General features: G+C 36.3%; 1 long non-coding RNA gene across 1 annotated transcript; it reads left to right on the forward strand.

The window, feature by feature from the left end:
- The first annotated feature begins 20,414 nt into the window (after window positions 1-20,414).
- On the forward strand, window positions 20,415-32,003 carry LOC113908787. Its single transcript, XR_003515592.1, has 3 exons — window positions 20,415-20,499; window positions 29,450-29,536; window positions 31,843-32,003. It is a non-coding gene; the product is annotated as an uncharacterized LOC113908787 (long non-coding RNA).
- Window positions 32,004-72,089: the final 40,086 nt, after the last annotated feature.

Consider the following 72,089-nt stretch of genomic DNA (forward strand, 5'->3'; position numbering starts at 1 on the left):
TTAAAAATTTTATTTATTTATGAGAGAGAGGGAGAGAGAGAGCATACAAAAGCAGGAGAGGGCCAGAGGGAGAGAGAGAATCTCAAGCAGACTCCCTGTTGAGCAAGGAGCCCAATAAGTTGGGCTCCATCTCACGACCCTGAGATCATGACCTGAGTGGAAACCAAAAGACAGACGCTTAACTGAATGAGCCATCCAGGTGACTCTTAAAACATTTTTTTTAATTTAAAATTTTTAAAAGTAATCTTTATGTCTAACATGGGTTTCAAATTCACAACCTTGAGATCAAAAGTCACATACTCTGCTGACTGAGTCAGCCAGGTGTCCCAGGTTTATTGCTTCTTAAAATCAGTATATGTTACAATTGTCTATCATTATAAACCTTTCAGGTGATTTCATAAAATTAGATAATCCTTTATATTTCATTATAATTAAAAGCAGAATAAAGAGGCAGTACAGTAAATTATAACAGTTTTAGGGAAAAGTTAATAAATGCATATTAAAGGCAAAATATTTGAAGAGTCAAAATGACAAAATAAAAAACTGAGAAACATTAAAAAGATAATAAGTAAGGGAAATAATAACAACAATAAGCCAGGCAAGAATTCTAAGACCTCTGTCATTCTACAAATATCTGTACAGAATAAATGTGAGATCAGTTGATGGTAAGATGGGAGGTTTCTGCAGCTAACAATTCGAAGCTTCCATTGTCTATATGGCTTAGCAGTTTGAGTGAGTCCTTGTCAGTGTTCAAAAGAAGAAAATGTATCAGAAGTAGAGACTAGACAAAGGTATGAAATACTGTAAAATCTCCTTGGGGTGAAGTAATTTTTTCTGGGAATATGAGGAAAATGTTAGTTTAACACAGGTTCACCACCAAATCTAGTAGAGTTTTATTCCTAAGTACTATGATTTTGTGGATTCCTAACTAACTCAACCAGGTGGGTATCAAACTATATTAATGTTAAAATGGTAGACATGAGAAAATGAAATGAGAGATTAGACTGTTGTTCTTAACAGACTTAAGAGATGAATACAAGGCTCATGTGGACCATAAGATAATATTTGTAGAAGTCAGTGGAATAAAGTTAATATATTTTAAACCAGGTTGGTTAGTTTTTTGCATGTATTGATCATTGGTCATTGTATGGTTTAAGGTATGCTACAGAAACAAAGCCAAAATTTCAGAAGCTTAAAGTTAAAATGCTGAAAATTCTCAAGGAAAAGAAAAAGATAAACAATTTTCAATCTTCCTACATCCTCACCTTGGGTTGACGAGGGACTCTGATCCATGTCTTATTCATAGACTAGCTAATAAAGACTAGCATGTCACTGGTTGAAATGCCGTTGGGGGTTGTGGTGGGGGAAAGGTATATGAAGAATCACATACTTGTTCAAACATTTCTCTTCTTAAATAATACATGTTTTTACTTCTCTTCTCATTTCACTGACCAAAACAAGCACATGACCATTTGAAGAGAGCAGAAAAGCCTAATTGGACCCTGTTTCCAGAAGGAAGAAAAACAGAAATATTACTGATGACCATGAATAACTGTCCATTGGATCTGATGACTTGCACTGATAAACATGTGACAGATGTTATTGAAAGAAGTGATATAAATATTCTTAAAAATGCATATTTGTATGTAGTATATATGCATATATATGTGTGTATGAATATACCATACATTATAATTACCAATTATACAAATGAAAATCAATGATATATTTTATATATACAAGATAACAAGGTAGAAGGATCACCACAAAATACAAATTTTAGTTTCTTTGTCCACAAGGTCCTTATAGTTTATTAAAGGAGGATGTTTAAAAAAATAAAATAATTAATTTCTAATAAAGCATTTTAATATCCCTTGCCTCATCCTCAAGATCAGAGTATTTCTTGAAAAAGATTAAAGTAATTTTTAAAAATGGAATTGAACAAAACTTAGAAGAGAAAACCAGAATGTATTTATAGTTTATAAATGGTATCACTTATCTGTTATAAAGGAATTTCCAGGCTTTCTTTGGGCTGTGTAAAATAATGCTAAATTGTTATACATCGGTTTTCTTTGAGGAGAACATATGGATCCAAGGATAAAAGCACAGAACTATGTTACATGATTTATGATGTTCTCTGCTTACCCAAGGCTCATTCTTGTTCTTTCATTCCCCTTTAGTAATATGTTGGTCGTTTCCCAAGTATTTTAAGATGATATTCACTTTATGTCTGTCCCAGTAAATTCACAAAAATTCTTCACGTTTGCTTTCAAAGAATCTGCTCAAATCACAGATTTATTGCTCCCTACATGGCTAAATGCCAACCTGAACCATGTCAGTAATGATAATGGCAGTTAAGTATGAGGTGGGATAAGAAAAATAAAACAGGAAATAAAATAATTCTTCATTTCTGCCTTTGAGGTTTTCCTAAAACATCTTTATGAACAGTTAAATTAAACAAATTCACAAACAGTGAAATGCTGCTGGTAAAATTTTAAAAGTTGAAAAATGACTACCCTCCCCACCTTCAATGACTTTAGCTTATGGAATCACGTGGGAAAATTCGAGTTCTCAATTTGGTATACAAAACAATCATCAGCCAAGGTCAGAGGATGTGTATTGCCTGGCCAACTGCTTCAAAGAGGAATAACACTTTACTCAGAAATTTTAAGGTTTATGTTAATACAACTGCATTGTGATTTCGTTAAACTAAAAATTAATGCTTTTAAAGTGTGGTTCCTATAAATTTTAAATGTATAATGTTTATATTATCTATGCTGTTTGTTTTATTTTCTTAGGCTGAAAAGTCAGCTCTTGGAAAAACTGTTTTGAAATTACCTTATATTTGTTGAGATAAATGTTTCAATATCTTCAAGTGTCTTTGTTTCTGCTGAATGACATTGTGGAAAATGACCACTAACAGAGATGGGAACTTATTATCATTTCACTTTATTTTCTATTGAGAATATATATCATCGTATTAGGCAGTAAATGTTTTCTATACAATTGTAAAATACAGGTCTTTTAATTTTTCTGGTAGCAAATGCAAGACCATGAAGGAAAAAAACAAAAAACAAAAAACAAACAGACAATCCTGCTATCTTTATGACTATCATACCATTTGGAGACCAAACTCCAGAGGTGACTGTACTAGAAAAGTCCAGTTCCACTACTGGGGTGCTGGGTGACTGTCTGTTGAGTGTCTGTCTTCAGCTCAGGTCAGGATCCCAGAGTCCCAGGATAGATCCCTGCATCAGGCATCCTGCTTAGTGGGGCGGTCTGCTTCTCCCTCTGCTCCTCACTCCGCTTGTGCTCTCTCTCTCTCAAGTAAATAAATAAAATCTTTAAAAAAATAAAAAAATATTTTGCTACATAAACTAATACCGGAGGGTATGATCATCTGCATAAGAATGTTAGAACCAATTTTTTTATTGTTGAAATCCTGTTCCAGTTATATTGACTACTGAAAAATATTTTACATGATTCTTTGATCTTGCCTGAAAGTATTTAAGAAGCTGGTGAGCAGAGCAGTGCAGTGGAGGTCTAGTCTTAGAATCCCATTGATTTCAGATCCTACCTCTACCTAAAGGTTTGTGTTGCTTGATCTACTGAAAAGTTTAGCTTCATTCTGTCCCTATAAGCCTATTGAATCTACTTCTATGAAACTAAAAACAAAGCAAAACAAACAAAAAACCCTGTTGAGTACTTAGGAAAGAATGTTGGGATATTTCCCAGTCCACAAGAATAGACAGTGCAAGTGTAAAGTTAGTGTTTGTTCATTTTGTTTGCATTCCACTGAATGATCAGCTGGACCATTCTGCATGTCCTCATCATTTGAAGTCTTTCCAGGTACCTAGGCTTTTTGATCTCATTGTCCCTTTTAGGGATTCCAGCAGAAATTGCATTTACCTCTTTGTACTTAAATCACAGTTTCTGTTAATATTCCACATTACATTCACTTCCCACCATTAGACTCATTTATTGGATAAATAAATGAATATATTGACTGCTAATCATATTCTTATATGGCTTAGAATTTTGTTTAGAGATAATGAGAAGGAACTCTCCTTACATATCATCAACTACTATATAAAGATAAGGAAAACAGCATGATCATGGCACCTGGAAACCTCTGTTTTTCCCTCTTACACTCTTGTGCATGCCTAATGCTGTCTCACTGGTTCTGTCTTCTAGAAACTGTTCATCAAATTCACCACTCATTAACAAGATATAAAAGAATATCAGGAGCTTAAGATGGTACTCTCTCTTAAGGTACTCCTCTTAAGATGACAAAAATTACGTTAGAGAAAATCAAAGGCTTTATTAAGTGAATTAATTTATCAAAGTTAGATATTTAGAATCTACTACAGGACATCGTTTTGAAAAATATGTTTTGAATGTTCTTATCTTCCTAAATCCTTCCTTCTCAGTGTACTCCCCAACACATCAAGACAGACTCACAGAAAGTATGATTCCAGTACAGACTTAGCCAAAATATGCAACCAACATTTGCATTGCTAACAATGCATTTTTCAAATTATAGAAATTATACAAATTCTTCAATAGGAAACATGAGCTGTGGTGTTGGCATTTTGTGTTTTCCTTTATGTCTAGGTTTCCTCCCTGTGGAATTTAGACTTTAAGGTGGCCCCCTGATTCCACTTCCTGGTGTCCTGTGTAACCCCTTCTCCTTGTGTGTGGGTGGACCTGGTGACATACTTCCAAACAATAGAACATACGAAAGGTGATGGGATGTCACTCCATTGATGATACTAATCTCTGTCTTGCAAGAAGATTGCCATAGTCTTTCTCTCTTTCTTTCCTTCATAGACTTTGAAGAAACAAGCTGTTATGAATCCTAGCACTATAAGAAAATAAATTCTGCAAACAGGCTGAAGGAGATTAGTAGCAACACCTCACTGAATTGAACCTTACTGAAAACCCAACCCTGCCCGCCTCTTTGATTGCAGCCTCTGACAGCCTAACCAGAGGACACACTTAGCCTGTGCCTGGACTTCTGACTCACAGAAACAGTGAGGTGACAAATGTGCATTGTTTTAAACTTCTAAGTGTATGATCATCTGCTGTGCTGCATAGAACTCACTCTTTGATTCCAGACTATTGTCAAGAAATGAAACATCTTATAATTTTCTTGCAACTAGCAAACCTTAAGTACTTAATGTTGCTTTTATGTTACAGACTCAGACTGCTGATTTTATAAAATATTGGACATTACTAAGGGAAGACACTTTAATACTGTACACACAATAACATATGTGAGATGTTGCTTACATTTACTATATGTGTATCAGCCTAATAGCCAGAAAGAGTAAACAGACTCATCTTATAATATTGTTTCAGGGACAAAATTAAAAGTGTAATATAAGCGTTATGCAGAAAGTCCCTTATAGGGGCTGCACTACTCCCATTTATGTCTATGTGTTTGACATGGTTTAAATTAGCACATTAATAGCAACACTTTCTATAGAAGACCCTATAACTAGGAAGCACAGGAAAGTTTGCATAAAATGCTAAAGGGGCACATCCTGGCATGCACAATTTGCCTCCTTGTTGAATTTTATTTAAACTTAATTTTTTTTCTAGCACATTTTGTCCATTTCTCATCACACTTTTACAGATAAGTAAACGCATAGCACCTAAAGGCAGTTGCGATATGGCATCATTGCCATGAAATTCTTGTTTTCCAAGTCTCTCTGCTATTCTTTGCATTCAGTGACTTTAACTAGAATTCCTTCTTAGAATCAGAATCCTTTTCCTCCATGTTGTGCTCCCTCACCAAATGGACTATTTATATTCCCCTAAAGGGTTTTCCAGGTTTTAAAAAGTAAAGGCAGTACTATATTTAAAGTTGCTAATATTTTATTTTCTCATGAGAAATTCAGTTTCATTGGGCATATGTTTTACACCTTAACAAGATCTTACCCACATGTAATCAAATAACGTTGTTAGCACCTCTCAGTTTGCAGTGACTACAGCTCAGTATTGGAAACAAAACAAAACAAAGCAAAAAAAAAAAAAAAAAAAAATACCTCATGGGGATACCTGGGTGGCGCAGTTGCTTAAGTATCCAACTCTTGATTTCAGCTCAGGTCCTGGTCACAGATGCATGAGATCAAGCCCCACGTGGGCCTCCTTTCTCACCCTGGAGTCTGCTTGAGACTCTCTCTCTCTCGCTCTACCCCTTTCCCCAGCCTCCTGCTGCCATACCATTCTCTCTCTCATCCTCTCTAAAATAAATAAATCCTTAAAAAAAGGAAAGAAAACTTATTAATATAGTTACCTAACTTTACATGGTAAAGAAGATTTTGCAGAGGTGCATTAGTTAAAGATCTTGAGAGGTAGAGATGATCCTGGATTACGTGGGTGGACCCAATGTAATCATGAGTCCTAAGAAGGAAACAGACGAGTCAGAGTCTTAGAAAATTTAGACAGAGGTCAGAGAGGAGAAAAGATGCCAAAGGTGGAGAAGGGATGCTATGAGCCAAAGAAGGGAGTCATCCTCTAGAAGCTAGAAAAGGTGAGGAAAATGATTCTCCTCTGTAGCCTCTAAAAGGTATGCAACCCTGTGAGGCCATTTTTAGACTTTTGACCTCCAACACTGTACAAGAATAAGATGTGCATTGTTCTAAGCCACTGAACTTGGGGTAATTTGTTACAGCAACAATAGGAAACTAATGCGGTTTATAAAGGGATGCTAAAAATTCAAAGTTTAGAAACCAAATAATCTTAAGGACTTCCACAGTCTGAGAAACCCAAGGTGGCCAGATATTTCTCTTGTGGAGGGAGTTTGTACTTTTGTCTTTATGTATAGACAATAACCATTCTCTTTCTTAGAGGAAAGGCATCTTATTTATGAGTCAGCACAGACCAGACTGGGAATGAGCACTGGCTCATTGCCAAAATTTAAGGTCTCCAGTCCTCCGCCTGGGACAAATTTCTTTAAGTTTGAGTAGCTGTAAAAGTGGAAGATGTTTTGGATCTAGATAGGTGGACATTGAAGATTTTGCCAGAAGCCTAGACCAAAACCCCATGGGGACAATCATTTTGGATTTGGAAACCTACAGATTTTCTTCCGTAGAGAAGAATTTGTACAGCCAGAGTTGCATCCAGTCAAAAGTCTCTTACCTCATTCAGCACACCAGTGACATTACTCCCCACTGATTAACAGCAACAGCAAGAACCACAACAAAATTCAAGTTTGAGTTCTAACCAAAGAAGGCCAATTCTTAGAAAGTTTGCAGATAGTTCATTAGTAGATGCACTTCTTACCTAGGTAGGTGCAGGAAGATAATGTGCTTTGTTTAAGTGTAGCAGACAATAGTTTTTAATCCCATCTGTTTCTCCAGAGAAAGGAAAATAAATTGCAGCAGGAAGTCAAAGGGTCTCAGAATTTCCCTTTAATTCTCGCAAATATGTGATTTTTCCAACTCCTGCTTCAACATCTCCATATATGGAGATATATCCACAGACAACCTTGTCTTTGATGGAGTGCTAGAAAGTTCCCCGTCAGAACTGAAATCTTCTTCACTATAACCCACAACCTGCATTTACCTTATTAAAGATGCTGCCCTTGGCAACATGACCACAATAACTCACAAATGTAAAAATCCCTGTGCTTACGGTAAGTATCAGAGTAGAGCTTGACCTGACAGCCTTCTCATCCCAGTTTTGCACTGGTTTTTCTATCATACTCAAAGTTGAGCTCAATGTTAAAGACCCAGTTATATGTTGCCTTTCTAATGTTTACGGGGGAGAGGGAATCTAAGAATAGAATAAACGGACTAAGTGACAGAACCTTATTTCAAGCATAAATAAATTTTATGAAAACATGACTCCATGTGATAACTAAAAATTGTTTCTCCAAGTCACTGTGAAAAATTGCTTAGTGGGGAGTAATTTTTATTACCTATTGAAATATGTTTTGGAGGATCTTTATATAAATTTTGACTAAAAAGCATATTTATCCTTTCAATAGAAAGCAAAAAAAATCATAACCTACAAATATTAAGAAAGAAAAGGTTTATGGTGTGGACACTTAACATAGAGAAAATAGCAAGGTTGTTGTCTCAAGGCCACAATCCCTGGAATATTTTAGCTGTTGATTCATAAATGAAAGAGTTTAGGTGCCACTCTTTTCCGATCCTGGTTCTGTCAGAATTGTCATTAAGTAAACTTAATAAAATATTGTAATGCACGTAACCCTCTCTTTCTACCTTTTAATAAAAGGTAACAAGAAGAGGTGCCTTTGAAAGTACTCCAGCATTAGAGAGCTCTTATTCTATTGTAAAAAGAAAATCCTTCCTGTCTCATTCCTGACATGCTCCTGTTATTATTGTTGTTTCTGCATCTGGAGCATACACAAATTCACTTGGCACTTCTGGTCTGGGTAATTTTAGTATTTAGTAACTGTTCCTAGATTTTACACGCTCCCCCCTCCCCTACCCACTGGAAAATCAAATCAAATCTGGAATTTAGTAAAGTCAGGGCATAATAGGCCATACTTCTCGACTCATTTAGAAAAGTTTATCATGTTTAGTTATCTGAAATGAATAAATATACAATAATACTTTGGGTGTCATTCAGTAAATAAAATGAATTCTGAATCGTCCCAAGGGTGTTACCAATGGACAACTGTCTGTGTTCATGGACAGTAATCAAACAACTTGTTTAATTCAGGCTGAGTTTTGTTCACCCAAGACTGGGGTGTGCATTTAATGAATTGTATGGTTATGCTTTAGGCAGAAATCTTGCTTTACAAATTCTAGTAAGCTAACTTACTTGACACAGTTTAAGTTTAGTTTGGTGTCAAACCATATTTCAACAGAATTTTAATATCTTTTAAGTGATTATTAGTATTGTTAAAGAAAACCATAAACTCATACCAGTATGCTCATTTGGTTTTTGACAAATGCACAAAAGCATCCAAGTGAGGAATTATGGTCTTTCCACCAACTGGTGGCTAGACCAAAGGAATTATCTTTAGGTCGGAAAAATAAATTAACCTCCAGATTTTCAGTTTCCAATTCTGCGTGTAAGGAAAGTCAGACTAGCTGACTGATTCAATAAATAAATAAAACATGATAGACATTATCTGTATATACTAGTCATCGTATTAACTAGTTTGTTTCCAAAAATAATTTATATACAAACTAAAGAGAAGACAAATGTTAGAAAAGCAATTTGAGGCTTGAAGGATCTAACATCTCACTAATGTTTATTTGTTTCCAAGCTAACAAAGTGTTCTTGATGTCAGTGTTTCTGTATTTTGATGTTAGGCAAAGAGTGAATATATGTATGAATTTATTGTGAAAGTGGGGGGATATTAATAAAATACAATGAAAATTAGAATGAGTCATGATCCTTGTTAATAACGGTTAATAACGTCCTTTCCTAACAGGTCCAGGGTGGCTTTCTGTCTCTTTCATGAACACCTGTGAGTTCATCACCAATAATGAGAGCTTCAATATTTGCAAATTGGCTTATATCTACCTCTGTGTTCCCATCCTATCCTTCTCCCCTTCCCAACTGATACATTTTTTAATTACATTCATAATTCTGCTTTTGTTTTATACAGTTTTTATATGAATATATTACTCACACATACACATGTATTATTTAGTTTTTGATGTTTTAAAAATTTATAAAAAAACATGAACATATTATAAATAATCTTTGGGCCTACAATTCTGCCATTCCATATTATATTGTCATGATTCATCCATATCATTGTAATGTAGGTATAATTCATTGTAGTTCATTTATTTTCTCGTCTGTATATTTCATTGCTTTAATGCAAGGTTTCTCAACATTGGCGGAACAACAGATATCTTATACCAGATAATTCTTTGCTGTGGGGGGCTGTCCTGTAACAAGGTAGGATGTTGAACAGCGTCCCTGACCTCTGCTCACTAGATGCTAGTAGCATCCCCTCCAGTTGTGACAAACAAAAATGTCTCCAGATGTTGCCAAAAGTTCCTGGGGAACAAAAATCACTAAAGGTTGAAAACCATTGATTTAATATATCACAATTTGTTATTCATTATATTACCAATGGCAGGTGTGTTACTTTCATATTTTGTATTATTCTTGGAACTGTCTTAAACAAGTCTCCTGATAAACACCCTGCAAAAGTTTCTTTCGGGAGTAGAGATGTTAGTTAGTAAAGCATGTGATTATAGAACTTTACATGATGTCAAATACTTACCCCAAACCCGTTACACTAATTTATGCTTCTACCTGCTATCTTAAGAGTTTGTTGATTTACATTTTCTTTAACCTTCATATTGTCAGATTTAATATTTGCTAGTGCCAGTTGAGTGATAATAAAATACCTTAATATGATATTGATTTTCATTTTCCCGATTACTATCAAGATTAAACATCTCATCATATTTCTATTGGTCATTTGTGTTTTCTCCTCTGTGAAATGTATATTTATACTTTTGCCCATTTCCTTTCTCTGTTGCATTAACTTTCTGTAATAGTCTGCTGCATATTGCTCCTCGATATTAACTTTTTGTTAGTTATATATGTTATATAAATATGTTCTCTCAGTTTATAGCATTTATTTTTAGTTATTTTAAGTGCCTTTTGATGGACACAAGGCTCATGCTTTAATATTGTCAAGTATATCTTTTCTCTTGTATTTTAGTCCTTTTTGTTAAGATTGTTTTCTTTACCACAAAGCTAGAAGATATTTATCTGTATTTTCCTAAATGTTAAAACATTTTGCTTTTGACATTTAACTGGTAATATGCTTGCAGTTGATACCTATGTATGTTTTAAGATAGGAATCATTTTTGTTTGTTTGGATTTTCATATGAAAATGATGTTTAGTTAGCTCAAATTGTAGACTAGACTTCCTTTTCCCCACTGATCTGACATTGTCTCTTCCCGCGTAAACCAATGTTCTATAGATGTGTACGTTTGTTTCTGGGCTTTTAATTCTACCATAATATTCATCACTTTCTCTATCTCTATGTCAGTAATTTCTTAGTAATAAATAGCACTAGAGATAGGACAAATATCTCTTTTTATGCTTTTCAATAATCCCTCCCCCCCATAGATGTAACTGGGCTATACTTAGGCCTTGAGACTTCCATGCATATTTTAAATTAATTTTGAAAAATTCCACGAACTTGAGATTTTTATTGAAATAATGTTGAAATTTAAGATAAATGTGAAGATATGTGATGTATTTATTCAGTGTACTCTTTTAAATTAACTCTATTAACTCTTCCCATACATGAGTATTATATGTCTTTTTAGCTTTTGAAACTTGTAAGGACTGTCCTGTTAAACCTCTGGATGGGTGTTCTTTTTGTGGGGAGATGTTTAATTATACCTTAAATTTCTTATATATACTACTATTGATGCATCCTATTTTTTAGTCACTTTTGGTTAGTTACATTTTTCTAAAATTTCTTATCCTTTCATGTAGGTTTTCAAAATTGTTGAGATAAACTCAAATAGAGAATACCTATTATATTTTAATCTTGGCTACCTGCAGTTATGTCCTTCTTTAATCTTTGCCTCATCTAAACTTATATGCATGAGGCTTTTTTATTATGTCATCACATTTGTCTAAAATTGTGGCTGAATATAAGCATCTAGACCCAATTTGTCAACGTGTCCAATTTTTTGTCTGTGATAATTTTTATTTGAACTTATTTGTATTTCTGTGATCAATTTTTTTGGAGTTTTATCTATTTTGTTACTCTTTTCAAATAAACTTGTGCAGTTTTTATTTCTCCTTTAATCTTGTTTACTATATCTATATTTTTTTATTTCATAGATTAACGTGTTCCCTGGTTGCCTATTCTTTATTTTTAGAATGAGATTGTTCTTTATTTTTATAGATATAAATACTAAGAAAAGTTATTGATGGAAATCAATGGATCTAAATTGAATGAGTTTTGTTATAGCAATGCCAATCAAATTTTTGAATTTTTTTCCAAGTTATGAGCCAAAATGAGTATGAATTATCATCACAACTCTTTGTAATGATCTTTTGAGAGACAATTGATGAGAATCTACTTTAATAATTTGGAAAGAAAATTGAAAACCATATTATTTGCAAAATCATCTATTACCAAGTTAGTATGACATTTCTTTTCTCAGATTCTGCAAATTCTATCAAAAATGCTTAACAAGATCTTATCAAATGGCTATTTAAATACATCTGTGACTTTTTTACTCTGGGGCACCTCATTTAATCTTATATAATCAGAAAGAGTTTATAAAATCTAAACATTAATTTCAACAGACTTTTACCATCATGATATATTTTGACAAAATACTTTTATCTTACCACAGGTTTCAAATACATTTCTGCAATACTTTGAAGCTCCAGATTTAGGTTTTTCCATGTATGAGAATAATTGTTATTTTAACTATAGGTCTAAAGAAATCTTTGTTGTTAAACTGATCAGATGAATCTGACTCACTTTCTATTAGAGAACAACTTATTCAATATTTTAATTGAAATGAACATGTTAATAAGCATTTAAAAAATATAGAGAGCATATTTTAAAAGATAAGCTATTGAAAGTATCAAATTCAAGTTATACAGTCATTAAAAAAATTAACTTTATATTGTATAACAAATTATTAAATGTATGTTTATTTTTGATTATCTGATTTGTAATAAATCAGTGCAAATGTGACTTTGAATATAAGTTATGTATAAAATGAAGTCTATGGTGCAAAACTTAATATGATTTCAGTGAATATGTAGCTTGTGTGTGTTGGGCATTTTGGAGTTAATTAAACACGTTTGCGTAAATGTGTGTATACATGTTCACATGTGCACATATATACACATTGACACATGCAGGCAAGTGTGTGTCTACACATGTGCAGATATATGTGTGGATTAGATGTCTATATGCATGTGTATATTTTATTAATATCATCAGGTCTCATAATTAAAATTTTCTATGTAAAAGATAAAAGCATGAGTGTTCTGGCATCTCACATATTTAGCTTAATGCTAATTTTTGTAAAGAGAAATTTGAAGGTATAAAATATTTTATGAGATGAAAGATGAAAGTTTAATGTTATTGAAATATATCGTGGTCTATTTTAAAAAGATAGGATATAACAGCCTTCTTTACTCTCCGCCCTACACACACACATGTACAAGAGATCATATAAATTTTTTGTCCAGGACTTTTATCCCATAAATTGAAATATCTGGTAGTCCAAAAAATATTTAAGATCTATTTAAAGAATGAAACTTGATTATTATATTCTGCTTTTTAGAAGCACTTTCTCATGATGATTTCTAGCAATAAGTATTATGGAAAACATTTTAAAAAGCCCTTAAATACTTGGGACAAAAAGTTATTTTTAGCATTCATAGGTTAATTTAGGACTTAGTATATTTAAAGTGAGTAAATAGCTTATATCTCTTAAAAGATAAAACCAAAATATGCATCTTATAGAAATATTTCTGGCAAATTGAGGATAGATCTCAGTATAAACTAGGGCAATGTGTTTTTTTTAATCTGTTCTGTTTAACAAAGTTTATAGTTAATATTAACACATATTGGTAGGATCAAGATGCCTGGATTAGGTCTGGGAACTTCTGCTCTCCTATTTCCTTTTTAAATTCACTGTTTCAATGTAAGCAAAACTAGATTGGCAAGAATAGCACTAAGCCAAGTGATTGGCTTATTTGCAGGGACCTCATTTTTCTTGAATATCCTCATACAAATGCAATGACTTTGCATCATCCTGGGGGAGAGGGTGAAATCAATACATTTACTGTATGTTTCTTTTATTTTCAGCTCATATTAGTAATAATAAGTTTCATGCAGGACCTTTGATGTAAATTAATGACTGGTTGAAGTTAATGGACCAGAGAGCAACCCCTCCCAGGCAGTCATTAATCTCCAGAAATGCCTTATGCTGCAATTGTAATCACTTAAATAAAAGCTTGCAAGAGAATTCAAAGAGAAATGCTAGACTTGTACTTGTCACTATAGGACAAATGGCAATTTCGATCCCCAATAAATCTCCAGAGGAACAAATAATTTGTGTTTCAACTGTGCTGTTTCCTAAAATGCTGTGCAGCATTTACAACTTTTTGAGGTGCCAATGCAGATTGATCTTCAAGATTCAATGCTGGATAGAATTGTCCTACAGTGAAATTTCACCATAAATTGAAGAAAATAGATCGTACTTGTAGGAACTAATTTGCAATATTAGGTTTTTGAGCTTATAAATAACTTCAGAAGGGCTTTAGAACTGTAATGTAAGAAACATCTGCACTAATGAAGTCTACCTAAAATGTCTTTATTGATAAAACAATGGATTCTGCATTAATTATCTTGCTTATATATCTCAGTCATAGTAAACAATTGTGGCATTTTGCTCCTCAAAACACTATCATCCATAGGTTTCATATTGTAAGATTTCTTCCTCTCTCTGACTGGCACTTCTCATCCCCTTTCCTGACTTTCTGTTCTTTTCACTCATCTTAATGCCAATATTAGTCTGGGGATATGTTCAACCTTCTTTACTAAACCTTGTCAACTTTATTTTCAGAACAGCATCTCACTCCATCTGCTCTTTGTCAGTTATGTAACCACTCCCTGATCTGATGTGACACTACCTTTTCCATGGATTGATGGGCAGTATAACTGATTTTTCTACTGCCAGTCTGTCCTCCTTCAACTACTTTCTTCAGAGAGTAATCAGCAATCCTCCTAAGATATAGGCCCGTGTTGATATCTTGTTACCTAACACCTTCAATGGCATGTCATTGTCTTTTTAATATAGCTCATGCTATTCCATGGAATTTATAAGATTATCAATAATCTGGCCTTCACTAATCAATGAAAAAGAAATATGGTGAATAACCTTTAACTTTTGAGATGTCCTACCTTTATTCACTGTGGTGGACAGACTCTAGCTGCCTGGTATTCTTGCATAATCCTTTCCCCTTGAGTGTGGGCAAGATCTGTGACTTGCTTCTTACCAATAGAATATGGTAAAGGTGACTGGTTGTATGCAATTAGGTAGACAGGATTATGTTACATAAGACCAACATCTGTCTTGCTAGGAGATGCTCGCCATTCCTGGTTTTAAAGAAGCAAGCTGCCACATTGAGAGCTACCCTATAGATAGGACCAGGTGGCAAGGGGCTGAGGGTGGGTTCTGGCCCACCTCCAGAAAGAAACTTAGGCCCTCATTCCAGCGGCCTACAAAAAACTGAGTTCTGCCAGAGACCACATGAACTTGGAAACCAATTATTCCCACATGACCTAAGAAAGCTTTAGATGAGAATCCAGTCTTGGCAGACATCTTGATTGCAGTCTTGCAGGGAGTCCAGCCAAACTATGCCTGGATTTCTGACTCATAGAGATGGTAAGATAATATATATGTGTTGTTTTATGCTACTAAATTTTTGGTAATTTGTCATGCATCAATAGAAAACTAAAACACACCATACTTTGTAATGAAACTACCACTGCTTTAAGAGTTCAAAAGAAATATTTTGAGTAAATTTGTATATTTGGGCATCAAAAATGTAAAGCAGAAAGACATTTCTTATAGTCAAACACACATATACATAAACATGCTTACAAAGAACAAAAATTTAAACTTCTTAAATAATAATAGAGGAATGTGTTAGTTAAAAAGATGAAGCATTGTTGTGGGTGGGGGTAGAATAGCATTCCAAGTAGAACAAAACGGTAATTAGAATAAAAAAGAAAAGAAAAGAAAATTTGTCAAGCAGAGGGTAGATGGGGACCCCAAGGGACACTTGAAGAAAAAGGAGCACTCACCCCAAGTGAGGCTGAAGTCACACAAACTGATAATTCAAGACTCTGGCTATTACTTCATATGTCAAACTACTCACAGTTTAGGGCGTGGAAAACTTGCTCTGTTGCAGCCTGGGAATTTAGAGCTGAAATCTAATAGTTAATGGTGTTACTCATTTTTACAGTTGAGGAAATGGAGACCCAAAAGCTTAGGTTGACTTTTCCCAAACCACAGGACTTACAATCAGCACGGCCAGCAATCAAACTCAGATTAGATTTAGGTCATATGCTATGGGTCTACTGCCCTAATTTGTTTTGAATTTTAGAATAATGGCTTACATGATTTGATAGATGTATCAAAACAACTACTCACTATAGTCAAAATGCTTCTGTGTAAATAAACCAGTTTCTATTTTAAAAATAAATTAAAATATCTGCATTTGAAGCGACTTTTGTTCAGTGTTTTGAATCAAACACTGCCTTTTCAAAGTAACTTCTTAAAGATTTACAAAGCGTTAAACCTCAAACTGATAAGAACATTAATTTTCAGGTTCCTATACATCCTATAGCAAGGCTTCAGTCTAAAAGTTGGCAGCTTTTTACCTTAGACACCAGGTTAACACATAATTATCTCCTCATTGTGAAGAATGAGAAGGTTAGCATGACAATCGATGGAAGATGTCAACTCAAAGAATACATCTTGTGAAATGCAACAATTAGAGGAGACTCTCAACACTTTCTAGGGACTGAGACAGTCCAAGGCTAATTTAGATCATCATCTAAACTATTTAAGTCCTAAGTGTCAGCAGAGAGTTAGGTAGTCCGTTTCAGTGGCATTGGAAGACCCAGCTATAAACAGTAACAAAGGAGAAAGGAAAGTGAACATGGGAAAATAAAAATAATTCTTTGGATTTCCACACATCTGTTGATTATTAACATACTCCTGAGGTATGTTTTATCACTAGCATCCTGATCCAGCTAAGGATGCTGAGATTCTCCAGATAACATCACACAAGCTAATTGATTTGTTTAAGGTCAAATATAAAGTTTATCATTAGAATCCTGCTTTTGTTTTCATTCACATTATCTTGTTGGTGAAGGGAAAATAAAGAGGCATATTGAATAAAAAGAAAGGGAATAGAAAAATACAAAGGTATCTATTATGGTGGCTGATTGTCTGCTAGATACACAATCCACCATGCCCTGAGATTGCCATTTATTTATTCAAACTTAATCCAAATGTAGCAGGGAGGGAACAGAAATCAGAGGTGTTGATTACTACTTCTGACACTGGCACTCAACAGTTGCATGACCCCTTAATGACTATTTGAACTTTGCATCTATTTTCATCTCTTGAAAACTGCACTTCCAAGAAAAGAAACAGAATCAAGTGAGATAATGAACGTGACAATGTCTAGTATACAGACATCACATAACAAATAAGTTTAATAAATGTTAAATAACCCTTTATGACGCAAATTTATGGAAGCAAACCCTTTATTTTGTCATATTTATGATTAAGGAACAGATATTTGTTTGGCCATGACTGTCATTTTCTTTAGAGTCTATTCATAAGGACTCATACCCCCAAATGAATAAATATTACTGAAGAACAAAAATAATATTACATGTACTTCTGTACCTTCTAGGAGCTTATGGTCTAACTGGGATGAGCACACTGTTATCATTAGCTGTATTGTTCTAAGGGCAACAAAGTTTCAGACAATTGAAAGATTAAAGTCCACTAAAGTAACTTCCATGGTGCTTCCAGAATTTGGTTGAAAGATACTAGATAAGCAGAGAGGAGAAGGCAAAGCATTGCAAGCGTCCTGAGATTGTCACAGTGAAAGTATCAAGGTAGAAAATGGAGGGTGCCTGGGTGGCTCAGTTGGTTAAGCAACTGCCTTCGGCTCAGGTCATGATCCTGGAGTCCCTGGATTGAGTCCCGCATCGGGCTCCCTGCTCGGCAGGGAGTCTGCCTCTCCCTCTGAGCCTCCCCCCTTTCATGTGCTCTCTCTCTCTCTTTCTTTCATTCTCTCTGTCTCAAATAAATAAATAAAATCTTAAAAAAAAAAAAAAGAAAATGGAAATTCCAGGGAGAACATTTACATTCACTAAGGGCCTCGTGTGTACCAAACAAACCACCTACAAAAAGTATAGGAGATACTTTACATGGAAAGTATTCCATGTAACCCCTTCAAAACTATAAAAAGCATGCATGCTTCTATCACTCAAATAACTTGTGTAATAGGTATTGATTACAACATTTTATATCTAATCCAAATGTATACTGGCACCTCTCTGATCCTTTGGATATCAGCAGGATTACCTCACAGCTCTGATTCCACAATGTCCTTCATAAGCCTTACACTTCCTCCAGATTTTTGCCAATCCTTCCCTCAAGGTTCTCTCTGTTCCTCTATCTCTGAGCTCGCCCATTCTGACCTCTCCTACACCACCACAACTAGGAACTCTTCTTTTACTGGTTCTTCCTGCAAATCCAGACACAGAAAGTATTGTCATTTTATTCGGTGTGTTGAAATTCAGACGTCAGAAAAGTCGGTGAGGGGTGCCCACTGAGCATTACAACTTCCCCATTCGTGGGCTCCCCCATTTTTCTACCTCAAACACTGTGTTTTAGAAGCCGGATGCAGTCTTCTCTTATCTCATGCAAAGTAGCCTCATTGCCTTCTCTAGAGCCTTCATAGCATCTGACACCCCATGTCCCACAGAGACTCAACTAATAGTTTACCAAAAATACTTTTCCAAGATGTGTTATTCAAGTATCAGGGCATACTGTAAAAGATTTTGAAATGAGCAAAAACATCACGGACTGTAGTATCCTGTCAAGCTTACCATATGGCATATTTTTTATCTTTATTGTCCTTGAGCTATTTACAACTCTGCAAGTCATAGAAATCTGATAATAATGGAGATAATTCCAATGCAAAGAAATGCAAGAATTCTATCTCATGGAATGCTGTTGATTATCGGCCTGTAAATATTGATCTAATTGTGGAAATAATCATAAATTCACTGTCACAATTTCTGGCTGCCTATATAATTGTGCTTTTTGGGTTCCCCTCCCAGGCAGCTATGACATCTTAGTGTTTCCCTCATTAATTAATGATTTAATAAAATCTTTGGCCCAGGTTTTAGGAATAGTTTTATGAAAGTCCTGATTTTAGCTTTCTAAAAATCTCTTCAGTAATTAGCTTCCCATTAAATACTTTATATATATATTCATCTACAAGGAGTCTTCAAATATCTTTAAGTTCTAGGAAAATATCTGGAAAGGCCCAAAACCAAGTTTAGGAATTTTCAAAGAATTCCTTTCTTAAAACCATTTTCAAAAATTATCTTAACTGCCTTCAGTAGTCCATAGCATATAAGCATAATAGAGTCTTTAACATGCCTTCAGTAGCCCATAGCATATAAACATAATAGATTCTTAAATTCTCACTGGAAATGACACAAGGTAAGTGACATATCACTTAATTTTTGGTAGCATAATCTAACATATGCGCTTTTGGATACCATCGTTTTATGTTCACTATTAACTTGGAATTCTAATAGCACATATCACTTCAGATTTTATGTCCCAAATGTATTATGTTTGAAAAGATATTTATGCAATTAGTCATAATCATAGAAGATTTCGTGGGTTTCTTTTGAGAAGCTGAACTGACATAACACTAAACTTGTGACAATTTTTCTGTACGGGGTTGCAAAACAGGTACACATCCACACTAAGCCACTCTATTATAAGTGATTAAGATGTACATTAATCAATTCATCCAACTAATTACCTGCCAGAAGTTGCAGGTGAGCTTTTATGGCTTTTATAAATGTTAATTATCTGTAGCTAAATGTATATATGTTTTGCAAAGAAATAAAAGAACAGTGTTGGGTTTCTGCTTTGACAGTTGTATTTCACAGAATGTATTATTTCAGTTGACTTTTTCCATCAAATGTCATGATAACCTTTCCATTTTTTCACAATAAGAAGATTATGTGTTAACTTGGTGTCAAAGGTAAAAAACTACTAACCTCTAGAGGAAACCTTGAAATAGGAAGGATAGGGGTACTGGAAATAAATGTTATCTGTTTGAGATTTAGCACGTTGTAAATCTCTATAAATTGACTGTGAAAGACTTCAATTTAGAAAAAAAAAAAAAAACTTCATTCATTCATTCAATCACCCAAGATTCATCAAGTAATTATTATGTGTCATGGGCTGCACTTGGAGTTGAGTATAAACAGATAAATAGAACAGTTTATTTAGTGCTGACAGAGCTCTAAGTGGATGAATAAATATAAACAGCTCACTAGTAAGAGGTTTAAATCCTGTGTTTGCATATTACAAACTGTCAGGCCCTGGGTTATTTATATAATTTAACACTCAGTTCTTAATCTGTAAAATGACGCTCTTTATCTCAACTTAAGACTTTTCTGAAGTTTCACTGTTGAGCAAGTTCCTGACACAGAGTAGGTGCCTAGCATGTCTGTCTTTCCCAATGAGATACTGCAGTTCAGGAAACAGAATGTTGTCAGGGAGTGAGTAGGATAAGACTTCGTAGTACGTACGATCATTGGTGCCCTCATCGAGGTCATGACACTTAACACAGTGTTTCAGCAGCAAGCAGGCATTTTTTAAGCAATGAGATTGTGGGAGCCAAGACCGAGGTGTGAGATTTCAACATTTCAGGTAAATTAATCTTTTTACTCTTTAAAAACAAAGCAAAAAAAAAAAAAAAAAAAGAAAGAAAAGAAAAAAACTGTACTCTAAATTTTGGGTGATTAAAAAAATATAATTCTAGAAAGTTAAAATCTAGTATTGAATTTGTTAAACTTAGAATAAATTATGACTATAATTTCCAGACCTAACATGTATTTCCTAATACGCACCTCCCCCCTCAAAATGTCAATATAGTGAAATAAACGATTTTTGTATGGTTATATCTACACACATTTTAAACCAAAGAAGAGTAGTGAATATATGATTTCTGAATTTAGAAGAGAGCTTTCGAGGTTTTTCTTTTTTTTTTTTTTTTTAAAGATTTTATTTATTTACTTGAGAGAGAGAGAATGGGAGATAGCACGAGAGGGAAGAGGGTCAGAGGGAGAAGCAGACTCCCTGCCGAGCAGGGAGCCCGATGCGGGACTCGATCCCGGGACTCCAGGATCATGACCTGAGCCGAAGGCAGTCGCTTAACCAACTGAGCCACCCAGGCGCCCTCGAGGTTTTTCTTAATAAGAAAGAAACTGGTGGATGCGAGTAAACCAATCATTACTGAAAAGTTTACTTGAGACAATGTTCTTTAAATTTTTAATAGGCTCCCATTGAATAGATAGAAAAATTTCTCCATAATTTCAATAGATTGCAGGCTGTTCCCACAGAGTTCATGTTTGTAAATTCTGCAGGAAGCAGGGGGGGTGGAGGAACAGGTTGGGCGGTGTCAGGAAGTGATGGGACGAGGGATATCGGGAAAGGCAAGAACTCTACACGTGACAATAATCTCTACATGCATGAGTCTGTGCAAACATCAAAAATGTTTTAGGACAGCTTTCCTTTAAAAGCATACTTTAATATAAACATAGGCTGAGGTAATATTCTTCATAACTAACATAGAAAAAGCCCAGCGTTTTAGGCTTCTATTGTGATCTCAGATGACCCATGTCAATTTCTCCCTCAATCTAAAGAATCAACTTTTAGTTGCCTTTCTGATAGAAAAAAAGAAACACTTAGATAATACTCCATCCCCTGAAGATCACCTAAAAATGAATGATGAGTAAAATTGTACAGTTTATAAAGTATTTTTATATACTGAGATATTTAGATATCTTCACTCTGTCCCTATCAAGACCCCTTATATGAATGGAGGTTTTAGAGTGGTAATTAACCAAGTCCTTATCTTCACTCAAAGATTGGTGCAAATTAATATAGAGAGGAATCACACTGATGGAAGGTACAATATCAGCTAAGGCCACCCTAGGAAACCGTGTTTAACCTAGGCAATTTTTAACTTGGTGCTTTCTAAATATAGTAGCCTCCACTTATCTGCGGTTTCACTTTCTTCATGGGACATCTGGAAGCATATGTTCCTCCTTCTGACAATACGTCAGAAGGACAGTAGTAGCCTAACACTGTGTCACAAGGCATACCTCACTGCATCTCCTCATGTGGGCATTTTATTGTCTCACATCATCACAAGAAAAAGGACGGGTATGGTAGACTAAGATATTTTGAGAAAGAAAGAGAGACCATATTCACATAACTTTTATTACAGTATGTTGTTATAATTACTCTATTTTATTATTTATTGTTGTTAATCTCTTACTATACCTAATTTATCAATTAAACTCTATCATAGGAATGTACATATAGGAAAGACAGTGTATATGGAATTTGGTACTATCGGTGGATTTAGACATCCATTGGGATTCTCGGATGTATCCTCCATGGGTAAGGGGTGACTACTTTAGACCCGACTTTCTAGTCATGTAGACAATTGAATGAAACACACGTTTAGGAATCGGCAATAAACCAACGTGTGATGGTTAATCTTATGTGCACACCTGGCTAGGCTGTCATGCCCAGTTGTTGGGTCAAATAATAGTCTAGATGTTGCTGTGAAAGTAATTGTAGATGTGATTAGATTTATAATCAGTAAACTTACAGTGAAGCAGAATGCCTTCTATAATGTGGGTGGATCTCATCCAGTCAATTGAAGGTTTTAGGGGCAAAAATTGAGGTTTCCAGATAGAGAAGCAATTGTGCTTCAAGACTGCAAATTATAAACGTGGCCTGAGTTTCCAGGCTGTTGGCTTGCACTACAGATTTCAGAGTCAAGACTAATATCAAGTCTTACCTCAATTTCCAATCTTCAGGGCTTCCCTACATATTTCACATTTGCCAGCCACTACAATCATGTAGGCCAATTCCTTAAAACAAACCTCTCCATAGAGACATCTATACCTACATATCTATATCTATATATCCTATTGGTTCTGTTCCTCTGAGAAATAGAATCATAACACACAATACAATATAAAAAACAAGTAGATCCATTTTCAGTTTCCAGACATTGAAATAACGCCAGTCTTGATGGGCATTTTCTAGAATAACTGAATTCCTTAAGAAGGTATATTGAGTAAGAGCAAATGTACCAGGTAGAGAAGCACAATTCAACACTCCTATATTATTTGTCGCTAACTGGCCTTGTGACTTTCTCTCATCTCCACCTAAATGTATTCATCTGTAAAATGACAAAATTAGATTAGCTCATCTCCACAGTTTCTTCCTGCTCTAACCTTTCATAATCTCTGTGATCCATCATTTGCAGTTACTATCTCCAGAAGGACCAAGCTCAATGAAGACCTCCTTCCAGTAACATATGGCTAGCATAGGCAGGAAACATTTGCTAGAGAAATTTTCTAACGGTAAAGTAAGAATGGACTGGCCAGGAATTCCACGTCCATATGTATGAGGAGTGCAGAGGTATCTGAAACAGATTTGATTGTTTGATTAAAGTGATAACAGTCATAGAAACCCTGGTATCCATCTGCCCCAGATGAAGGGTTGTGCTTTCGTTTTGCTTGGTTGTTTAATGTGTCAGCTTTAACTTCCTCAATGATCCTGTTGCTGTCAGGGGCATAAGGATTTATGGCTCTGCATTCCTGGTCTGGATTCCTATTAAGCAAGCCCTGGCCTTTTGGATCATTTGTACCTCTAGTTCTGCAAAAACTTTGTTCAGGAATCTGGGATTTCTTTCAAAATGTAATTTTAAGAACTGTGATAAAAGCTTGTTATGCCCATCTTTGGGCTTAGAGGATGAGTCTTTTTTTTTTTTTTTTTTTTTTAAGATTTTATTTATTTACTTGACAGAGAGAAACACAGCGAGAGAGGGAACACAAGCAGGGGGAGTGGGAGAGGGAGAAGCAGGCTTCCCGCCAAGCAGGGAGCCCGATGCGGGGCTCGATCCCAGGACTCTGGGATCATGACCTGAGCCGAAGGCTGAAGCTTAACGACTGAGCCACCCAGGTGCCCCGAGGATGAGTCTTATTTTACCCAGTGACCCTGAGATTTAGGCATTTAGGAACAGAGTTAGATCACTAACACTAAGCTTACCTTCTAGACCCTAACTTTAAAAAAAAAAAAAAATGTTACCAGGGAGCCTGTGTGGCTCATTTGTTAAGCGTCTGCTTTCGGCTCAGGTCATGGTCCCGGGGTCCTGGGATTGTGCCCCACATCAGGCTCCCTGCTCGGTGGGAAGCCTGCTTCTCCCTCTCCCACTCCCCCTGCTTGTGTTCCCTCTCTCGCTGTGTCTCTGTCAAATAAATAAATAAAATCTTTTTTTTTTTTTGCAGCAATGTCCACAATAAATAAAATCTTTTAAAAAAATGTTACCTTAGTTGTTCCTGATGATGGTATAGATGTAATAATGGTCATAATAATAATAATAATAAAAGGAAAAGTGGGAGGATAAAGTATATAAATACCATCAATGTCAGTGAAATTTAGACAGAAGGATAGAAATTGGGTACTGGCACAGAATACATTCTCTTGTGTGGGACTGGTTCTTGGAAGTTACAAAATCTAATGTGTTTGATGAGGGAAGCCATAAACATACTTCTTTTTCATGTGGATTCATATTTTTAGAGTGAATCAAATGAGACTTTAGGTCCTGACTAAATTGGCCATGCCTTTGTGTGTTATACTATGCAATGTTACTGTTTTATAGGTGCTAATAGATCTGTGGTTCAAAGTATGGTCCCTGGCCCAGCAGTATCAACATCACCTAGGAACTTGTTAGAAATATAAATTCTTGGGTGCTCCCCTAGGAACACTGAATGAGAAATGGTGGGAATGAAGAGCGCTGATCCTTGTCTTCACAGGCTCTCCAGGAGATTTTGATCATGCTAGAGTTTGAGAATCAGTGCTATAAGACTGATACTCTGATTCACACTGGAATCCACTAGTCCAACAAAATTCTATTAAACATCTACAGAGAAACATACTTTACTCTTCTCCATATGCCTCTAAAAATAAAACCTAATAAAACAGAACAAAGCCAACAATCAAACAAACACAAATAAGTAAGTAGAGGGATTCCAACATGTGAATTTAGATAGCAGTTGTTCTACTTCTGTTGGTTGGAAATTGTGTTTACAGTAAGGGATCTGTAGCAAAATTGAGGCTCTTTCTCCTATGATATTAGACTATGATTTAAGCTGTTTGATATGTATTCATCTCTACTTCCACAGGCAGCTAGAATGAAATCAAAGCACTGCAGACATTTTAGACACTGCAGACCTAATATACGTAATTCCAATGTTCCTCTTTCCTCTTTATCTTTATGTATCTTCATTAGCAACCCACTAGTTCAAAAGCTTAGCTGTAGGGGTTGAAGAGAAGGCATTTATTAAATCCAAATTCAAACAAATGTTAGGTAGTCAAAATCAGTTCTGGGGAAAAAAAATAGAGATAAAGGGCCATTTGGTATCTTGATTAAAATTAACCAGAAATAATGGGACGTCTAGAAGAAGAAATAATATAAACACATAATACTAATCTCCTGTATCCAAATTACATAACAATTTGAATCCATTTAGCATTGATTTGCTATTTTAAGTACAGAAGACAATTTTGGTATGATCAGAACTATTACCACATACCAAAGATAATGTTTTGAGCCCTTGATTCAAAATCTTTAGTGTTTTCAAACAATACATGATTAAAAGTCCACCTACCTTCAATTCTAGAAATCATTTCATAATGCAAACTTAATTGGCCTTTATTAGCAGAACCAGATTAAGTAGCTTGTTGTGGCCATGATGAGCTTATCTATTATGTTCATAATTAGGACTTCCACAGCCAACAAACCCAGAGGGGATCAAAGCTCACAGCCAATCTCTGTTGCCAACAGCCACTCACACATTCTTAAATCATCTGGTTGCTATCCCTGCCACCACCAAATTCACCACCCCCTACTTTTCTTTTTCTATTTCTAATCTACTATGTGGACTAATTTGCTTTCTGGGAACCTGAAGGGACTAAAGGCTTTATGCATGGGTATGTTTGTTTTCTCAGAAGAATGCCAAAAAGAATTTGGAATTAGGGAACTAGGGGCTGGGGACAGGAATTATTGCAGTATTATCCTCAGACATTGAGAAACAAGGCAGTCTTCTGAAATGTCGGTCTTTGAGGATGTATCTTCCCACTTTATTATTATGATTGTTGTTGTTTTTGAAATTTTAAGCAACATTTTTGTATATCCATGTACTTTACAACGTCCCTCTTTCTTTCTCACCCTCTTCTGGGAACAGATAAAACCTACTTTTCTAGTTGTGCATTCTAATAAGAAGATGGAATAGATATCTGTTCAAAGTAATGTATTTTTTTAGTCATCATATACAGTAGCTAGAAAAGCTGCCAGGATCAATTTGAATGTTGTTCAGACACTTGCAAAAACTGCTGTAAACAGTTGCATTAAGGTTTAGCCTACAAATGCTGCACGTAGTGACAGTGGTCTTTTGGGTTTTTTTGCCTCCCCCCGCCACCCAGCAATTAGGGAGCTTTAAAATAGCCTGATACCCAGGCTGTAAGCCAGGTAGATTCAGTCATGGTCTCCAGCAGGGGACTCAGGAATAAGTAATTTTTTAAAGCTTTCCAGGAGTTCCCAAAGGCAGCTGAGATGAGAATCATTACAGAGGGGAGTCCACATTAGTTCTTTAAAGACAAGCAGGTTGCGAGTGTTTAGCTTCTACAACTTCTTTTATTTCCATAGGGCAATTTCTCAAATCATGATTTAAAAAAATACAATTATTTTTATGTACTTATTGGGATTGGCACTAATCAATCAAAAACCGGAAAGATGTATCTCAGCTTAATTCAGTGTCTTCTCTCTGTAGATTTTGTTATTCTTGTCCCATTTTATAGGGGGTCATAATGTTTTCTCCACCTAGGACCGTATCTTGTACAAGTTCTACTTATTATTTATATGACTTTAGGCAAGTATCCTAATGAATAAAATGAGGACAATATTACCATCTGTTTCATAGTGTTGGTGGGTTTAAGGAGATAACTCTTATTAAGCAATTAACACAGAAAGCAGACATAAAAAGGGAACTCGGTTAATAGTAGCTATTATTATCAGTAGGATCCAAAGCTGGGCATTTGGAATGTTAAAACAAATACAAATGTGATCCTAGCTACTGAATTACCACTGTTTTCAATTTAACTTGTCAAAAAAATTCATTAGAATATTTTACCATTAGATATACAGAATATAAAGTAAGCTTCTCTTTCTCACATAACAACGGCTCTGGAAACAAAGTCAGTTACCTTTTGTTCCAGATAGTGATGTTTCAGTTACATCTTTTTGGGTTGATTCCCTCCTTAAATAATCTTGTAAAGAATAGATCTGGTGTTCTCTTAACAGAATTTGTGTGAGGACAAGATGGAGACTTGTCACTTGCCTTTGGTTTATCTCATCTTAATAGGATTTGAGGAAGGAAGGCTGATGTCTGTACATACACCCTTTAAAAAGTAAAGTAAAACAGCACAACAGTTCTTCATCTAAGGCAATTCTAAAAATTTCTCATCCTAGATTTAATTATTCATCAGAGTACTTCCCTTTTGTAAACATGAAATAAAAATGTTCCAGTGTTGGGGCGCCTGGGTGGCTCAGTTGGTTAAGCGACTGCCTTCGGCTCAGGTCACGATCCTGGAGTCCCGGGATCGAGTCCCACATCGGGCTCCCTGCTCAGCAGGGAGTCTGCTTCTCCCTCTGACCCTCCCCACTCTCATGTGCTCTCTCTCTCTCTCATTCTAGCTCTCTCAAATAAATAAATAAAATCTTTAAAAAAAAAAAATGTTCCAGTGTCACCACATTAAATATGATAATCCAGGAGAAAGAAATAAAGGGTAAAATTATTTTAAAAAAAAACATGAAAAAGGAGCTCATCAGGAAGCATTTGAGCAGCTAATGAAGCTGCAATATGAAAATGATTAATCCACAGTGTAAATATGTATATATTGTATTTTTATGTTCACCGGAGTCAATTTATCACTTGGGAAGACTTACATCTGACATATCTATCTTCAAAAATTTTACGAATTATTTGATTTATTTTGACTTCTTATACTATGGCTGCCAAATAAAATATATGATGTTGAGTCAATTTTAGATTTTAGATAGGCATCAAATAATTTTTTAGTGTATGTCCCCACAAGTATTGCAGAACATATACTTAACACTAAAAAATTTCATTGTCTATCTAAAATTCAAATTTAACCATGTGTCCCTTATTTTTATTTCTTAATCTGTCAACTCTGACTTAAACCATAGTTTGTGTTTTTGATAACAACATTACAAAGGCTTTTAGCAGTTGATAGATAATGTTTTTCATTTGGCCTAAATATATGAAAGAAAGTGAGCTCTTCTGAGACTCAAAAATATGCCTATTTGAGACAAAGTAGACACATTTTCAGTGATAAAAAGTATTTCTTGTAATGAGTCAAGGGCAAAAGTTCACATTAAGGTATTTTGAATGATGCTTTACTTTATTTGATTTATTTACCGGGAGTAGAAATGATGAATGTAAGGATTGAGTTTTTTGTTTTGTTTACTGAATACAATCTGGCTTTTTGTTTTTTTAATTCACTATGAGTAATCCAATTTATATTTAGGGAAAATATCTGCAGTTGATATTCCACATAGATGTTCCAGAATTATTTTATATTATGAATAAGTGTCCAAGTTGCAAAAGGTATTGAGTAAAATAAAAAATAAACTAGGAAAGCAACTTATACACTGAACCATATTTTAATATGCTTTTAAGCATATGCTCAGTGTGTGTTTTAGAGACTCAGCTCTTGCATCACTGTGACCTCAGGCAATTTATTTAATCTGTATTTGCCTCAGTTTCTTTCTTTTTTTTAAGATTTATTTATTTTAGAGCGAGAGAGAGCATGTGAGTAGGGGGAGGGGCAGAGGGGGACACTCTTTAAGCTGACTCCCCGCTGAGTGAAGAGCCCATCCCAGCATGCATCCCAAGACCCTGAGATCACAACCTGAGCCAAAACCAAGAATCAGATGCCCATTTGACTGAGCCACCCAGGTGCCCCTTGCATTAGTTTCTTTAACAGTTATAAGGGATGATAAAAATACCTAAATCATAAAGGGTTTTCCAGAAATAAGTAATAATAATTCATAGGAAGCATAAAGTTTGGCACAAGTTCATTTCAGAAAATATTGGGTGCTTTCTCATCTATTAACATTAATTTCTGAAGTATAACCTGAGATAGTAGTTAGGGTATACTTCTCAGCATCAGGAAGCCCAATTCCTGATATCAGCACTATTTGTATGACACAGAATTGGAGTTCTATGAAAAAAAGGGCATGTTAATTGTGGTCAATAGTTGAAAGTCTCCACAAACGCATAATATGTAGTAAGTAAGTAATTAGCTTAAGAGAATATTATCTAAGGATTCCCTTCTAGTGCATTCTATCTTCTCTAGTCATCTCATTTTTGTCTCTAATTTTCAGGAAAGAATCACCCTATCAGATAAATATGTATGGCATTGTTTGGAAGGTTTCTTTGACACAGAATGGCTCACATAACTAAAAACTGTTTTTTTTTTTTTTTTAAAGAAGGAATCCACATCAATGAAAGAGTACCACAGAGCTATTTTGTGATTATTACACACTGTCATAACCATAATTCTACATAAATCCCAGGTATGTCAAACTATTCTACAATAATTCCAAATTTTATTTCTCATGAAATAATAGATTTTTTAAATCTACTGGTGTGAGTCTAGTTTTCTCCTCTGTTCAATCTCTGATACCCTTCCTTTTCTTTCTCTTACACTGTTTCCCAACCTACTGTTCTGGAATGTCACATCTTTATGTCAGAGCCCTGATTACTTTTCTTCAGGAAAAAAAAAATAAGCCCTTGCTTACATACTTAATTAAAAGTTCCCTCTAAGTACCAAGTTTTTATCAATAGTATTGTTAGGAAGAGATCGCTTCTCTCTTGCTAACTCTGGAAACTCAGCACTATTTCTTTCTTTCTTTTTTTTAAAAGATTTTATTTATTTATTTGACAGAGAGAGACAGTGAGAGCAGGAACAGAAGCAGGGGGAGTGGGAGAGGGAGAAGCAGGCTTCCCGCTGAGCAGGGAGCCCGATGTGGGGCTCGATCCCAGGACCCTGGGATCATGACCTGAGCCGAAGGCAGACGCTTAACGACTGAGCCACCCAGGCGCCCAGCACTATTTCTTTAGGCCAGAATTTTTCTTATTCTCTTCCTCCCCTCCTTTCTTTCCTTCTTTCTTTTCTTTCTTCCTTCCTTCCTTCCTCTCTCTCTTTTTTTGTCTCTCTTTCTCTCTTACTTTCCCTTCCTTCCTCTCTTCCCTTTTGTAACTAATTGCTCAGTCCAAAAGCCCAATCTTTCATATGATCTGGGGTGCACTAGAGGATATGCATTTTGTGATATGCATTTTCTCTTTAACCTGAACACTCTATATTCTCTGATTGTGACTTTCATCTTCTGACTCCTTATTCTTAGCCCAGACATAATAATTTTCGTGTGTGTGTGTATGTGTGTGTGTTTGTGTGTGTGTGTGTGTGTGTGTGTGTGTGTGTGTGTGTGTGTGTGTGTAGAGGAGAACATGTTTGGTGTCTGGGAATAAACTTCATTTTGTTGAAAGTCATGGGTTTCAGCATTTAGTTCCTAAAATATTTAGTTCTTATTGTCATATGGGTAAGAGGGTCTGACCAAGCTGTCTCCTTCCCTTAAAAGTCTCTCCCTTTTCTCTGGTCAACCATTAAAACCTTAGATAAAGAGAAACAAACAGTATTTGTCCTCTCTCTCTCAGACAAGTGCATCATTCTAAAATTCCTTAGTGACATATAATGCTTGATAATTACAGTGTTAATAATAATGGGTTAATGATTAAGTGAGCTCTTACGAAGTATTATATCAAATTATGGGTATAATTATAATTATTATTCAAGTCCATGGGATGGGGACATTTTTCCCCCTTTACAGATTTATTGAGGTTAAAACAACTGTCTACCAAATGGCAAAGTCAGGATTTAAACACAGCAGTGTGACACCAAAGCCTGAGCTCTTTACAACAATGATATGCCACCTTCCCATTTGAACATTTAATCTGTTTGTATACCCATAGTTCTTTCAAAGTTCCCTTTATCTCCAAACAATCAACTGGGAAAATAATAGTGGTTGCCCTATTCGAATAACTTGGATCAAATCTCCTTCCTCTGTATTGCATTTTGTATTTGAAAAAAACTTCATTGCACAAGTTGTCATTTGTTGGTTCATTGGTTCATTCACTCATTTATTCCCGTATTCAATAAGGATTTATTGTGGGTTTCCTGTGGCAGTAATGCTTTGTTACTCTAGCCATCTTCAAGATTAAAGAGGTTATTCTTTTTTTTTTTTTCCTGCTAGAATTAAACTCTTGAACTGCTGATGGAGTAAACTGTTTCTATAAGAGCATGCTAGGGCGCTGGGTGGCTCAGTTGTTAAGCGACTGCCTTCGGCTCATGTCATGATCCTGGAGTTCCAGAATTGAGTCCCACATTGGGCTCCCTGCTCAGCAGGGAGTCTGCTTCTCCCTCTGACCCTCCCCCCCTCATGTGTTCTCTCTCTCTCATTCTCTCTTTCAAATAAATAAATAAAATCTTTAAAAAAAAAAAACATTCTAGGGAGTGTTGGGTAGCATGACTGTGGGCCTTCTCCTTGGTTTCAGCTGTGCTGAATGTCTTTGCTGGCCATCAGATCCCCTTTCCTGGATTGTGCCATTCCTTTGCCTTGTGGAGGCCATCACCTTTTTATTTTGCTCCTGGTATGTTTTCCTGGTTGATTCTCTTCTCTCTTCTTTGCTTTGTTTTATATGGCCACAGGTACAGTAAAGCTGATATTATAAGTGCCAGGGGAAAGTCTTGTTTGAATCATGAGTTTTCTTTGTGTGATAAGAAAGTGATTATTGTTATCACCATAGAGTCTTTTCCTTGCAGGAGCCTGTGTCAGGGCTAGAAGACTGGCAATGTTATAGTCTGTAGTGTGATCTTGGGTGTCATAAAGAAAATTAGGCTTTTGGGCATTTGGAGATGAGAAACTGGAGAAAGTTCATGGCAGCGGCACCAGCCTCCAGAGTGCTACAGAGGGAAAATACACCTTGAACATGAAAGCAGGTATTGTTTGCTAAGGTTTTTTTTTTTATTAGCAAAGCTTTCCACCTTCCTTGGTTCTGGAGTCAGAGTGAGAGTGCACTCTAGTGACACCACTATTTTTATAAGACAAAGGAAAAGAATACCTCATAATGGACAACCACCACCATTCACTGCTGTTTAGATTGAGCCAAAATGTTTTCTACCATAACAAGAAATGTATTCTCAACTTTGTCCGGTGGTTGCTTCTATACCCAGAGAGAAACCCCATCTTCCTTCAGAACTTTCTGTTGTTCCCTGATAGCCTACTTGTTTGTGTGTTCTACTTGTTTCCAACTGTCACTAAAATGTCTCAGAGCAGTGCTTTCCCCTTGAGTTTTCATAAGAATCACCAGGAGAGCTTGCTAAAACCAACCTCCCACCCCCAGAGACTCTGATTCTGTAAGTCTGAAATGGAGTCTAAGAATCTGCATTTCTACTGATGTTGTTGCTCCTGGTTCAGGAACCACGTATCAACTAGCATTGTGTGAGTCGTTGAAGATTTTGAACTGGAAGGGATCTCTCAGATCATAGACAAGATATAGGAAGTGACTTGTCAAAGGTCACATAGATACTCCATCTAAGTGTTGTAATGCTTTCTATTATGTGACTCAGACTTTTTAAGTAGATTTAACTTTATTCCTTTAGAATCAGCTGAGCATGTTTCTCTAAATGGCTTCATTGGCACACATAAAACCATTATCAATATAGACAGGGTCAGGATGAAAGAGACCTTTATCCAATTCACACTACTCTATGTTATTTTGGCCTTCTTAAGTTTAAAACTACCTTTACAACCAGCAAAAAGAAACAGATTGGGGGGGTATGTGCATTCTTCTCCCCCTTACCTTAGGTTGGGGGGTATGTGCATTCTTCTCCCCCTTACCTTAGGTTGGGGGGTATGTGCATTCTTCTCCCCCTTACCTTAGGTCTTCAATGTGTGTATGACTTATAGCATCTTCGCGAGGTTTTAAATAAATCTTATTTCTCCTGACTATCCAGTATCTTTCCTTCATCTTGCATAAGGTGAATAAAACTGATTCTAGCTACCTAATTATGTTTAACTTTGGTAGAACAGGACAGGTTTCCACCAGGAAAGCTTTCCTGAACCCTAGCCCATTTGAAAGATGGCTACACTTCCAGTTTGCACAAAATAATCACAGGAGAATAAAAAATCATGTATAGTTTTTGTCTAGTATATGGTTCTGCACTAAAACAAAGAGAATGATCACTCCTTTGATGGAATAGGTCTGGGTGCATCTTTTACCACGTCTTCTCTGGTTAAGTCTCGAAGGTATGATAGATACTATAAGTCTTCTGAGTCTTTCTCTTGAAACTGATAGTTTTTGTCCTGAATGATATGCTAAGTCTTAGTGACAATTTCCAATTTGTATTTTCCTTTCTGAGATTGATAAATGGAAGTTTTTGGCTATTAGGAAGACCATGAAAGGGGAAGCCTTCGTGCTAATAAAATCATTATAATGAGAAATACCAGATGATGTCCATGCCTTCTACAGATCTACATGTACTAAGTACTCTGATGCAGAATAAAGTAATCGAAGAACTTCTACTCAGCTCCAAGAAAGCTAATATGAAAGGAAGGGGAGAGAAGGAGGGGGCTAATTTCGATGTCTCTCTGAGACATAAACTAAAATATTGTTCAAACTTCAGAAAAATTTAATTAAAGGGCCAACATGGATATGATGACAGATGAAAGGGATTTTAAAGCAGGAGACACAGAAATTCTGAAAGACAAATTACTGTCAAGGAAGGATAATTCTGTCTGGCAGGTAATATTAAAACACTGTTACGTGATATTATCTTAGGAAAAGCCTGTCAACACAGATGTGGTAAGTCACAAAACTCCTTAGGGAGAGATAACCTGTCTACCACTGGGCATATACCAGTTTGCCTATCAATTAGTATCACTGAATAGAGAAGGGATGGCATTATCATTTTCTGGATAAGAGCATGTGAATGTGTCCATACTAGGTACAGTTTGAGTTTACATTTCTTGCTACATTAAGAAACTATAGCCCAAATATAAAAATCTGTAATAAATGACATGAACCCCATAATTTTATGCATTATTTGAGAACTCCAAAAGAGACCTAAAAGAAAGGCAAACTTAAACTTATAAAATGTAAGTTCAATGGATACACATTTAAGAGGAGGGCCTGAAGTTTGATCCTATTCAAATGTCTTCATATTAAAACAAAATGTCTCATTTTTGGACATGCAAGTCATATATTACCCACTTGGGTATATCAGTGCAATATGCCTTATTGACTCACAAATGTCAAACATATTAATAGACATAAGGGAAGCAAAAAGAAAACAAGAGAAAATGATCAAAGTGCTACCTACCCAGCTCTTAAGATGGTTGCCCAGATGAATCTTTTCACAACTGGATATTTCCAATGTTTTTGTTTGTTTGTTTTACAATTTCAGTGTATAGTGAAAGAATTGCTATCACATTGAAAAAAACCTAAAAAAAAACCCACAACAATAAAATTAAAGGAAAATATTATAAAAGCAACCTCCATGAGTCCATAGTGATGTAAATTATTGAATAAATAAGTGGTAGAAGAAAAAATAAGTTATCCTTACAAAAGAACTCCATGTAGTATATGTAATCTCCCCTCAAAGAGGTGAGCTTAATTCCCCTGCTCTTGACTGAGGGCTGATTGGAATTGTTTCCAAAGAATGGAGAAAAAAATCATAACTTTACAATGAAGAAATTTGTCATATCGATATCATGTATTCCTGAAGTGAAGGGATGAAAAGGGAATTTTATCTCTGTGATATTCTCCCCCCAAACACAAATCCCAGTCTAATCCGTGAGAAAGCACAGGCTAGACTCAAGGTGAGGGGTATTCTACAAAACACTTGACCAGTGCTCTTCAGAACTCCTGAGGTTGGGAAAAACAAGAAACAATTGAGAAAAATTGGAGGAGGGGAGATTAAGGAGACTTGATGAATGGACACTATGTGGTATCCTTAATTGAATCCCAGAATAGAAAAAGGCTACAATAAACATATAATGACAGTGAAACATAAAACCTTGTTGTTTTAAGTCTTAGGGGTTTGCAACTGTGGTTACTTGGCATAAGTTAGCCTAACTTGCCAGTTATAGTGGCGAAAAGAACAATTGTTCGTTAAGTGGTGTAAGAGTAAACAGCCATCCTTTGTACAAAACTAACGGGTCATTCGGGAAAAAATATTACTGGATTCTTCCCTCAGTGCTCATATAAAAATAAATGATAGATCAAAGATTTAATCACTTTAAAAAAAGAAAAGAAAACTCTATGGGTTTTAAAATCAAATATATGGAGATTTTATCTGTATCTTAAATAGAAACCAAAGAAAAATATGATGAACTCAAATGCATAAAATGTTAAATATACTTTTTGCCAGAAATTCCATGGACAAACAATACTGCTATTACTACTACTACTATCACCAAAGCACTGCAAATATAGGAAAAAACAGGAAATACAGGCAAAGAATGCTTTAACAAAAACAAGAATAACCCATGAAAGAAACAAATTTAGCAAAGACTATTAAATAATTTCACTAAAAAGAAAAGATGAATTCATGAAATGTCATTCAATTGCATTCTTCATTTAGAAAATATAATTAAAAATTAAAATGAGACATTATTACACCCTAATTCTACTTCATGTCTATTCCATAGAAAAATATTTTTCATAGTTTTTTGATAAATTAAATCTTTAGGGAATGATAACTCCAGGGTTATACAGACTTTGAAGTAGAGTAGGAGAAATGGAAGACACTAATTCAATTTGGTGAACACTGATCCCAAAACTAGACAAGCACAGTGTGAAAATGGAAATTTAAAGCCAAATCTCACCTAATAGTATAGCTGCCAAAAAAAAATCATATTCATGATTTGTACCTAGCAATATTTGAAAATAGTACACATTATGACAAGTTAGAATTATCTCAGGAATATAATATATAAAAATGGCTTTAAATAAGAAAATCTATTTAACTCAATCATTTATGTTATTAATACAAAGGATAAAAATATATGATTATAAATAGGAAAATATCTGTTAACATTTAATTCCCATCATCATAACCAAACATTTAGACCAAGCTAAGGAATAGGTTTCACTGACTTAACATATGATATAAAAATGTTACAATATCACTTTTAATGATTAGAAAGATGGAATTATTTCCTTTAAGGTAGAAGAAGATAAGAATCCCTTTCATAGCCATTTTGTCTTAGATTTCATGGGATGTCCCAGTCCATGCAAAAAAGAGGGAGAGAGAGAGACGGAGAAACCATAGACTGAAAAGAGGAAAGGGCGCCTGGGTGGCTCAGATGCTTAAGCGCCTGCTTTCGGCTCAGGTCATGATCCCAGGGTCCTGGGATCGAGTCCTGTGTCGGGCTCCCTGCTCCTTGGGAGCCTGCTTCTCCCTCTGCCTCTCTCTCTCTGTCTTTCATGAATAAATAAATAAAATCTTAAAAAAAAAGAAAAGAAGAAAAAAATTATAATGGGTATAAAGAGACAAAATTATAGTACCAAAATACAAGGATTTAGTGGATGAGAAAACAAGTTCTGTCTATCTCTCAATTCTCCTTTCAGATACAACTACATATCCCCCACTTCCCCACAAGCACAAACAATGGCACACTTATAATTTAATAATAACCAATTAAGAGAATAAAAATAAATCATTTAAGAAAAAATGTAAAAAAAAATACAAGCTGTTTTTATATTTGTATTGAAATCCTTGAAAGAAGACCAAAATAAATATTTTACTTGGGTATGGAAATATGTTGTTTCTATTCAAAGAAATTAAGAAATTCAATTTAATTTTAGTGAAAATTACATATTTTCTCAAAGGTTTTGACAGGTTATCTTAAAATTTGTATGACAAAATAAAGAAAAGGAAAAGAGAAAAAAAGTAACTAAAGAAATTGCAAACAAAGGATGAAGCTTTTCCTTCCATCTGTCAAGACTTATTATACATACATACAGATTAAAAGGAGTATATATTATACATATATACTAATTGAAAACATAAATATCAATTAAAATACACAAATATACTAGTTGAACAAGTTTGAGTAGTGGGGAAAGAAATATAGAGAAAGCTCAGGGTATTTAGTGACTTGATAACATGAATTGCTGAAGAAGAGTGGATGTTTTAAAATAAGTGATATTGAGGAAATTGACTCTCCATGTGGAAAAAGAATAATATCTGATTATCTTGCACAATAAACAAAATAAATTTTAGTTGTGCTAATTACATAAATGTAGAAAGTAAAACTTAAAATGTATTAGAAGAAAATACAGAATAATATCTTCATAATATGGGTGCAGGGAAGAAAAATTTAGAATACAGAAATGCAAAAATAATAAGTGTGATAAATTTAAATTTGCCATTAGGTGCTTAAAATATATATCTGCAGATTTATATCCAGAATATATAAAGAACTACTAAAATATATGAACAAGAAAACAAGCAACATGGAAAAGATATGAGTAGGCAATTCGCAGATCATAAAATCAAGCGGCCGGTAAAATAAGAAAAGATCCTGAACATTATCTATAATTAGGAAGGTAAAAGAATTAAAATGAGATAAAATTCGTAACCTTCAGATTGGAAAACAGGAGATGAAGATGATGTTTCTGCTTGCTGCTCTTGACCCCATATTGTGGTCATGTAACCATGAAGCTGATGGTTAGACCTAGGATGTTGTCTTTTTTTTTTTTAAGAATGCTGAGTCTTGTTGCAGTAGTTGTCTTCAAGCACTCATGTTTCAAAATAGCAAGAAGGGGACTTTCAAATTCACTGTCTTTGAATTTCTTAAGCATGCATCTATTTGCTGAAACCGATTTGTATGCTAAAACTTAGGTACAAGGGATTGTGCAAAATGTAGACTTTAGCTTTTCAATCTCTCTAATTAGGAAAGTGGAGGGGAAGTTAGAAAAGTTCATCCAAAATATTTATCAGAATGTGTATAGTATGTTCTACGTTTTCCAATTTTTATTCAAAAACAGAAGGAGAAACATTTACCTGCACAGGTAAATGCACATCCCTATATAAACCAAGGGCAGAGTCAATAAGGAAAAGGAGGAAAATAATTATTTTGACCTTGAGTGGTCTTGGAACCAGGGTATACCTCAAAGAACATTGCTATTCCAATTATCCTTCTGTAATGTTCAACTTACCATTTCTAATCCTCTTTCTTCTAGTGCAAAATGGAAATGATCTCTAATGACATTACAGTAATGGAGAACAAGTCAGTTGTTTCCAGGTATTAGAGATGGCAAGAATGTGATTCTAGAAGAGTAACATGGAAGAATTTCTTTCAAGTATCAGAATAGTTCTGCATCCTGATTATGATGGTTGTTATACAACACTATACATATAATAAAAATTTATGGAACTATATATGCAAAGATTGAGTGCATGGTAAAATCCAAATGACATAGATAATTTAGTTAATAGTATTACACCTGTGTTACCAATGTTTTGGTCGTTGTACTATGGTTATGTTAGATGCTATCACTGGGGGTCTGAGTGAAGGTATTAGGGAACTCTCTGTACTCCTTTTGTAACTTAATATTAATGTAAAATTACTTAAAAAGGAAAAGTTAAAGAAGAATGTTGTAGGATTTATTTTTTAATTACAAAGATCACTTTGTGCTAACTGTACTGAAAAATGATATTTAACTTTGGTTCTAGGCACTCCTCAGAGAATAAATATATTGACCACATCGTTATGGGCTCCAAATGTAAGCCAGACTGCCACAAGAAGACAAGGAAACCATCACATTTCTCAGCAAATCATCTTTTTTCAATAGTATACAACTTTATTATTATGCATCCAGTAAAAAATTATAAAATAAGCACAGAATTGAAACTCTATTATCTTTTTCCTCATTTATTTTCCTCACACATTATATTCATTTAAACAAAATGGCCGAAAGAACCAGTCTGTGGAGGTGTCCCCACTGCTACCCTCTCAGTGCAGCTTCTCATCAACCCCTTCACTGAATACATTTAAGAGCTTTGTAATTCCTCTGTCTGCCTTCATTCTCCTTTCCTTCTAAACCAGCTTGTTGGCTGCTCCAAGTTTTCCTTTTTTCCTTCCTCCCTTCCTCTGTCCCTCCCCTTCCTCCCTCCATCCTTCTTTCCTCCCTCCCTCCCTCCCCTCCCTCCTTGCCACTTTTCCTTCTTTCCTTCCTTCCTTCCTTCCATCCTTCCTTCCTTCCTTCCTTCCTTCCTTCCTTCCTTCCTTCCTTCCTTCCTTCCTCCCTTCCTTCCTCCCTTCCTTCCTTCTATATATTAAAAACACACTAAAATATATGTATACTATACCTATGTAAACATTATAGCTATAGATGCGATATATATAGTATACCTATGTATAGTATAGGTATATGTATATATGTATATATGTTACATAATTTGTGCACATAGGCTTTTCTTCAACACTCATTCCTTGCCCAAAATTTAGAAGAATTCTCCACTACCAAGAACTGTAGATTGATTACTAAGATTTTCAAGATCCTACAAAACAGAAAACCCAGCTGCTCAAGTTCACCTTGCTCAAGTTCACTTCTCTTAACTAACTGTTCCTTCATGTACCCTGCTCCTTCTGCTCCTTTGCCATTGCTGTCACACCTCCTTGAAACACTCCTAACCTCCTCATTCTTTTGTGCCAACCAAATTTGATTTATCCTTTCAAGTCCCTCTTAAGGCCCCACAGGTATCTTGAGATTTTCCTTCATTTCTGAATTTGTAAAAACTCTTCTTTCTTTCATGTTTTGCTGCATTTATATTATGCACTATACGACATAATATTTCATTTTTTCTCTGTTACTTATTACTCTATTCCTTGTGCTGTCTCTTTACAAGGATGGTAAAGTCTTGGTGACAGGGAATAGGTTTATACTTCTTTAAAGGTTTCATTGTACCTGACACAATAGCTCTTAATATATATATATGGATATATATATATATATATGGATATATATATATAATTTTCAAATTGTACATAAATTCTCCATTGAAATAGGGACATCTATAATTGCTGAGGTCCTCTTAGGCTCCTGAGTTATGATAATACCAGTTTCTATCCAATTAACATTTCCCCAAACACTCGCTGAATAGCAGACTCAGGAAGCTTCTATTTTAGGGGTGCCTGGGTGGCTCAGTCGTTAAGCGTCTGCCTTCGGCTCAGGTCATGATCCCAGGGTCCTGGGATTGAGCCCCACATCGAGCCCCACATCGGGCCCCTGCTCTGCGGGAAGCCTGCTTCTCCCTCTCCCACTCCCCCTGCTTGTGTTCCCTCTCTCCCTGTGTCTCTCTCTGTCTAATAAATAAATAAAATCTTAAAAAAAAAAGAAGCTTCTATTTTAGCACAGGCTTCTAGTAACTGACAGGACAATAAACCATATTTACCTCCCACTAAGATATGATACTTTAGAAATCTCCTAGGCAAATAAGTACCCAATTCCAAGAACAAATATCTCTAGTACAAACAATTCACGCTTCTATTGATTTAAATCTGAGTTTATGTAACCACTCAAGGGTGGCCTGTGGGGGGGAAAGACCCGCCGGAATTAAGCTAATCCATCATAACACTGACTAAAACTCTTAATCATGTTTTACAGAAGCAGGAAAGAAGTTTCAGAAAGATTTTAGGCAAAGGTGTCTTCATATTTTATTTGAAATTATTTTGTTTCACTTTTCCCAGAGTGAATATAATTCCTTAGCATTTATCTTCATGCTGTAGATGATTTAAAAAAAAAATAGAAAGAAAGGAAGGAAGGAAGGAAGGAAGGAAGGAAGGAAGGAAGGAAGGAAGGAAGGAAGGAAGGAAGAAAAAAGAAGAAAGAAAGAAAGTAAAAAAGAAAGTAAAAAAGAAAGAAAGAAAGAAAGAAAGAAAGAAAGAAAGAAAGAAAGAAAGAAAGAAAAAAGAAAGAAAGAAAGAAAGAAAGAAAGAAAGAAAGAAAGAAAGAAAGAAAGAAAGAAAGAAAGAAAGAAAGAAAGAAAGGAAAGAAAGAAAGAGAAAGAAAGAAAGCAAGAAAGCGAGCCAAAGTAGGGCTTTGGAGCTTTGCAGGTTGCTAAGATTTGTTATTTAGAATCTGATGTTTAAGTGCTCCCAAATCCAGTGTCAGACCCTGGAAATTGTCTCAGGTGGAATTATCCACATTCTACATAGTTTTCTTTTCGTGCTCTATGGCCCGCTGAGTTTGCTTTGCAATTAATGGAGATTTGGAACTTGCATCCATTCTGTGGCTGTCGAAGCTAATCCAGACATGAGTCCCAGAGAGTGTCGGGTCATCATTGTGTTTCTTGGATATTGGATTTTTGGTTACCAGATGATTCAAGAGAATTAAGGGATTCTTTGCTTTGAATTTGTTTCAAATTCAGTATGGGAATTTAGTTTAATAATAAAATTATCAAACCTACAAGTGAAGTTGGACTTATTTTTGTTCCCAGGAAAATCGAATACTTTCATCACCATTTGTTATTTAGCAGAGTTACCAATTTCTCTGGTGAAGTCTTTCAACAAAGAGCCTTGGAGTATAGAGGAATATAGATAGACACAAAAAGAAAAGAAAACCAAATATGCATCAAATAACTAAGGTAAAAAGTTACAGGGCAACATTAGATAAGACACTATGTGTTGTTGTCATTGTTGTTTTCCTTATGTAGACAGCAGCTGTTCTTTCAAAACAATTTTTTCTTGATAGTACAAGCATCAGGATTCATTATTACTAGCACACAATTGCACAAATCAGATCAAGCAGTGAGTATTGGATCTAAGGCTTTGGACAAATTAGAATATAACTGGACCATTTGTTTTCTTTTTTTTTAATATTTTATTTATTTATTTGACAGGGAGAGACACAGCAAAGGAAGGAACACAAGCAGCAGGGGTGGGAGAAGGAGAAGCAGGCTTCCCGCCGAGCAGGGAGCCTGATGCGGGGCTTGATCCCAAGATCCTGGGATCATGACCTGAGCCAAAGGCAGATGCTTAAAGACTGAGCCACCCAGGCGTCCCTGGGCCATTTGTTTTCTACCCCCCAGTCTGATGCAAGTTGTAAAGATGTGAAAACATTTAGAAATATGGCTTCTGTGGATGGTCTTCTTTTCCTTCACCATAGCTCCAGCATGGAGAGACAAAAATAATGTTAAGGAAGTAGTAAAATGTTATAACTCAAAGAGGTTGAGTTTGCATATTTCTATTTAAGTTACCTGATTTTTCTATTGTTTCCTCCAACCTCCCCCCCCCCCCCACAAGTACTTTAATCCATCCTTCTGTGAAGGATTTCCTGGTCCAGCGGGGAACATTTGACTTGCACTCAGATGGTGGCCTCCTGTACTATCTTTGGCATGTAGTCATTTATTATCAGTTACCTCTGCATAAGTTGTTTGATATCCTGAATTTCACTTCCATCATCTGGAATGGGATAATAATATTGCCTTGACCCACCTCAAATGTATTTTGAAGTCATTACACCCAGTCGTTATAGTTAGCATATTATAATGCGTCAAAATAAGATGTCTGAATCTATCTTTCACACTTTAAGTTCTCTGAGGGCAAGTATGATAACTTACCCTTAAAAGAAAAGCTATAGTACCTAGCCTAGCACAAAGCCTAAGAGACAGTGATCATTTAATATAGTTCAAATCCATTTGGCCAATTAATAGATATTGAACTATTCAACTAATACTGAACTATCAATAAAATAGATAATTGTATGTGAAAATGATTGTTGCACAGCAAAAGTAGATTATCTCCCTTGTCATCTTTCATTAGGTCTTCGTTAGAAACCAGGTGTTTATTGTAACACTCTATCAAGTCAATATATTCGAGGGAGTGAAATGATTTTATTTTAAGAACATGAAGATTTATCATAATGTAAGTCATATGTGTGTCAGCAAATGTAGAAATAAACCAATGTTTAATCCAACTATGCATCATTTAAAGATGTTTTGGAGCTTTCACAGTTTTAGATCTGATTGACACAGAATTTTCGCATGGCATTTGTTCAACTAATGTCTACTGAGTGAATGAATGAATTAAGAAATTAAAGACTATCCCAGCCTAAACCATCTAGGAATGTCCATTATCAATTCATGATCTCTTTACCTCACTGACAAAAAAAGATGTCTGTTTTTCTTTCATTTTTGTTTGTTTTTCTTTCAAATTGCCTCTTTTTATGACACACAATTCAAGTTTTTCCTTCTTCATTTGCTTTCGGAGTCAGGAGTCTCCTTTTGCCTCTTTTACTTATTGCTATCCTGGATTTGAGTAGAGTAAGCTCCCACCCATATTCCAATTTATAAATCTAACTACAGGTTCCGTATGTATAAAGATGATGCCAGACTTACTCCCTATATCTACTGTCAAACCCAATTTCTTCCATCTCTTGAATTTGGGGTCATGAACTCATCCCCACTTCCCAGTCTGAGAATCTCCTACCCATTTTCTGAATACCCCAAGGATTCTATTCACTGTTTAGCATTTCCCCACTTCACTTGGTCTTAATTAGGCACATCTTAGAATTTATGAGACGTTGAACAACACAGATCCCCAATAGCCTTTTAAGAACTTAAATGTATTTTGATACTTATAATTAACATAAAATATATGTACACAAATTGTATTAATTTTGCAGATTGCTCATAAAGATCAGAACCTTACAAAAGTCCAGTCTAAGGGAGTCTTCATAACAAGAGCTGTCTCCATTATGCAGACAGGGAGGACTCTAGACAAGGGGGTTTCTTATTGTTCCTTGCCATTGTACTCCTCCTGACTCTATTCTCCCAGACATCTTCATCATAAACCCTTCAATTATCCCAAATTGTCTTTGAGTGCTTCAGATACCCAGGGCATGAAATGATCTGTTTCTTTCCAGCACTGTCACTCTTATCTCTTTCCTTATCTCTGCCTGCTTCCAGCTTCCCCATTTTAATTTTTTTTTCCATTTGGTTCATTTTTACATGGGAAGAGAAGAATGCCTTTAGCAGAAATATGTGGCACAAAACTTGGTTAAATATCCTTCTAGTTTTAGGTATAAAGAATATTCTACTGTTATAATGAGATATACTATCTATGGAATATGTCCACTCAATTATCCAATGTGTTTCAAAGCTACTTACAGAATGTCCTTATATGACAATAAATAGATACCTTCAGGTGTGGGCCAGTGTCAAAGATGCTTTTTTCTTTTTACTTTTAATTTTTTTTAAAGATTGTATTTATTCATTCGAGTCACAGAGATACAGAGAGAGAGAGAGAGCAGTAGCAGGGGGAGAGACAGAGGGAGAAACAGGCTCCCCACTGAGCCAGGAGCTGGACGTGGGGCTCGATCCCAGGACCCTGGGATCATGACCTGAGCCGAAGGCAGATGCTTAACAATCTGAGCCACCCAGGCACCCTAAAGATGCTTTTTTCAATGGCCAAGATTTCTCCAAGATTTTCCCTGCTAGCCTAAACCTGTGAATTTGTTGCAATTTAACTATTTTATCCTCCCTTATGATAATTTAACAACAATGCTAATCAGTTTGGATTAGTTGCAGAGAAACATAAGGTAGTCTATGAAATTTCTCATTTTGTCCACAGATGCAAGATCAGTTTGGCACAGAAATAATTTCTTTCTTTCCACTCAGGACTGTGGACAGTTAGATATATACTAGTCAAACTTAAATAGCTGATAAGATAACCAAAAATAAAAATAAAAAGCTTGGAAGACTGAAATTCTTCTGTACTTTTGTATCTCTGTGGTTTCTGTGGAAACCACCCATCTTTCTCCTGTAACTAAAATATCGATGATTGGAAGCACACAGACAACTGAATTTGGAATCAAAAAACCTACCTGAATGGTTATAGCTTCACCACAGCTGATGTTAGGACTCTGCCCTGTAACTCTCGGTCCACCTCCAAGTTCACCGGCAGGTGGGGTGAGATGTTTGCAGAAATCTAAGCCTCTTATTAATTGTTATTTATTTATTTTTTTTAACTACCTGTGCCTTTTCATCTCTCTTCATGGACACGTTCTCTAGTATCTTCGAAGCTTGCTAAACACTTAGGAGAGGCAGCCACATAGAGGCTGGCATTTAATGTTCCTAGGTTCAATACTGATCTAATGAGGAATGGGAATGGTGTTAAGATCAACATGTCAGCTGCCCTGTCCCTGTTCCTCAATGGGACAATATTGAGGTTTATGCTGTTTAGAATCTCCAGTGAGACTGAGCCCACAGCAATAGATCACACATTAATGAACACTTTATTGGGATACTTTGGCTTTGCTGTTACATGCTCCCATCCCTTGTACTTTCTGAAATGACTCCTAAATACCCCAACCCTTATTTTAGTGTCTGTTTTGGAAGAATACCGAATTCAGACATTCTCCTTGGATACAAGATTTTTACCCATTTTAATCTTCAGCTTGCGCACTAAAACATTTATTTAACAGGATATTAAGTGGAAGATGCCCTCTTGCTTTGCAGTCCCAAGATAGGGACAAATGGTGACAAACAGAACCAAATACACATTTTTGAAAATGAATTTCACACCTGGGAGTACATTTGTATTCCTATGACCTAATGTCCACGAACCACCACCACCACTACCACTCCCCTACTCCATGACCAGCCTGCACACTCCTATCTGATTCCATAGGAGAGGTAACTCAGCAAAGGAAGAAGTAGAGATTTAATATCAAAACACCATGTTGTATAACTTAAATACATACAATTTTATTTAAAAAACAAACAAATGTGGCTATCTAAGAAAATTGCTTGCTGAGATGGTGCTGACTATAAAGAATGAGAGGCTAATAGTTCATTCATCCACTGAATGTTTTCTTAAAAGAGTGGACTTATTGCTCTTCCCCTGTGCCTACCCTTGCAGGATTTCTTTTCCTTTAGTGCCTGAGGTTCTTGGTCAAATCACTTTGAAGAATGAACCGGTAGACGAGAAGAAGAGTGATGGGTAGCAAAGCAAAGTTAATTGAGTGATAATACAAAGCTCCCAAAGAGGGAGGGGACCCAAAAGGGTTGCCGCTGGAGTTTCTAAGTTTAGGGGGTTTATGAACTCTTTTGTGGAACTCTCATAAGCAATCAGGGTGTGCTGAGTCATGCCAATCAGGGCTTTGCTCATGTATCTGTCTGTCTATTAGGTTACTGTCTACGTGCTGATGGTCTTTTTTGACTAATCTCCAGAGGCTTAGGTCTTAACTGCCCCTTGCCCATGATGGTGACAAATGCTTTGTGATTAATTGTTTTATTTTAGGACATTTAGAACTACAAAGCAGAATGCTAGTGCGGTCCTGTCCAACTTGCAAAACAGGATGTTAGTGCTGTTTTATCTTCGCTGTCTCCATATTTTCTTGTTTGGGACCCTGGCCCTGACTACCTAACTGTCCAACTCACTCCTAACAGTCCCAAGGAGGGTAAAAGAGAATGCATAGAGATGGCAAGGAGGGAGTGACAGGAGAATGTCACCTGAGCAACCCACAGACTCCTCAGATGAATTTTCCAATGTGTGAACTTCTGTGTGTGAGGTTTACAATGAACACTGCAGTGTAGCTGTGTTTGAGCCACTCTGCAGGAGCGACAATCGAGTATTTACCTTCCAGGTAGCTGGAAGAGAATAAATAAAAATAATGAGAAATAACAAAGGCTCAGTTAAAAAGTTATAAAAATATAACATGTAGTTGAAAATGGGATTTTTATATGCCTGTTGAGAAAGCAAAATCTGGACAGGCAGGCAATTCTAGGGAATGGTTGAGAACTGAAGAAAGATCTACACCTATACTTACACATGCTCCCAGAGATAAGCAACTCACGAGAAAGTGGGAGAAGGAAATAAACAAGAAATTTCCTGGAGAAAACATTGGAAAAGATGTCCAGACTCATTAATGATGGGGTAAATATAAATTAAGTCAATACTTTGTTGCTATTTTACACCTATCGAATGGGCTGAAATTTAAAAAAAAAATGGATACTATCTGTTGTTCCTGTGGTATGTGGAGAAGAACTCAGTCATATGCTTCTTTCTCTGGGTTCAGAGTTTGTAGATTTGTGTATTCATTTGCATTTATAGCTTAAAACCATGTAAAGATGTTTACTTTTAAAGATCTTTCTTCTGGACATTTTTTAAAGGTCTTTAATAAAATTTTCACATAGTTTAAGAAGCCAATTCATATTAAACATTTTATAACAACACAGTGGAACCCATCTGTGTCTTCTTCATCCCCCTACTTGCATTCCCTGGAGGCATCTACTTTAATCTTTGTTAATGTTTCTTCTGTTATTTAACTCTGAATTGCTAATTTGAGTCTTCCTCTCTTCCAGTATCTCTTTTTATCTCTTCATTATGTATTTATATCACAAAGATTTATTCAATCAGTAATCTGTATCTAAAACCTAATAATGTATAAATATTTCTTTCTTTGAAATTATCAGTATCCCAAATAGCCCAACAAATCCATCAGAAATTTATTAGTACTCTTGTCCAGAAGCTCAAAGTATCTAGTTATGTACTAGATCTTTTTCCTTTTCTGTAGATCTTATTCCTGATGCCCTTCTTTTCCTGATTTGATTTGTGATTTGTGTTGATGATACTCCAGGCCTGTATAGTGTTTTCATGTTAGGATTATTTTTATATGGTATCCTGGGTGTTTTCCCCTTTTCCTGAATCCCTTATTTACTTCTTTCATTCATAACCTCCATGTTTGAGAACTACGTATTTTAAGGCTTTTTACGTCTCAAGCAGATTTTGTGTTTTTTGTTTGTTTTTAACCTTCACATTTGCTAATAGTTTAAGCAATACAGAATTCTAGGATAAAAATAATTTTCTCTTAGAATTTTGTAGGGACTGTTATTCCATTATCATATTGACTCTAGAGTTGCCTTTGATAAATCTGCTATTCTGATTCCAACAGTCCCAATACTTTCTTAAGTGTCAGTTTGCTTTTATGTTTTCTTCTTTCTTTCTTTTTTTTCTCAAAATATTTAGTATTCTTTTTTTAAAGATTTTATTTATTTATTTGAGAGAGAGAATGAGATAGAGAGAGCTTGAGAGGGGGAATGTCTGAGGGAGAAGCAGACTCACTGCTGAGCAGGAAGCCCAATGCGGGACTCGATCCTGGGACTCCAGGATCATGACCTGAGCTGAAGGCAGTTGCTTAACCAACTCAGCCACCCAGGCACCCAAAATATTTAGTATTCTAGCATTCTATGCATACATTGTTGCAATAAGCAATCATCCTGTGTATTGTGATTTATAATGAGAAATATATGTTTGGTCTTCATCTCCATTTCTGGCACAGAAATCCTTGGAATTTCCTAAGTGATGATTTTAGTAAAGGGATCTTTTGTTATGTTAAGGAAGTGACTTTTGAAATGTCCCTAGATCACCTAAGGATGGAGGGTTGGTTGCCAGAGAAACCAACCACATGATTAAAGAGTAGGAACTTTTAGTCCCAGAACCTGACCTCCAGGGAAGGGAAAGGGACAGGAGATTGATTCTGTTCTATTCTGTTGCCAATGATTTAATCAAGCATGCTTATGTAATGAAGCCTCCATTTATCCTCCAAAAGACTGATTTTAGAGAACTTCTGGGTTGAAACACACAGAGATTTGCCAAGAATGGCACTCGGAGTGGGCATGGAAGTTCCTGGTCCTTCCCCTGTACCTTGCCCTACACATCTCTTCCGTGTGACTGTTCTTGAATGTTCCTGTTAGGATAAACTGGTGATTTAGTAAGTAAAATGTTTCTCTGAGGTCTGTGAGCTGCTCTAGAAAATTGATCAAACCTGAGGAGGAGTCTGTAGGGACTTCTAATTTATAGCCAGTTGGTCAGAAGGACAGGTAACGATCTGGACCCTCGACTGGTGTCTGAAGTTGGATGGGGATGGTCTTGTAGAACTGAGCCTTCATCCTCTGGAATCTGATGCTATCTCCAGTAGATAGCTTCAGAACTGAGTTGAATTCTTGGACGACCTGCTGGTATCTGAGAACTGCTTGATGTTATATGGGAAGCCCCCTCCCACCACACACATTAGAATTGACACAGGAACCTAAAATACATCCCCAAATTCAGTGCTTTAAACAAAATATGTTGGTATCCTTCATGGTTCTGTGGGTTGACTGAACATGCCTGGGTCCCTCATGAGGTTGCAGTAAGATAGAGGTTAGAGGTAAGGCCACCTGATCATTTGATTGGATTGGGTGTTCAAGATAGCTCACTTGCATAGGTTGCATGGAATGCTGGATATGAGTTGTAGAATCAGTTTGGACTGTCTATTGGAGTGCCTACATATAGCCTTTGCAAGTGTTATGAACCTTTCATTACATGGAAACTGATTTCAGAAGTATCCTAGACAGAGTCTAGATTATTTCTTGTGACCTAGCCTTGTAAGTCCCTCAACACCATTTTTGCCACATTCTATTTGTTATAGAACTAGTCTTGATTAAAGGATAAGATATCCACTCATAGTGTGAGCACTGGTAAGTATGGTTCATTGGAGAACCATATTTGGAGCCTAGCTACTACATCTGATTTTCTGAGATTTGTCAATAACTTTCATTGCTGGTGTTTGCATATGTGTTTTATTCATTGCATTGGACACTATAATGACTCTTTTTTTAAAATAATTTTTATTGTTATGTTAATCACCATACATTACATCATTAGTTTTTGATGTAATGTTCCATGATTCATTGTTTGTGCATAACACCCAGTGCTCCATGCAGAATGTGCCTTCTGTAATACTCATCACCAGGCTAACCCATTGCCCTACCCTCCTCAACTCTAGAACTCTCAGTTGGTTTTTCAGAGTCCATCATCTCTCATGGTTCGTCTCCCCCTCTGACTTACTCCCCTTCATTCTTCCCCTCCTACTATCTTCTTCTTTTTCTTTTTTCTTAACATATGTTGCATTATTTGTTTCAGAAGTACAGATCTGTGATTCAACAGTCTTGCACAATTCACAGCACTCAACATAACACATACCCTACCCAATGTCTATCAACCAGCCACCCCATCCCTCCCACCCCCCACCACTCCAACAACACTCAGTTTGTTTCCTGAGATTAAGAATTCTTTTTTTTTTAAAGATTTTATTTATTTATTTGAGAGAGAGAGAATGAGAGATAGAGAGCACGAGAGGGAAGAGGGTCAGAGGGAGAAGCAGACTCCCTGCCGAGCAGGGAGCCCAATGTGGGACTCGATCCCGGGACTCCAGGATCATGACCTGAGCCGAAGGCAGTCACTTAACCAACTGAGCCACCCAGGTGCCCCTGAGATTAAGAATTCTTGATATCAGTGAGGTCATATGATACATGTCTTTCTCTGATTGACTTATTTCACTCAGGATAGCACCCTCCAGTTCCATCCACATTGTTGCAAATGGCAAGATCTCATTCCTTTTGATGGCTGCATAATATTCCATTGTGTATCTATACCACATCTTCTTTATCCATTCATCTGTCGATGGACATCTTGGCTCTTTCCACAGTTTGGCTATGGTGGACATTGCTGCTATAAATATTGGGGTGCCTGTACCCCTTTGGATCCCTACATTTGTATCTTTGTGGTAAATACCCGGTAGTGCAATTGCTGGATGGTATGGTAGCTCTATTTTCAACTGTTTGAGGAACCTCCATACTGTTTTCCAGAGGGGTTGCACCAGCTTGCATTCCCACCAACAGTGTAGGAGGGTTCCCCTTTCTCCACATCCCCGCCAACATCTGTCATTTCCTGACTTGTTACTTTTAGCCATTCTGACTGGTGTGAGGTGGTATCTCATGGAGGTTTTGATTTGGATTTCCCTGATGCCGAGCGATGTTGAGCACTTTTTAATGTGTCTGTTGGCCATTTGGATATCTTCTTTGGAAAAATGTCTGTTCATGTCGTCCGCCCATTTCTTGATTGGATTATTTGTTCTTTGGGTGTTGATAAGTTCTTTATAGATTTTGGATACTAGCCCTTTATCTGATATGTCATTTGCAAATATTTTCTCCCATTCTGTCGGTTGTCTTTTGGTTTTGTGGACTGTTTCTTTGGCTGTGCAAAAGCTTTTTATCTTGATGAAATCCCAATCGTTCATTTTTGCCCTTGCTTCCCTTGCCTTTGGCGATGTTTCTAGGAAGAAGTTGCTGCGGCTGAGGTCGAAGAGGTTGCTACCTGTGTTCTCCTTTAGGATTTTGATGGACTCCTGTCTCATGTTTAGGTCTTTCAACCATTTGGAGTCTATTTTTGTGTGTGGTGTAAGGAAATGGGCCAGTTTCATTCTTCTGCATGTGGCTGTCCAATTTTCCCAACATCATTTGTTGAAGAGACTGTCTTTTTGCCATTGGACATTCTTTCCTGCTTTGTCAAAGATGAGTTGACCATAGAGTTGAGGGTCTATTTCTGGGCTCTCTATTCTGTTCCATTTATCTATGTATCTGTTTTTGTGCCAGTACCATACTGTCTTGATGATGACAGCTTTGTCCTAGAGCTGGAAATCCGGAATTGTGATGCCGCCAGCTTTGCTTTCCTTTTTCAATATCCCTCTGGCTATTCGGGGTCTCTTCTGGTTCCATACAAATTTTAGGATTATTTGTTCCATTTCTTTGAAAAATGTGGATGGTATTTTGATGGGGATTGCATTGAATGTGTAGATTGCTCTAGGTAGCATTGACATCTTCACAATGTTGGTTCTCCCAATTCATGAGCATGGAACATTTTTCCATTTCTTTGTGTCTTCTTCAATTTCTTTCACGAGTATTTTATAGTTTTCTGAGCACAGATCCTTTGCCTCTTTGGTTAAATTTATTCCTAGGTATCTTATGGTTTTGAGTGCAATTATAAATGGGATCGACTCCTTGATTTGTCTCTCTTCTGTCTTGTTGATGGTGTATAGAAATGCCACTGATTTCTGTGAATTGATTTTATATCCTGCTACTTGACTGAATTCCTGTATGAGTTCTAGCAGTTTTGGGGTGGAGTCTTTTGGGTTTTCCACATACAGTATCATATCATCTGCAAAGAGTGAGAATTTGACTTCCTCTTTGCCGATTTGGATGCCTTTGATTTCTTTTTGTTGTCTGATTGTTGTGGCTAGGACTTCTAATACTATGTTGAATAGCAGTGGTGATAGTGGACATCCCTGCCACGTTCCTGACCTTAGGGGAAAAGCTCTCAGCTTTTCCCCATTGAGAATGATATTCGCTGTGGGTTTTTCATAGATGGCTTTTATGATATTGAGGTAGGTACCCTCTATCCCTATACTCTGAAGAGTTTTGATCAAGAGAGGATGCTGTACTTTGTCAAATGCTTTTTCTGCATCTATTGAGAGGATCATATGATTCTTGTTCTTTCTGTTGTTAATGTATTTTATCACTTTGACTGATTTGCAGATGTTGAACCATCCATGCAGCCCAGGGATAAATCCCACTTGGTCGTGGTGAATAATCCTTTTAATGTACTGTTGGATCCTATTGGCTAGGATTTTGGTGAGAATTTTTGCATCCATGTTCATCAAGGATATTGGTCTGTAATTCTCCTTTTTGATGGGGTCTTTGTCTGGGTTTTGGGATCAAGGTAATGCTGGCCTCATAAAATGAATTTGGAAGTTTTCCTTCCATTTCTATCTTTTGGAACAGTTTCAGGAGAAGAGGTATTAATTCTTCTTTAAATGTCTGATAGAATTCCCCTGGGAAGCCATCTGGCCCTGGGCTTTTGTTTCTTGGGAGATTTTTGATGACTTCAATTTCCTTAGTGGCTATAGGTCTGTTCAGGTTTTCTATTTCTTCCTGGTTCAATTTTGGTAGTTGATACATCTCTAGGAATGCACCCATTTCTTCCAGGTTAATTAATTTGCTGGCATATAGTTGCTCATAATATGTTCTTATAATTGTTTGTATTTCTTTGGTGTTGGTTGTGATCTCTCCTCTTTCATTCATGATTTTGTTGATTTGGGTCATTTCTCTTTTCTTTTTGATAAGTCTGGCCAGGGGCTTATCAATCTTGTTAATTCTTTCAAAGAACCAGCTCCTAGTTTCGTTGATCTGTTCTACTGTTCTTTTGGTTTCTAATTCATTGATTTCTGCTCTGATCTTTATTATTTCTCTTCTCCTGCTGGGTTTAGGCTTTATTTGCTGTTCTTTCTCCAGTTCCCTTAGGTGTAGGGTTAGGTTGTGTATTTGAGACCCTTCTTGTTTCTTGAGAAAGGCTTGGATTGCTATATACTTTCCTCTCAGGATTGCCTTTGCTGTATCCCAAAGATTTTGAACAGTTGTGTTTTCATTTTCATTGGTTTCCATGAATTTTTTTAATTCTTCTTTAATTTCCTGGTTGACCCATTCATTCTTTAGTAAGATGCTCTTTAGCTTCCATGTATTTGAGTTCTCTCCGACTTTCCTCTTGTGATTGAGTTCTAGTTTCAAAGCATTGTGGTCTGAAAATATGCAGGGAATAATCGCAATCTTTTGGTACTGGTTGAGACCTGATTTGTGACCTAGGATGTGATCTATTCTGGAAAATGTTCCATGGGCACTCTAGAAGAATGTGTATTCCATTGCTTTGGGATGGAATGTTCTGAATATGTCTGTGAAGTCCATTTGGTCCAGTGTGTCATTTAAAGTCTTTATTTCCTTGTTGATCTTTTGCTTACATGATCTGTCCATTTCAGTCAGGAGGGTGTGAAAGTCCCCCACTATTATTGTATTGTTGTCAATGTGTTTCTTTGCTTTTGTTATTAATTGCCTTATATAATTGGCTGCTCCCATGTTCGGGGCATAGATATTTACAATCGTTAGATCTTCTTGTTGGATAGACCCTTTAAGTAGGATATAGTTCCCTTCCTCATCTCTTATTACAGTCTTTGTTTTAAAATCTAATTTGTCTGATATAAGGATTGCCACCCCAGCTTTCTTTTGGTGTCCATTCGCATGGAAAATGGTTTTACACCCCCTCACTTTCAATCTGGGGGTGTCTTTGGGTCTAAAATGAGTCTCTTGCCGACAGCATATTGCTGGGTCTTGTTTTTTAATCCAATCTGATAGCCTATGTCTTTTGATTGGGGCATTGAGCCCATTTACATTCAGGGTAACTATTGAAAGTTATGAATTTAGTGCCATTGTATTACCTGTAAGGTGACTGTTACTGTATATTGTCTGTGTTCCTTTCTGATCTATGCTGCTTTTAGGCTCTCTCTTTGATTAGAGGACCACTTTCAATATTTCTTGGAGGGCTGGTTTCATTTTTGAAATTCCTTTAGTTTTTGTTTTTCCTGGAAGCTTTTTATCTCTCCTTCTAGTTTCAATGACAGCGGAGCTGGATATAGTATTCTTGGCCGCATATTTTTCTCGTTTAGTGCTCTGAAGATATCTTGCCAGTCCTTTCTGGCCTGCCAGGTCTCTGTGGATAGGTCTGTTGCCAATCTAATATTTCTACTATTGTAGGTTACATATCTCTTCTCCCGAGCTGCTTTCAGGATTTTCTCTTTGTCTTTGAGACTCGTAAGTTTTACTATTAGATGTCAGGGTGTTGACCTATTGTTATTCCTTTTGAGAGGGGTTTTTTGTGCCTCCTGGATTTTGATGCCTGTTTCCTTCCTCACATTAGGGAAGTTCTCTGCTATTATTTGCTCCAATATACCTTGTACCCCTCTCTCCCTTTCTTCTTCTTCTGGGATCCCAATTATTCTAATGTTGTTTTGTCTTATCGTATCACTTATCTCTCGAATTCTGCCCTCGTGATCCTGTAGTTGTTTCTCTCTCTTTTTCTCAGCCTCTTTATTTTCCATCATTTGGTCTTCTATATCACTGATTCTCTCTTCTGCCTCATTTATCCTCGCAGTTAGTGCCCCCATTTTTGATTGCACCTCATCAATAGCCTTTTTGATTTCAACTTGGTTAGATTTTATTTCTTTTATTTCTCCAGAAAGGGTTTCTCTAATAACTTCCATGCTTTTTTCAAACCCAGCTAGTATCTTTAAAGTCATGATTCTGACCTCTAGGTCCGACATCGTACTAATGTCCAATTTGAGTAGGTCCCTGGCTGACGGTACTACCTCTTGTTCTTTTTGCTGAGGTGATTTTTTTCGTCTTGTCATTTTGTCCAGAGGAGACTAGATGAATGAGAGAACAGAATGCTAACAGGTTAAAAACGTCCCCAGCAAATATACTGTATACAAATCAGAAACCTGAAACCAGGGGAAAAGAAAGGGAAAGAAATAAAAAAGAAAGAGAAAAACAAAAACAAAAACAGAACAATACAAAAAAAGCAGAATATGATCAAATATGATCAGGCTAGTGCATAGATCAGTGCCACACACTAGATTTTGGACATATTTTGGGCTGTTAGATAAAAGTGCCTCCTAAAATTTTAAAGGAAGAAAGACATATATGTACAAAATAACGGTTGATACAATGAAGGGATGGAAGATGTCTGTAAAGATGAAAATTATAAAAGATTTTATAAAAGGAATTGATAGGATAAGTGGTTTGAAAAAAGAAAGAAGATTTAAAAAAAAAAAGGGAGAGAATGTGATCAGGCAGGAAACTAGAACAAAGCCATACACTAGTGATTTAGGGTATATTTTCATCTGTTAGAAGAAACTGTATCTCAAAATTTTAAAGAGAGAACAACTTCCATATATATGCCAAAAATAAAGGTAACTACTAAGAAGGGATAAAATATGACTCTAAAAATGAAAAATAAAAATTTTTTTTTTTTTAAAGGGATTGATAGGATGTTGGTTGAAAAAGGGAAAAAGAAAAATTAAAAAAAAAAACAGTTAAAATATTAACTTTGATGAACTAATGAATCATGGTAAAAAAAAAGCCATGAATTCTATGTGGAGTATTCCCCTAGCGCTGGAGTTCTCCGGTTCTCCTTGATCGGTGAACTTGGTCTTGGCTTGCTGGCTGTTCCTGCTGATCTTCTGGGGGGAGGGGCCTGTTGCCGTGGTTTCCAAATGTCTTTGTCGGAGCTGGAATTGCCCGCCCTTGTCGGTCTGGGCTAAGCAAGCTGTTCGGGTTTGCTCTCAGGAGCTTTGTTCCCTGCAAGCTCTCGGCACAGCTTTGGACGACCAGGGTGGAAATGGTGGCCTCCCAATCTCCACCCGGAGGAGCCAAGAACTCGGGGCCCCGCTCCTCAGTGCGCCCCCAGAGAAAAGCAGTCACTCCCGTCTCCCCGGTCTCCGGCCGCACTCCGTACTCACCCGGCCTGTGACCAAGCGTTTCTATCTCTGGCACGCGACCCCGTGTGGAGTCTCCAAACCCAGCAGATCCCTGCGGTGCATTCCCGCGCCGCTCCTCCTGGGGGAGAAAGGGGAGTCTCCCCGGCTCTGCCGCTTGTTGGGTCCCTGCTGTAGGAGCAGTGGCCCGACGGGGCCGCGGATCACAGTTTATGGCAACCCCGAGCTGAGAGCCCGCGCCTCGGCTCCGTCTCTGCAGCCGGCTTCCCCGCTCCGATACCTGGGAGCTCTGCCGCACTCAGGCACCCCCAGTCTTTCTGTGACCCCAAGGGTTCTCACACCACACTGTCCCGCGAGGGTTCCACCCGCCGCTTAGCCACTGAGCGACGTCCCTCAGTGGAGCCGACTTCTAAAAGTTCCGATTTTGTGCTCTGCGGCTCTATCACTTGCCAGAAGCTGCCGGCGGAGGCCCCCTCCCCCGCCGTTTATCCTCCCGAATATCGCCTCGGATTCACTTCTCCGCACGTCCTACCTTCCAGTAAGTGGTCACTTCTCTGTTCAGAGAGTTGTTGCTATTCTCCTCTTCAATCTCCTGTTGAGTTCGTAGGTGTTCAGAATGGTGTGATCCCTATTCAGCTGAATTCCTGAGACCAGACGAAATCTAGGTCTCCTACTCCTCCGCCATCTTGCTCCGCCCCCCCCATAATGACTCTTATAACCTAGAAACCCATGCCTTTAGTCTCAGGAAATTTTAATGTATTATATTTTGATATTTCTTTCATTTCACTTTCCTTCATATAATTAAATATGTTGACTGCTGACTATTCTTTAATCGTCTCCTCAATTTCCTCCCAACCTTTTGTTTCTCCCTTTACCCACCTGAAGATTTTCTAACTTATCTTCCAAAACTTCTATGAAATTTTAATTTATTTTTACTACACAAAAACATTCACATCTAATTTTTCTCTGATCCATTTACATAATTTTCTCTAATTTTTAAAAAAAGGCAGAATATATTTGTTAGTCTCTGAAAATATTAATAGTAATTTTGTTGGATGTCTGCATATTTTCTTTGGTATACTGCTTCTCCCAAATTCCCTTTCTGTGTTAGTTTATCTTTTATAATGAAGGATCTGCTCAAGTGTTGTGATACTTAATGTTCATAATTTGGAATAAAGCAGTATAAATTGATTGGAAACTCAGTGGGCATAGGGAAAGTTTTCAGTAGATGACTCGTGGAATGCGAGACAATGAATCATATTTTTCACTGAGAGACACAGAAAATGACAATACCTATAAATGAATGTTTTTTCTCCTTTTTTGTTTTTTAGATTCTCAAATAAATAAGCTGCAATCTGAATGCAGGATGGGGCAAGAGCTCTTGGTTCCACTTTTAGACTGGTGATTTTTTTCTAAATTCAATATTTTCACCTTCACCCCTTAGGTTTCCTTCACCTGTGCCGGGACCCTGAGCACTAAATATTGTCAGTGTGTAGCTGTTAACTGTCAATTTGTCCATCCATCTGTGAATATAAAGTTTATGATTCCTCATGCCAAATCATTAATGATTGTTCCCTTTAGCAAAGAATAAAGAGATTTTCATTTTCATTGTTTATACTTGGAGTTTCTCACAATGTTACTTTATTTTTTGAATATTTGGCAGCAGTCCTATCTATGCTGAATGGAGAGACAATTTGGAAATAGAAAAACAACCTGGTTCTCTGGGAAGTAGAGAGAGAAGCCCCTGGGATTGAATTTTTATCTATACTGCACACCTGTCATTTGCTCACCTGCATAGTTAGTGCCTTAGAATTCCTTGAGCTGTGGTTAATAGCTGGCTGCATATAACCTTGTAGTTGGCTTATTTCAGAGGGAGTTAATAGACAGAGCTATATTTTCCTAGGCCTAGAAGTAAGAGGACATATTAGACCTTACACATTTGGGATAAAGAAAAAAGAAGTTCAATGGTGAATTGAGAGAGTCTCCTCTCTCAACAAGAAATTTCTTCTTTTTTCTCAATAAGACGGACAATATAAATGAGTTGCTTCCCATTGTCGAGGCTCCAGACACCACTGGTGAGAGTTTCCCTAAAAGGAAGAGCACAGGGAAATAGTGTTTTAAATTTTGACCCATGTTCTCAAATTCCATGAAAGACATAAGCATTCAGCAAAGTAATCCTGACGGGGAAAGAAGAGAAATTTTCTTATGGTTTTAAACTTCACTCATCACAAATTTTGATGAGTGATGAAATAAAAGCTAAAACAAAGGACACGCACTGTGTGTGTGTGCGTGAAGTCGGGATACTCTGAAGAATAACCTTAGCCAAAATATTAAATTATCTGTTTTTAATAATGTTTAAAGAGACACTCTGAGTTTTCTTCCTTTGAAGTAGAAGGTAATAAGAAAATAAATGTAAAACAATCCATTAAAATACCCCCTAACAAAAATTCTAGCATAGCATTAAATAAGGCTAAATTATTAGAAAAAAATGTTTTTCAAAAATTATATGAACCTGGGTGAGAGAAATAATTTTTGAAATTCTTTCATTCATAGAGATAGTCATGAAATATTAAGTGTTGTATATTCCAAAAATTTGTCTTTAGTTTGGTAGTTTAACTATAACTTCCCATGAAACAATGTTCTGTATGACATTTTAATTTCTAGGCCAACTAATAGAAGGTTACTTATACATAATTACGGCTTTAAAATCGTCTTACATCAATATGCCCTTCATATGCTGGGAAAGCATATGTGCATTTATGTTGTGTATACAGTTGACTCTAGACACAGTCAAAAGTTCATGTATAACTTTTAACTGCCCCCCTCCAAACTTAATTATTAGTAACCCACTGTCAACCAAAAGCCTTCCATGTGAATAAATGGTCAATTAACACATTTTGCAAGTTATATCTATTATCTATTATATTCTTATAATAAAATGTTAAAAAGAAAACCACAGACTCAAAATGGCAGCACTTAGACCAAACCCCAAAACCAGGGCTTAATGCCTAATCTAATTGCAGCTTCAACTTCCCCCCAAAATGTAGTCTTAACAGATCAGTCAAGAATTCTCTGATCAGCTCCAGTGAGTCTGCCACATGAGACTTCTCCACTCCTCAAAGGAAGATGAGGTGATTGGCATAGTAAGACCCCTTATTTTTCCCCCTAAAGGAAAGTGACCTTGCCTGGACCAGTCCTTTTTTATCTTTTGATAAAAACTTCCTTGTTGGCCCACCCTTTTTCCTATAAAAACCTCCTCAGAACTCCCTTCTACTTGCTAGATGGGATGCTGCCAGATTCTTGAATCACTTAATAAGGCCAATTAGATCTTCACTGAATTTTGTTTTTTAACAAAAATAAGCTAGAGAAAAGAAAAACATTTTTTAAAGATTTTATTTATTTATTTGACAGAGAGAGACAGCAAGAGAGGGAACACAATCTTATGGATACTTCCTCATGAAGCAAACTAAAGATTCACTTCATTATTTATAATAGATGTACTGAGCCTGGGTGGCTCAGTCGTTAAGCATCTGCTTTCGGCTCAGGTCATGGTCTCAGAGTCCTGGCATCGAGTCCCACATTGGGCTCCTGCTCAGCGGGAAGCCTGCTTCTCCCTCTCCCACTCCTTCTGCTAGTGTTCCCTCTCTCTCTGTGTCTCTCTCTATCAAATAAATAAATAAAATCTTTAAAAAAATAATAGATGTACTATGACCCATTTTATAAATGAACAAAGAAAATAAAATCATACATCCATTAATAAACTTTGGGGTGATTTCCATTTTAACAAACTTCGTATTACATAATTTTGTGTACATGTGTGATATTTCTGTAGACTTGATCTCTAGAAAGGTAATGGCTGAAACAACAAATAGACAAGTTTTAAATTGTGACAGAATCCACCAAATTGTCTTGCATAGACGTTATAACAGTTACAATCTTAACAAAACTCATGGGAGTGCCATTTGCCACTTATACCATTAACGAGTATAGATTTATTTACCTTTATTTTTTCTGATTGTTGAAATTGTTTTAACTTGCATTTCTCTCATTATTAGTGACAGCAAAAATGTTTTGATATGCTTAGTCACATTTATATTCCCTCTTTTATTTATTTTTTTAAAGATTTTATTTATTTATTTGAGAGAGAGAGAATGAGAGATAGAGAGCATGAGAGGGAGGAGGGTCAGAGGGAGAAGCAGACCCCCCGCTGAGCAGGGAGCCCGATGTGGGACTTGATCCCGGGATTCCAGGATCATGACCTGAGCCAAAGGCAGTCGCTTAGCCAACTGAGCCACCCAGGTGCCCCAGTTATTCCCTCTTTTAATTTGGTTGTTCATGTCCAATGCCAATCTACTCCTTGAGATTTATATTTTTCTTACTGACATATTTTTCTGCTTACAAGTCATTCTCTTTATCATTTTCTTGTTGTGTCTCTTTTGCATTCATTTTCTGATTCTTAGTAGACTATTCCGTCTTCCTTTTTTCCTTTGTCATTCTTCTGTTAAATTGGGACTTTGAGAATTTTACTTTACCCATGTACTATCAACATAAGGCCAGCCTTGTAATTTTAAGAAACACATTTCCAAACTGTCAAAAATAAGTCATCTCATGTGGCTACACTATTGTTTTTTTTTTTTTTTTGTCTTTGTCCCACTATATCATCTTTCAACTCCAGTTAAATTACCTGACATTTTTTCAGATTGTTATTGGTACTTTTATTTTACACTGATTTTCTTTTATGCTTTTACTCAACTACTATTATATATTTTACATGCATTATCAATAATAATTTAAAACGAACTATTGTTTCTCTAATTATTTTATCACCTTATCATTTACATTTATAGATGCTCTTGAATCAAGTTTTTGATTTACTGAAACATCTCCTTAAGATTTCTCTTATTAGTGTGAGGTGTGCATGAATTATTTTTAAAGTCTTTATGGCGTTGATGATGCTCTCATTTGATTCTCACAGTCAAATATGTTATTATAGCTGGATCTAAGTCTAGATTCAGAGTCCTTTACCTTCAATATTTCATCAGCATTTTCCTGAAATCTTACTTACATTCTGTAAAAGAAGTGAACCAGACCAATTAAATAGGCAAGGAAGATTCTATTTAAGACTACTGCAAAGGAAAGAGAGACTGAACTCAATCCTATAGAAACAAAAGGTTGATAATTTTTAAGTGCTGGGTGAGCTAGCCAAAAAGCACTAGAAGACATGAGGGGAATCTCAGTTGCTTCCACCCTCCTGTAGAGACTGGAAGGTAGAGGCCATATTTTTCCTGATGATTACATTTTAAAGGGATGGCACCCCGGTCCTTGAGAAGATATTTGTGGGTAGTAGATGATTCACATCTTAAAAGAGCAGAGAAAGAATTTACAATTGCAAGTTTTCTAAAGTAAATGCTCTAAGAGGGGCAGGAATAAACCTGTCTAAGCTGAAGGGCATAGTGAGGAAGTCTCAGTGAGTTCCCTTAAATTGCTTTGATGTTGTTTTCTGTAAATATGTAAGATATTCTCGGGCGCCTGGGTGGCTCAGTTGGTTGGGTGACTGCCTTCGGCTCAGGTCATGATCCTGGAGTCCCGGGATCGAGTCCCACATCGGGCTCCCTGCTCAGCAGGAAGTCTGCTTCTCCCTCTGACCCTCTTCCTTCTCGTGCTCTCTATCTCTCTCTCAAATAAATAAATAAAATCTTTAAAAAAATATGTAAGATATTCTCTGTATTCTTAGAAATTATAAATTTCACCCAGATATGTGAATTTAGGAACCATTTGGTGTTACAGTTTTTTATTACATTAGGTATTATTCTATTTAATACAATAGTCCCCTATATTTTGTTGCTGTTGTTGTTGTTGTTGTTATTCCTACAGTTCATCTTTGAAATCCTTTCATGCATTCTTAGAGATCAGGGATCTCCAAGGTTTAGTTTTTTAAATAATAATGCTCATGTCTTTGGCATTCTGAACCAGGTCCTGTGACAATCTCTTAACTGTCACTCCTGATAAGTAAGCTGATTTTCAGCCATCTCAATTCAGTTATTCTAACCATTTTATTGGCTTTTCAAAACAGAGTGCATTTTTTAACATAATTTTAGACAGACACAAAAAATTCTGAAGATAGTCGAGAGAATTTCCATACACTGGGAACCCTGTTTTCACTATTATTAACATCTTACATTATTAAGATACGTTTGTTACAAGGAACCAACCAATACTGAAGCCCCTTTCTTATTCATATTCCCTTGTTTTTATTCAGTATCCTTTTTCTCTTCTTGGATCATAGCCAGGATACTGTATTACTTAGATATTCCTTCTGATTTTCATGACTGTGGAAATGTATTTTACTTCCCTTGTTTCTGGTATTTTTTTTTTTTTTTAATTTTGAGGAGTGCTGGGTCAGATATCTTGTGGGATGTCTTTTATTGGGATTGGACTGATGTGTTTCTCATGATAATCCTGGGGTCATAGGTTATTGAAAGGAAGACCAGAGTTACAGTGTGCCCTCTTGATCACATCCTATCAAGAGTACATACTAGCAACATGATTTATTACTGTTTATATTGACCTTAATCATCTGATGAGGCAGTGTTTGTCAGCTTTCTCCACTGGAAAGTATTTTCCCTCCTTCTTTATGCTCTATGGAAGGAAGTCATTATGGGGAACCCACACTTAAAGTGTGGGGAGTTATTCACTCCACTCTTACTACTTAATGTATTAATCAATTCGGACTCTAAGAGTATAAACCTTGGCTCTGAACTACAATGCATAATATGGATCTCTGCAGCTTTAAAATAAATTTCTCCAACTACGGCCTCATGGTCCATTCTTATTCCTATTTCTGATGATGATTTTATTTCTGTTCTGTTAGGAAAATGAATTTTCTTTTCAGTGATCCTATATGTCACCAGTATTTCTTGCTGGGTTCTCCATTCTTTCAAAATGCCAGAAGGCTGCTCTTTTCATCTTATCTCTGGAGAAAAATCAAGAACAACCAGCCCTTTTTCACTGACATTTTCAAACAAAGCTGATACCTAAAAACCTTTCATTCTGTTTCATAGACTTCATTTGTCATCTTTCAGCATGAGTTATGGTCCATGGTTTTAATGCAGATGCATTACTGACCACCAAGAATACTTCTTCTGGTATCCAAGGGTCCCTTTGTCCTGAGAGCAGTGCAAGAAATAGGGACTGGTATATTGGCATCTTAAAACTTTGAAAAGTTTGAGCAAGGTTTTAAGTTAAAGCTGCCCCAAAAGGCAAAACTGCTTTAGACAATTAGAAGAATCTCTTGAGTCAACTTTCTATTTCCCTCTGACTCTGAACTCTTCTCTCCATCTCTGCCTTCCCCACTGCATGCACACTCACACACACACACACACACACACACACACACACACACACACACACTTTTGCACAAAAGTTCTCATCTTACTGCTTCCTTTATAGAGTTTCTTACTAAACAACTTTTTCAAACTGCCACAGGCTACATTATATTCCTCTACCATTAGGTGGAAATAACCCTCAGTGCATACTTATTACCCCACTCCCTATTAGGGTAAATGGGGACCCTCAATCACTAGATGATCTCAATTTTCTCTCATCTCCCACAAACTATTATTCATAAATAGGTAATTATATCTCACACTCATAAGAAGAATGCTTTTTTTAGTAATTCTTTGGATTGTCTGGCTTTTACCATTTGTTCCAATTCTGTGTTTCAGAAATGAGTGTGAAACAGTTTACTTGGTCCATTATATATTATCCCCATGTGCCTGCTCTATCTCTATATCTCAGTACTAATGCCTTGGCTCACATATCTTACCAAAGGCAATTCTTTTGGTTCATGAATTGTTACTATACTTAATGTGAAAAAAAATCTTGAAAATTTTCTGTTTTATATGAATAACAAAACTACTCAAAGCAAAGAAAAAAATTCAAATATGACACCTTATTATTTAAATGTTATATACTCATTCATAATAGAATGGATATAAATATAATACATATTCCAAACTATGCTATTCTGAGATAGCACAACCTCTTCATTCACTGAGTCAGTGTGACTATTTCACTTCAACCTCTGAACTCATGAACAGAATGAACCTGGCAGCTGATATCATTTGTTAGCCATACTCTGATGACAATGTTATATATAAACTTCTGCCTACGAGGAACTGGATGGGAACAGTTATGTTTCTTTCCAGTTATATTATCAAATATGCATGGAATGATAATTGTTTATAATTCCCGTAATTCTGAAAAGAACTCGACCAGACCATCCTTGCTAACTAATCAATCTTGATTGAACTAAAAAAGAAATCTCAGCTGCCTGGGTGGCTCAGTTGGATAAGCAACTGCCTTCAGCTCAGGTCATGATCCTGGAGTCCCGGGATCGAGTCCCGCATCGGGCTCCCTGCTGAGCAGGGAGTCTGCTTCTCCCTCTGACCCGCCCCCCCTCGTGCTCTCTCTATCTCATTCTCTCTCTCAAATAAATAAATAAATAAATATTTAAAAAAAGAAAAAAGAAAAAAGAAATCTCAAATATAAGAATATTCTTAAATAAATATTTCCAAGCCAGATTTACTTTATTCAATTAGAAGAAAATTTTATAGTATTGAATTTCTTATTTATTTATATTCTTATTAATTTTGATATTAATGTTAGAAGGACAATTCAAAATAAAACGTTGCTCAAGAACTCTTTCTCCCTGCTTTCAGAAGCAATCAAAATGTTAAATTATCTGTATGTCATTATTGATTCTTACACATTTAATTGGTTTTATAGTAATGTTATGGAAGTCATTAGCTTCATCTTTCCTTTGGCTAATTGATTTTTTTCTATTTCTAAATATATATAAACTAGATATTTAGAACTATACAGAAACTATGTATCTCTATTACTAAATATATAGAAACTCTATTTATATATTTAAACCATCCTTGAAACTTTCTAGCAACATAGAAAAAAATATTACTTTTGTACAAGTTAATAGGATCAAGGCTCTAGAAAAATTACCTACTCTTTTTTGAATCTTCTTTGCATAGAAAACAATATTCCTTATGACATTTTCCCCTTTCAATATTTCAAATTTCATATCTAATCATACTTTCAGAAGAAGGAGGTGAAGGGAAATTAAAGGTGAAATAGAGAGGAGAGAAATACTAATATTTATTGATCGTCTAGTGTGCAAACACTATGTCAAGTATATAAATTAAATCATCTCATAATGAGAAAGTAGCCATGGTCATCACCAATTGTGGAATGAGCCAACTTGTGAATTAGAGATATTTAGTAACTTTTCTTTAGTCATTCAACTTTTTTTTTTTTAAGATTTTATTTACTTATTTGACAGAGAGAGACAGAGCGAGAGAGGGAACACAAGCAGGGGGAGTGGGAGAGGGAGAAGCAGGCCTCCTGGCGAGCAGGGAGCCTGATGCGGGCTGGATCCCAGGACCCTGGGATCATGACCTGAGCCGAAGGCAGACGCTTATCGACTGAGCCACCCAGGCGCCCCTAGTCATTCAACTCTTAAGTGAAGCTTAAAAGTGTCTAATTCTGAAGAGTGTACTCACAAACTTTTCTCTGCATTCATCAATTTGTTTGGAATTCTTGTAACTCACTATGTTCCTTCACACACCCTTGTCCTCAGCTCTTCCTCCCGCATCCCTTTGTGACCTGCCCCCTCCTCATCAAAGTCTAATTCAGTTCACCAGGTTCAGGTCTCATGCTACTTTGTCTCCAGTAACTAACTGATTTCTTCAAGCAGAATAAACCATAATCCTGTCCTGATGCACCCTCTTTAATGTATATAAATGCTGTATATTACAACTCTTCTCTTGCCAGCCATCTTTAAAAACCAAAAGGCAGGGCAATACAGCATTCATCTTGGTTTCCAGAGAACCTGGAGTGTGTGAAGTCTTTAGTGCACTTTTTAAATGAAGAATGAAAAGTGAATGTGCAAAGATCCACCAAACTGAATGGCCAGGGGGAAAAAAAAGTGCATTATTCACAATCTTTCTCCATCCACCAAATGTTTGCTAATATTTTCCTACACTTTTGAACATTTTTATCACAGCGTGCCACAGTTAGAAATACTGAAGCTTGATTTCTAAAGAGTGATTTGTATTGTAGACTTTTTCCTACACTGGTTTACCATGCAACTGCACTTCTTCATCACTATTATTGAGAGTCTATGAAGCAAAGGAAGACATCTTGTTTTGTTTTGTTGTAATAGCCACTTTTCCTTTTATCGAGGCTTTTACTCTTTTTTTTTGGTATAATGCCAATATCTTATCATTGTTATGATTATAAATGTTACATTTAATAAGAGGAGTTGAATAATTTGACCTTTGGGAGCAAACTTTGATCACCAAATATCTTTTTAAGATGCGTGGAGTCCAAAACAAATGACCAGGCTAATGTTTTAGTATATGGGATTTTAAAACTTAAGGCACCAGGCAAATTGTGAGAGCTGATAGATGGAATTTTAAATCGAGTGTAAGGGAGGAAGGGAAAAACAGAATGAAGCTTCTAATACTTGGAGAATGATTTGGGGGAGAATCAGAGGCAGTAGTCATGAATTGTTAAATTTCCCTTAGTAGTCTATAACATATATCCTATTTCCCACTCCTTCACAAATTTTCAGTAAAATCTGTATTACTAACATTGCCTTTGAGAGTTGGATTCTTTTGCTAAGATATAACTGCATGTTCATTTTGTGTTGGGGTGGGTACAGGGTGAGGCTAGAAACAACCCATGGAAAGCAGAGGCATCTGGGTTAGTTAGTTATCACTGTTATCATGCATTCTTCCTCATTTAAGGATGATACCATAAGAAATAGTGATAGTAAGTCTAACATGGGGAACTTTAAGGTGCTTGCCTACCTAGCTGGACCCTTTTCAACCATCATCTAAACTGTCTGCAGGAGGTCTGAGTGTTCCCCGTGATAGGTCCCCAAGAGAAGAACTATTTTCCACTCAAATGCACTTCCTTGTAATAAGCTGACATAGATCTTGACTTTTACTTCACTCTATTACCAGTGATTTTTTATTAATTCAGTGTTTTTTTTCTAAAGTCCATTCACTCAGGTTTATTTTAACTGATAGAATGAAGAGCTTCCTTTTCCTTACACATAATACAGGGGAAGGCATTTGGAATTACAAGTCCTCACAGCTTCACACCCATCAGTCTATGAGAAAGACTAGATTGAATCAAACCAGTCTAGTCCAGTAGCAGACACAAACCCCCGGTTGTAGCTCACTCTTCACCATTTCAAAACATCAGCTTATTTGTCATATCAAGAAGTACAAGCCCTAGGGGCGCCTGGGTGGCTCAGTCCTTAAGCGTCTGCCTTCGGCTCAGGTCATGATCCCAGAGTCCTGGGATCCAGCCCGCATCAGGCTCCCTGCTCGCCAGGAGGCCTGCTTCCCCCTCTCCCACTCCCCCTGCTTGTGTTCCCTCTCTCGCTGTGTCTCTCTGTGAAATAAATAAAATAAACTCTTAAAAAAAAAAAAGAAGTACAAGCCCAGGATAGTGTCATTGTTTTCATTAATTTTTAGGCCTTTTGGTTGAAAAACTACCTAAGTAATTGCATAATCTATACTCAGAGATTTGGCAGCTTCCATAACGAATATATAGATCACAATTGTGATCATATTCATCTAAATAGAGAAATTATAATCCTTGTCTTAAATTTAAGAATTTTGTATAATCATAACTTAAGTTTTGGTCTTTTTATAAAAGAAAAATAAGTCTCAAGTATTTAAGCAGAACTATTTAATTTGCTAAAAAATTAACACACCTTATTTTAAAATTACACATTTGGCTTTGAAGATTTCCATCGAGAATCACCAAAATAACTTTTTGGTTTGTTTCAGATAATAAAGAAAATAGCCTTGTATTAAAAAAAAAAAAAAAGAAAGAAAAAAAAGAACAACTTTTCTCATTAACAATTTGTAAGGAAAAGTAAAATACAAAAAAAAATAATAAGCGAGAGCAAAAGTGTCAAAACATGTATGATTTATTACAGTTTCCAGGATGTACAAACTCTGTTGTAATGAAGAAAGAGTCTTTTATGAAGGAAGAGAATAAATCCTTCAGTTGAGGTATGTGAACACAGGTGGATTGACATGCTGGCTGATTTGAGTGGATATAAGCCCCTGGTTAATGGATGCATATGTGGTGTGTACATGTGTATCTGTTTCTGTACACAAAAGCTCATAACCATGGTGGTGTGTATAGTAGCAATAAAGGCTGAAAATTACTACAAGCTGTCAAAGGGTTTGGTCCTAACATGGAAGGGGCAATTTACTTTCTACTTACAGCACAGCACCTTCCTTTTGATTCCATAGCTCCATCCCTCTCAGCCCTCCCTCTTACTCACTTCTTCCCTCCTTCTCCACTGCACACTATAATGAGGCACAGCGAGAGATTCCTTTCAAAGAAGGAAGAAAAGGACATCTCTGAGTGGTGCAAATGGACTGAAAATGTGTTCCTTCTACTCAGGAAAGGCTCTTACAAAGCATACTGAGAAAGATCTCAGTTTTTTTTTTTTTTCTTTTTCTTTTTCTCTGAATTCATGACATGCACACACACACAGCTTTTATCCTGTGGCTGGTAAGAGTCAAAGCTCTAAATGGCGAATGCTATGGCTCTTGGAGAGCATTTTTGACTAGAATAGAGAAAGTTTCCAAATTCACTGAAAGGAATTTCTGCCTTAATAGAGCACACTTAGTTTGGGTTGAGTAAAAGATTATAAAGGAACAGATTGCATATGAAAGAAAGAAGCAAGCAAAAACCAAGAAGGAAGCACAAGACTTTTCTTTGAAATTCAAATTTCATGTGAAAATATATTCATTTCCCTGTATGCATTTTCACTCCCAAAATGCAGTATGTAAAAAGAAAAGTAATAGGTGTAATTCTTTCTTAAATATGTTGTCTTTTCACTGATTATGGGGGAAACCTTTCATGGAACTAGGGACTGGAAGTTAAGAGACAGGATAAACCAAACAAACACACGCATTCAAGCAAAATAAAATATAGTCTTTTTATTTTTTTTAAAGGCTTCATTATACTGTCTCAGGAATGAGTGTCACATTTACAATAACCTCTGCAAAGCAGAGAAAGCCATGGTGCCTGAAGTGGTAACGTCAAATTAAATAACTAAAAATAGTTTGTTTTTTTTTTCTCTGATAGTGAAAAGAAATCAAGTTTCCAAATTATGCTCCATCTTCCAAATTTCTGGAAATGAATATATGATAGTGATGAGTGAATGTTGGCTGGGCTTTAAAACAGAAAAGGTAGAATTCCTGAAATAGCACCTTATCTTTGCCAAATATTAATGCCTCCAACTCCCCACCATATTTTTCCTTCTCATTTCTGAAGATAACACAGTCTGGGTGTGTTTCTTTTCATACTTCAGAAAAACTAGACAATGCATATCCTCCTAGACTCTAAGTTGGGCAATTCTTTTCTTCATGCTTCTGTGATGGCCGTTTAGCCCTGTGTGATAACTTAAAATCACAGGCAGTTCTTCAGATAGTATCAGGTCTCAATTTGACATCAGAATAAACAAAATGAAATTAGTAAAACAGAGTGGCAAATTAAAGCTGCTTGTGTTGAAGGACTAGCAATAAAATCCTAAGAAGAAATGAAAATATCTAGTACCAACTAACATAAAATTATAATGTGTAACCAGAGCTGTACACGGTCAATTCGGGCAAAACTCTTATTTCTAAATTCTGCTTGATTTAACTGGTAAAGTGGAGAGGGGAAATCTGGAACATATTTGATCCTGCTAAATTTGCTTAAAATGGAACACAAACAATGTGGACCAAGTAGCAAAAGCTTATCACAGGTGATGAATCCAATTTCTCTAACAGGTGAAATTTATAATAAGTGGGAGAGTATTTTGAGTGACAAAGAATGTGACACAAGAAATAAGGGGATGAAGAAATGAGCAAGCCATCATTGTGAAATAGTCTTGGGCAGAGATCTTCCCAGAGGATCACAGTTATGTGCTTGTAGGTACCACGGATGACTATAAGACTTAGCACTATGTCGAAAAGTTCAGTCAGTGAGATCCTAGGGCACCTTTCTACCTTTGATGCCTTGTGCAGGGTGTGACACATAATAAATGCTCTATAAACAGTTTTTACCTCAGGGCCCCTGGGTGGCTCAGTCGTTAAGGGTCTGCCTTTGGCTCGGGTCATGATCCTGGAGTCCGGGGATCGAGCCCCCACATCGGGCTCTTTGCTCAGCGAGGTGTCTGCTTCTCTCTCTGCCCCTCACCCTGCTTATGCTCTCTCTCACTCTCTCTGTCTCTCTCTCAAATAAATAAATAAAATTATTTGAAAAAACAGTTTTTACCTCATGGAAATCCTAATTTTTTTAAAAAAATGCCTAAAAACATATATCTATGTATGCTCTTAATTTTAAAGATACTAAATAATTAAAATTAGCCTATTGCATATCTTAAGGAAGTGTAATACCACAGACAAGTTCTTACTAAATTACAAGTCGATTACTGCAAGTTTCTTCAAATCACAACATAAATGAACTGTTTAATATTTAGAACTATCCAAAAATTGAACATAGCTCCTACATGGCACTCTAGCACTGAATTCTCTATCACTTGAAGTATTCAAGCCAAAGTGAGTTGATTGTCTTTGAGGATGGAATGGAGCATGTAAGCTTTGGATGGGAATAATTAGTTGGTTGGCTTTAAACTCCTGAGGGTGTGCTGACAATGCTGAATCCATCTTTGGCTCTTCATCTTATTCATTCCCTGCACAATGACCTTCCTCGGGGCTACATGTTCCTGGCCCCTTAAAGGTTAATGTAGGCTCTAATGGGAGTCTGAGAATGCTTGTTCTGAATGCTAAAATGGCACACAGAGGGCTCCACTTGAGATAACTACTCTTTGACCTCATCAGAATGCTCCTCGCTCTATAAAAGCTGTGGATCAAGGTGTGGACTTTGCGGATTATAGTTGCATAAGGCCTGGGTCATCTGCCCAATGTCCCCTGCAGTAAGTTGTAAATGGTATGGGGTGGCTTGCTTTGTCTTCTTGTCTCTAAGTACCTTCTCAGTCTGGAGAATACTTTACTGTTCCTCTTCCACCTTCGAACAACTCCTTTTGACACATGTATTTTACCATTTGTTGATTTCTTTTCTATTTCTTCCCATATCCAGATTAGGGAGACAGCTTGGGTTGAGGGCTGATTACATAACTTTCTTTTATTTTTTTTAAGATTTTTATTTATTTATTTGAGAGAGAGAGAATGAGAGACAGAGAGCATGAGAGGGAAGAGGGTCAGAGGGAGAAGCATACCCCCCGCTGAGCAGGGAGCCTGATGCGGGACTCGATCCCGGGACTCCAGGATCATGACCCAAGCCAAAGGCAGTCACTTAACCAACTGAGCCACCCAGGCACCCAGCATTTTGCATTTTAGAAGTAATTCGTGGTATCTTACAGCAGGACTAACCTGCTACCAGTGTTTGTCAACAAAGTTTTATTGGAACACAATTGCTCATTTGTCTGTGTATTGTTTATGCTGTTTCACTACAGTGGCATAATTGACCTGTTGCAATTGAGATCATGTGGCTTTGCAAAGCCAAAAAAGATTTACATCTAGCTCTTTGCAAGAAATGCTTGCTGACCTCTGGCCTAGAAGCCTATCTGTACTATCCATATGATTTTGACAAAATATCCAAGTATCATCCCAAAAACATAATGATTGTTTCATGTAATAAAAATAAAAATTTAGAAATTTATTTTTAAAAATTTAAAATTTTTAATATTTTAAAAATTGTAATATTTTATTTAAATATTAAATATTTAATATTTTAAAA

Source organism: Zalophus californianus, chromosome 6 (assembly GCF_009762305.2).
Source record: "Zalophus californianus isolate mZalCal1 chromosome 6, mZalCal1.pri.v2, whole genome shotgun sequence".
NCBI classification, from domain to species: Eukaryota; Metazoa; Chordata; class Mammalia; order Carnivora; family Otariidae; genus Zalophus; species Zalophus californianus.